The sequence below is a fragment of the Mytilus trossulus genome, chromosome 9 (genome assembly GCF_036588685.1).
Source record: "Mytilus trossulus isolate FHL-02 chromosome 9, PNRI_Mtr1.1.1.hap1, whole genome shotgun sequence".
In the NCBI taxonomy this organism is placed as follows: domain Eukaryota; kingdom Metazoa; phylum Mollusca; class Bivalvia; order Mytilida; family Mytilidae; genus Mytilus; species Mytilus trossulus.
This window is the reverse complement of record NC_086381.1, coordinates 19,172,982-19,241,491: the sequence shown is the minus strand read 5'-3', so window position 1 is coordinate 19,241,491 and position 68,510 is coordinate 19,172,982. Positions and strand designations below refer to the sequence as shown.

Here is a 68,510-nt window from a genome sequence, read left to right as displayed (position 1 = left end):
TTAAACAACAGATCAATCATTAATTGAGTCTTCATCGTGAATTTTTCTTGATAAAAAACACAAATTTTGCAAAACTTTGAAATATTTTCTTTTATCATACCTTTTTAAACAAATAATATTTACAGATAAGTTTCCAAAGCACCTTTTTGTTATCCAACCGCAGTCTAGTAAACAGTTTTAATACGGTCTTGTGCTATTGTTGGAGGTGATTTTAATACCACTTTAAGTAGTTTAGATAGAGGTGGTTTATCAAAACATGTCTGTGATGAAGCTTATAAAGAGTTATTTGAAATAATTCATTCATGTAATGTATATGATGTATGGAGAAGTAGAAATGAAAATAAAAAGATATTTTCTTGGAAAAGAATTACAAATGGTATGTTACAACAAAGTCGTATTGACTATTTTCTTATTAGTCGAATGTTGTCATCTAATGTACAAAATGTGTTTTATAACGAAACTAGTTTTAGTGACCATACTTATGTTATAATGAATTTCAATTTTTGTACTGTTGAAAAAGGACCTGGATTATGGGTTTTAAACAACACCTTATTAAATAATGATGAATATGTTCAAAAAGTAAGAAATATAATTAATGAAGCTGTTCAAAGTTCATTGTATACTGTTGAACCTCTTGTATGGTGGGATAATCTTAAGTTTAGAATCAAAAAGTTCTCACAAGTTTTTTCAGTTAATTTAGCAAAAGAAAAAAAGAAAGATTTTTTTAAATTGCAAAATAAAATCCAAAGAATATGTGCCATGCAAGCAGACGGTATTGCTATAGATGTAACGAAATTAGAAAACTTAAAGCTTGAGTTAAATAATTATGAGTTAGAAAAATGCAAAGGAGCAGTTCTACGAACAAAAGCAACATGGGCTTCTGAAAGTGATAAGAATACTAAATTTTTTTTAAATTTAGAAAAATACAAGCAAGAAAATAATGCTGTAAAAGAGCTTATAAATGACAAAGGTGATGTCATTGGTGATACTGATGGTATACTAGATATTGAATATTCTTTTTATAAAAATTTATATTCTTGTGTTAATGTAGATAATGTGAAAATGGAAGAATTCATTAGTTCTATTGATGTAAAAATAAATCAAAATGATAAAGATATGTGTGATGCAGAAATATTATATGATGAAATTACTGAAGCTTTGATGGCTATGTCAAAAAACAAAAGTCCTGGTACAGATGGGCTTACAACAGAGTTTTACTGTAAATTTTATGATTGTTTAAGAAATATATTATGTCATGTTTATAATAGTATTTATGATGAAAATATTATGTCAAGGTCTATGAGAGCAGGAGTTTTAAGCTTAATTTATAAGAAAAAAGGTGATAGAAGAATTTTGAAAAATTATAGACCAATATCTTTGTTACAAGTTGACTATAAAATATTGGCAAGAATAATGGCAAATAGATTTAAAAAGGTATTACCAACTATTATATCAGAAAACCAAACTTGCTGTATAATTGGTAGAGATATTAGTAATAATATTGCTAATGTAAGAGATATAATTACTTTAGTTGAAAATGATGAACTTGAAGGCTATATTGTTAAAATTGACCAAGAGAAAGCTTTTGACAGAGAAAGTCATGAGTTTATTTTTAAAACATTAAAGAAATTTGGGTTTGGTGATGTATTTATCAAGTGGATAGAGATTTTCTATACAAGAATTAATAGCTGTGTAAAATGCAATGGATTTTTGACACCCTATTTTTGTGTTGATAATGGGATAAGACAAGGGTGTCCAATAAGTGCTCTTCTCTATGTTTTAGCAGCTGAAACTTTACAATGTAATATAAGGAAAAATGTAAATATATCTGGTATTAAAATTCCAAATACCACTGATGAAGCTCTTATTTTTCAGCACGCAGATGACACTACTTTAACTGTGTCTGACAAAAGTTCTATTGATGAAATTTTTAAAGTTTTTAAAATGTATGAAGCCAGTTCAGGCGCCAAAATAAATAGACAAAAATCAGAAATATTGCCAATTGGCACAGGAAGAATAGCTGATAATGAAAAAAACAAATATAATTTACAAGTTTGTGAAAACTATATTTTATTGTTAGGAGTGTATGTTGGCAAAGACAAAACTGTTTGTGATCATTTAAATTGGAGTGGCAAAGTTAGTAAAATTAAGTCCTTATTGAATATGTGGATGCAGAGGCAATTGACAATACAGGGTAGAGTGAATGTTATTTCCTCATTATTTATGTCAAGATTATGGTATTCTTTGTTTGTAACATCGATGCCAGATCATGTTTTACGAGATATTAAAACTGCATGTGTTAGTTTTGTGTGGAATAATGGTGCACACTTAGTAAAATATAACACCATCATTGATCAAAAGTGTAATGGAGGTTTACAGTTACCTGATATTGAATCAAAGATGTATGCATTTAGATTAAAATTTTTAGCCAGGTTTTTAGACAAGAATTATAAAGTGCTATGGAAGTCTACATTTAAATATTTTATTTCAAAAATTTTAAATATGAACTTATCAGAAGAAATATTATTCATGTCTTTACCAGAAAACTTGAAGTGTATTCCTAATGTTTACAAAGAAATGTTTAAAGGTTTTGATCTCTTAAGAGATGATATTGAATTTGATCTGAGCACTGAAAATGTATATGATCAACCCTTATTTTGTAATCCAAATGTGTTGTTCGATGGAAAAACTGTTATATGGTATGATTTTATAAATGCTGGAATTGTTCAAGTAAAAGATATATGTTATGAAGTTATAGAGGGTTTTTTACCAGAAATGGCTATAGTTGAGATGATACAAAATGTAACTAATCATTGTGATATTAACAGTATTGTAAAAAGATATAATACTTTAAAAGTTGTATTGCCTAAAGAATGGACAGAAATTATTCATAAAAATATTCATAGGAGAAATGTTTCTCGCTCTATAAATATTAATGTCATTTTCAAAGATAAATTGTCAGAGTTTTCTATGTGTTCGACAAAAGAACTGTATTTGTTACTTACTAGTAAACTATGTCAGCATCCTATTTGCTATAAAAAGTGGACGGAAGTTTTTGAGATTGAAGAGAATGATCTTTGTAAAGTATGGAAAAACGTTAATTTCTATTGGAAACCATCTATATTAATGGATCTAGATTTCAAAATAGCTCATTATTGTATTTTCACAAATTCTAAACTTATGACTATGAAACTTATAAATTACAATGTATGTGATGTATGTGAAAAGGAAGTAGAAAATATCACTCATTTATTTCTATTATGTTCTGAATTAGTAGAATTTCATCTGTTTATGCAACAAAAGTTGTTAGTTTTATTTGATAATGTTGATTCTGACAAAATTGATAATTTAGTGTATGAAGAGGTATTTATGTTTGGTTTATTTGGACCTATCAAAGGCGTAAATGTAAGTTTTGTCAATTTCATGTTATCTGTAGCGAGATATTGTATCTTCAGAAGAAGGAATTTACTTAAAAATTTAAACAGTAATGTTGATCTTATTAGACTATTTAAATACACTGTAAAACATTATATAACTTACCTGTATGAATATTTGTGTGATGCAAGATGTATGAGAAATATTTTTGAGAAACACTTTTTAAAGAATAATATTCTGGTACAAGAAACCGAAGGTGTAATAACATTTAATTTCTAAATATTGTGCTGATTATATATGATTATACTTAAAAACATTGCCTTGTGATATTTTGTGTAATATGTAATATATCTGTTGTATATATATGTTGAAGAATTGAATAAAGATAAAAAAAATACGGTCTTGTGCTGTTGGTAAACCTCTACCCTCAACGGGTGAGAATATTACCCGTACGTTCATTGGGCGTACGGGATAAATCATAGACGGCTTTAGATTTAAATACATCTATAATCTATCTATAATACTAAAATTAGTCCAATTTGTCAGCCGTCATCGGGTAAAAACGACAAATCAAAGAATTCAACCTTATATATAACTAATATAGGGCAATGGTGTAGATCAAAAATTACACCACTCCAGACCCTTTTGTTTTCCACATAATTAATATTTCAATAATTTATTTAACAAGTTCCGGGTCGTGTCCGATACCGATACCAATAGTATATTCACCTGACTGTTTACCTATTACCTTATCTGTACGTTCCGCATTTGACAGGCGCACCGTCAAAAGATGTATTAGGCAAACGAGTCATAATCACAGGGTTGACACTCCTAAATTCAATCATTGTCAAATTGTTCCCTATTGTAGTATTTTAACCAGTAAGACTTTCTAAGATAACAATACGAATACTAAAAATCTGGACTTAAAATAAAGCGTATATACATAGGTACAGTTTTCATTTTCACTGAAGAATTCAACTTTATTTACAATGCTGTTGATTAAAAAATACTCCATTCCAGGACCTTTTGTTATCCAAATAATTAATAAATACCAATAATTCACAAGTTCCAGGTCGACGGGTTCAAACAGAAATATCTTGAAAGCAGAGAAAACTTTGTATCTTATAATCGTTATGACTTTATCAGATGATAATACCAATACTAAAATAAGGCTTACGCATTGTTATTTACTTTAATTCAGTCACGGACCCGCGATATCACGGGTGTGTTCTAGTTTAACTAAAGTTTAACCCTGAAACAATTAATTTTCCTAAACGTCATTTTGCAGCCCCCCCTAAAAAAAGAAATAAAAAGAAATCTCCCCCCTTATTAAGAAAGTGACGTGGTAATAGCAGATCGTTTGTTTCTGTTGACTTCATTTATATCTCATGAAATCGAGACAACTTAGAGCGAGCCATATTGTGTCTTCCGGTTAGTGTTTTGAAGTGGTTACACGTATTTTCTATGTAGCGAAAACAACTTCTGTTTTTAAGGTTTTGCTTGGATATCCCAGCAGGGAAAGTGGAATATATTTTCGAACTTTGTTGACAGTAAGTGATTTTGAACTATTTAGCAAAATAAGCATTTGTAAAGACGAGTTATAAATGAAAAGTATCGTGTACCTTTCAAGGCCGGAGGCGCCATAAGGTTATTTTATCATTAATAAAATTTGGACAATTAGTTTGAGATGAATATGGATAAGTTACCGAAATTTTTATTGAGTGCGATAAGAAGTGCGTGTGAAGAATTTGGTACAATTACATATAGTGTACATGGTGACAATGAAAAAGCCAGAATATCAATTATGTTTGCTAAATCTGACAATAAACAAGTGAAGCGTAAATCAGGGGCAGCACTAAGAAGAGACAATAAGCGTTTGCGGGAATATAATGAAAGCAACAATGAAATACAAGTTACGCGTTTAGATACATTAGACGATATAACAGTTGAAAACGAAAATGAAATTATTAGTATTAATAATGATGAACCAAGTATGGAATGTGAAAATGAACCCTTTTGTGCCTCTGAATACACATCAACACAGTGTGGTGACAATATAGAACGATCGTCTGTAAATATAGACAGTGACTTGCCTAACCGGTTTATCAACTTACCTATACACAATTTAGATCCAATAATAAACACACATGAAGAGAAGACAATAGTAACTAAATTAAAACCCGATCAAAAAGTCAAACCAAAGGATAACGGACCGAATATTGATACGGAAAAGTGCGATAAAGATACTGTTAGTCCGCCACAAATATTACATGAACGTTTTGGCAAAATAGTTTTTAAAAAAAGTCGAGCTGGCCGAGATTTATTGATTGGAAAGGTACAAAACAGGGAATTGTTGGTTGTATATGAAACAGATAGAATGCAGATTAGAACATTGAATGATGATGATTATAACTATGAACATTATGAACAGTTGGTTGTAAAAGAATTTGAGGATGTGACTGAAACAATTTTTTGGAACGATACGGCCAATTATGGAATTGAAAAAATGATAAACTATGTGAAAAAACATAATTTATAATGTAAATTTTATATGATATGATAAGTCTAGTGTGAGATAGGGATGACTGAACTTTGTATGATAGTGTTTTTTATTGTTATGTTCTAATTGATTTAATTGATTTTTTTTTAAAAGACAATACAATGTATTTCCACAGATCGTGTCATATTTACAAAATAACATCGAGTTCATTGTTTTGCGTTACTGGAATGGATTCAACCAGCCGTATATGCGTTATGTGAATCTTTGACTTTTGATAAAGACACTTTTACTATTATGGAAACTATTGACTTTAGATATTAGATTTAACATGTTTAATAACTATTTAATTGTCTGACAATACTTTGAGATAATATTTTAACCGTGTGTGAGATAATAAAAAAAAAAGTTAAAAAAAAAAAAGAATAAAAAAATGAATGATAGAGTAAGAATGAGGAAGCCAAAGAGTATAGGGACTTGATGTTTTCTATTATATATGTAAATATTGTAAAAATGAGATGATGAGATGAAGTTGAATAAATATACAAGATAAAAAATACGGTCTTGTGCTGTTGGTAAACCTCTACCCTCAACGGGTGAGAATATTACCCGTACGTTCATTGGGCGTACGGGATAAATCATAGACGGCTTTAGATTTAAATACATCTATAATCTATCTATAATACTAAAATTAGTCCAATTTGTCAGCCGTCATCGGGTAAAAACGACAAATCAAAGAATTCAACCTTATATATAACTAATATAGGGCAATGGTGTAGATCAAAAATTACACCACTCCAGACCCTTTTGTTTTCCACATAATTAATATTTCAATAATTTATTTAACAAGTTCCGGGTCGTGTCCGATACCGATACCAATAGTATATTCACCTGACTGTTTACCTATTACCTTATCTGTACGTTCCGCATTTGACAGGCGCACCGTCAAAAGATGTATTAGGCAAACGAGTCATAATCACAGGGTTGACACTCCTAAATTCAATCATTGTCAAATTGTTCCCTATTGTAGTATTTTAACCAGTAAGACTTTCTAAGATAACAATACGAATACTAAAAATCTGGACTTAAAATAAAGCGTATATACATAGGTACAGTTTTCATTTTCACTGAAGAATTCAACTTTATTTACAATGCTGTTGATTAAAAAATACTCCATTCCAGGACCTTTTGTTATCCAAATAATTAATAAATACCAATAATTCACAAGTTCCAGGTCGACGGGTTCAAACAGAAATATCTTGAAAGCAGAGAAAACTTTGTATCTTATAATCGTTATGACTTTATCAGATGATAATACCAATACTAAAATAAGGCTTACGCATTGTTATTTACTTTAATTCAGTCACGGACCCGCGATATCACGGGTGTGTTCTAGTTTAACTAAAGTTTAACCCTGAAACAATTAATTTTCCTAAACGTCATTTTGCAGCCCCCCCTAAAAAAAGAAATAAAAAGAAATCTCCCCCCTTATTAAGAAAGTGACGTGGTAATAGCAGATCGTTTGTTTCTGTTGACTTCATTTATATCTCATGAAATCGAGACAACTTAGAGCGAGCCATATTGTGTTTTTTTTTTATCCATTTTTTTTATCCAACCGCAGTCAAGTAAACAGTATTATTACGGTCTAGTGCTGTTGGTAAACCTCTACCCTCAACGGGTGTGAGTATCACCCGTACGTTCATTGGGCGTACGGGGTAAATCATAGACGACTCAGCCACCACTCTTCGCTACTCTTTACACATTGTATGATAATGGAAAGTGGGATGGTTTAGATTTGAATACATTTAACTGAAGTTTAACCCTGAAACATATCATTTTCCTAAACGTCAATCTGCAGCAGTGGGGAACGACATTCGTTAGTGCTCGCATGTCATATCGTAACCCCTCCCCCCCCCTAAAAAAAAGAAATAAAAAGAAATCTCCCCCCTTATTAAGAAAGTGACGTGGTAATAGCAGATCGTTGATTGTTTCTGTTGACTTCATTTATATCTCATGAAATCGAGACAATTAAGAGCGAGACATATTGTGTTCGTGTGGTGTTCTGTCTATGTGTCGTCGTTTTTATGAACACATCAACGAGTTAATTTACTTTTACTTCACAATTGATTTTCCGAGTACACTGTTGGCCATAAAAGGATATCAAATATGATAGCACTTATGAGACATAAGGTTATGACACCTGTCTTCTGTTGAAGATTTTACACATCTCCTTGAGATGGCTGCGATTATTTGTGTAGTTGGGTTGATGTCTCATTGACGTATACCTCATATTCTCTTTTTATTCATATACACTAGATTTTACGTGTACATTGCTGGATGAAAATATATGAATCTGATAGCACTCACAATACATATTAATGTTATAACACTTGTCTTTTGTTGAAGTCTACACGTCTCCCTCTAGATGTCTTTCGGTTACTACTGTAGTTCGGTTGCTGTTTCATTGACGTATACCAAACATCTCATTTTATTCGTGCATCACTTTTTTTCCATGTGGGCGGATAACTGAAATAATTTCGTAGCATATAAATCTGATAGCACTGCCAGTTTTGTTTTTGTAGCAAATATGGCGATGTATGACTTGTATTTGAGTGTTTTCAATTTAACTTCTAGCAGCACATATTTCACAAATATCAAAGCCATTGTGTCAGTTAATCCAATCGCATAGCTAAGGCACATGAAACGAAATACAAACCACAGATTACAAAGTCATGTTACACTAGTATATGTGTTCTTACTTACTTCAAGAAATTGTCTCGACAGTCTATAATTTGTTTTCCTTGGTTGTTTTTTTTTCTTTCTTTTTTTGGTTGTTGCTTTGATTATACCAATTGATAAAGGTAGCTTATCTTGTTGTTGTTTAGTTATTGCGGTTTCATTGTGTTTTGTTTACTTAAAAAAAAAAGAAGATGCTATGCATGATCGCTAATTATGAGAAAACTCTTCACAAGAGACCAAAATTAACAAATATAGGTCACCATACGGCCTTCAACATTGAGTACAGCCCATACGGTCTTCAACAATGAGTACAGCCCATACGGTTTATTATAGAATAATATGCTGTCGTGTATCTTACACTCTAATATCAGTCACTGTACTTCAGAGAAAATCCCACACCATAAAGGGTAGGGGAAGACATATCTGAGGGTCTTGATGAGGGTCTTTCTATTCTGTTTTCTTCTATATGTTTACGCATTTATTTTTATTCTATTCTTTTTAAATAAAGCCCATTATTCTCTATTCTTAATATTTCAACACCCTGTCATTCATTATTCTTAACTTGTTACAAGTTTTTACCTATTTTTCTCTATTCTTTATTTTGATAGCCATTTATTTTGCACGTTTCGCCTATTATTTTTTTTCCAGTTAATCCCATCCAGATCCTCACAAATCTATATATGTGTGTACATTTCAATGCAATAACTTAAATACTGGTAATAGTAATACATTACCATATATTTTTTATTATCAATATTCACGGCATCACATCATGTGGATCTTAATATGATTACATATAATTTTTTCAAGATGTGTTGATGTTTCGTTGGATATTACAATATAGGCTTTACTTAAAATTATAAGAACAATTTTGTAAAAAAAGAGGAATTGGAAGTTAAAAATAAATGACAAACTTTATGACAAAATGGGACGTTGTTGAAAATTTTTTCTATGGGTATTCAACCCCACCTCAAGTTTGTGTCATGTGACTGATAAAATGGCAGACGCTCAGCGATACAAAGATAAAGTTGCAGTAATAACAGGCGGTTCCAAGGGTATCGGGAAAGGTTGTGTAGAAACTTTTGGTAGGAAACTTTTATCTTTTGTCTTGACACGCAGTTGCAACAACTGTCATTGCTAAAATGATACATACAATGGGAATAGACAACATATATCTATCACCACCCTCCTTCTTTCCATATGTTTCCCGAAAACTTAACGTTCCGCTGTAGCGCTTGATCAGCAAAGTTGTACATTGTAGATGTCAGGTAAGGACGATCCGAATAAGATAATTATACCATCGAGCCTTTTGGTTCATCCAGAGAATGCCTATCATCAGTCACACCTAAAACATCATTGTGTTACATAACAGTGTCACATGTCTTATATAGATTAGACTTGGACAATGTTTAATGTATTTGGTATGACCCCTAAAAATTAAAGATCCAGATTTACTTTTTAAAAGGGAATAATATATGTTAGAAAGGGAAAATCTTTTATTTAACAAAAACGAGGAATAATATACATATAATATGAGGAAGGCGCTACCTTAAATGCCAGCTTTATAATGTCCTAGATATTGATTGGTTGTTGGTTGTTTAACGTTCAGTGGCAAATATTTCATGCATGTTCAGAACGAATGTCCAAGACACTTATAACAAATAACATTTTGTTTAATGTCTAAAATAAAATTATAAGTTCAGATGGAAAATGCTATTTTTCTTGAAAAAAATATTGATTCCCAAATTGATGAATAAAAAAGCATAGGACAAAAAAATATTTTGAATCCAGATCTTTGCCATATTATATATATGCTTCAATTATAATACTAGGTACTGTAACATTTTTATATGTTAGGTCAAGTGTGTTATATGTAGTTGAATCAGGTTTACATATTTTCACAAATAGTCATTTAATACAGTTAGAGTTCATCAGAGATATTAACTAAGTGTTGTATTTAGATTTCTTTGATTAACAAGTGAGCCCTCAAAAATGATATATGCATGGTGCCCTTAGGGTAAATTTATGGTGTCCTTAGGTAAATTTATGGTATCCTCAGGTAAATTAATGTAACTTAAGGTCAGCATGAGACACCAGCAGCTTGGATAACGGAAAAACCCAGATTACCAGGGCCCAGCAGGAGTCTTGAAGCACCCAGATAACCAGAGCCCGGAGTACTGAAGCACCTAGATTACCAGAGCCCAGCAGCACCCAGATTAGCAGAGCCCGGAGTACTGAAGAACCCAGATTACCAGAGCCCAGCATACTGAAGCACCCAGATTACCAGAGCCCAGAGTACTAAAGCACCCAGATTACCAGGGCCCAGCGTACTGAAGAACCCAGATTACCAGGGCCCAGCAGGAGTAATGAAGCACCCAGATTACCAGAGCCTTGAGTACATAGAACTAAGTTGCCCTAGTGCCCTGTTAACCTAGTATTTCATATTTGTATCTAGGCTTGTAGAAGTGATTTAAAAGAGAGAAAGAGCTTGAGATAAAGTGGAGAGAGCATTGACAATGAGAAGACTGAGTGAGCTAAGTTTATAGTATGAGAGGAGAACCATTTTGTTGAGTTTATTAATTGCAACTTTACAGTATTAAACTTTTCATTGACTTTGAGTATAATTTTACTGACAAGGATTTGTTAAAAGTACACCTGGATCCATTTTATCTATGTGACCAGGCTTCCCTATATCACGCTACCAGTTGATTTTATATAATCATGATAATAGAATACTGTAAACTCAGAATTATTGCGTTGTTTCCATTATTGCGAATAATGCGATAGGGTTAAAACACAATAATTTAAACTCGCATTTTGAAATTGTTTATACATATATGTTATAGATTAAATTAAATCAAATAATTTTATTTGTGTAAATTCCTGTACAGAAATGATACCACCTGACATTTACAAAATACAAATACAAAAAAAAAAAACCCCCCCAAAAACCCATATTTTCTCAATAATAAGAGATACATATTTTGTATCTACATTGCCTGGAGGTGCTATCCATACTATATTATTAATTCAAGCTATTACAATAAACTTAAATACTATAAAAGCTCTTAGCAACATTATGTTTGCTTTAAATGAATGTTTAGATCATACATATCGCTTATTCCAGCTACACATACAGTCATAATGTCCATATCATTACTTTTCAAATAATTTATATGAATAAACTTTTTTTTTTTTATCAAAATCACAAAATTTAAAATCGCATTTTAGTCTAAAATGACAAAATCGCAATAACAAATGCATGCAATAATTTCTGAATTTACAATATCCTGTAAAAAGGTATCATTGGCATCTATTGTCCATGCATGACCTGAAACTTATATACCCTACAACACAGCACACGGATACACACTTTAGTTTAGTTGTAAACCAACTTTTAATCACACTATAATTACTAGTCTGTGATTACTCTTACTTCCAATGGCCGTGTTGAAGTTATACTTCAAAAAATAAACACAAAAAGATGAAAATAGGTTATAAAAAAACACATTAGTGTGCAACACTAAACAATCAAATTCAACAAATATTAATAAATATAAAGAAAGCATCGATTAATGTTTTGTTATTTACAAACATTTTGACTGTTTCGAACACAAAATACCACAAAACAAAGGTATAATATTTTATTTCAGAATTAGACAATCTGAAATTTGATTACAAAATTTTAATGCAGCTATCAAAAGTTACTTTGGTCGAACTATCAGAAATAAGACCAGATAAGTCCCAGACATGTTGAAAATTCTTGATTACTAATCTATAAATTAATTTTAAGCAACACAATAGATGTCCTTTGGTAATTTGTGTCATTTTATGGATTTCCCCTTGAGAAGTATTCCCACCACGCCCACCCTCCCAGAAAAAAATAAGTCAGTCTGTAATTTAAGAGTTCTTAAAAAAAAAAACACACACAAAAAACCTAAATGAACCAACAAAAATTAAAAAACAAATTACAACAAAATTTCATTTTATTAACATTAATAACCAGAACTCATTTTTTTATGAATATTAAATGCATCTTTTTTTATATTTTAGTTAAAAATGGTGCCAAAGTTGTGTTCTGTTCCAGAGGAGGTATGTTCCTAGAATAAACATGTTATCTAAATATTTATGTCACTTAATGTGGTACATGTATTTCAAAATGAGTGTATTTTAAGTATCACAAAGAATTGCTTCTGTCTAATGGTCTCCCCAAAGGTAATTAAGAGCCTCATAGAGAGTTATTGTCCTTCAAAAGAACATTCTTCAAAGAAAATTCAAGTTCAGAATAAAGAACATGTTTATTATCAATGCTTGAAAGAGCTTATGACAGTAATGGTTTAGTAAAATTATAGTTGCATCCAATTTTTTTATTTTTTGTCATATTATTTAGACAGATGAAATTTAGGTCAAAACACTTATTTAAAAAAAAAATTATTTGATAAAATAACAATTATCATGATTATTTAGGAAAATCTTTATTTTTAAACTAGAGAAAGAAGGAAAGGAAGTGGAATCAGAGATGAATTCTTTAGGTCCTGGAGAAGCTTATTTTGTACAGTGTGATGTGACCAAAGAATCAGATATAAAGGTTAGTCCATCAAACATTGGGTTACATTGATATTTTTTTACCGAAAAATGAAAAGTATTATCTGTCGGTATAAAACTAATTTTCTGCCATGTTGAATTTACATAATATAAAGGTTAGTCCATGAAAAATTGGGTAACATTGAATTTTTTTTAATGAAAAATGAAAAGTATTATCTGTCGGTATAAAACTTATTTTCTACCATGTTGTATTTACATAATTTAAATTATACTGTTGATTTCATTTTATTAACCCAGTTTTTGTTCTTGTTTCTTATTCAACAAAAATGCAAAATAAAATAACAACTACCCTTAAAAAAGAGAGATTAAAAACAAAATAAAAATAAAAATAAAAGTAAGCATAATACTTAAAACGAAACACACCCACAATTTTGTTTAACTAAATCCCAACCACCCCAAAAACTATATTAGAAAAACAATTAAGAAATATATACAGAATAAAATGAGTCTTTTGATAAGCAATGCACTGTTTAGAACAAAAAAGCGTTAAACAATAAGAGCAAAGGTTTGAAGTATTCATTGTATATTTGCTTGGCAATTTATTTGTTTAAATGCTTTTCTTATAGAATGTGATAGACCAAACAGTAAACAGATACGGAAGAATTGACTGCCTCATTAACAATGCTGGACAGCGTAAGTAACCTTAAACAAAGATCATGAATAATTTATAGTTATCGCTATTTTACTAAATTTGTCTTTGATCTTACTGACTGATAATTAAACAGCACAGTAAAGTATAATGTAAATTATCGTTAGAAATTTTAAAAGGGTACACATGCTGTTACAACATCGGAATAGGTTAAAATAGAGATAAACAGATTATCATTTGTCATCTTAACTCTATTGCTTTTCTCACTTTTCCTGTACGGGCTCAAGCAGGGAAAATTAATCTAGTTGAGATAACCAACGATAATCTATAACTATTGGGACAAATTTACTTCTATAGAATTAAATTTAAAACCTTATCAATATTTGTAATAGAAAAGAAAGGATATAAGTTATCCAATCATGACACCAAATCAGTAAATGGTCAGCATAAAGCAGAAAAAGCAAATTAACACTGTTTTATTGCTGTTCTTCATCTCTATGTTTTAGGGATGCCTTCAACATGAAGCAAAAAAATTTCATTTCACTGCAAGTTTAAGATGATCTCTAGCAGCACAGTTTTGACCAGATTTCTTAGTAAACATACTATAGCTATTATACCATGACTGTTGACACACAAAGCCCTTGAGTAATTATATCAATAATAACACTGGCAAATAATTCAAACATAAACTTCCATAATTTAGGTCACCAATCACTTTGAAGGGTCCAAAAATAATCCAAAAAATTTAGACTATAATTGAGCATATGAAGATATATTATTTAAGATAACTATAAAATGTATGCGTAAAGGCGTATAAATAGGCATGAAATACAATTTTTTTTCAGATAGATACAGATATAATAATCCATCAAGCATATGGTTAATGCATACCTACAGAGAGTACAATGCAATACATTATTTAAAAGTAATCACCACAAATATATTTCAAATTGATAATAGAAATGTGGAATATGTCAAAGGGACAACAACCCAACCAAAGAGCAGACAACAGCAGAAGGCCAGCAATGGTTCTTCAATGCAGCTAGAAAATCCTGCACCCAGGGGTAGTCCCCAGCTGGCCCTTACATAAAATTGTGTACTTTTTCAGTAAAAATGGAATTTGAATACTTGATCAGTCAGCTTGATATTTTTCCATGTTTCAAATAAGATGTCAACTTTTATCTCCAGATCCAGCACACATGCCTATAGATGATTTTAGTGCAGATGATTTCAGGAAACTTCTAAATACAAATGTTGTTAACTATTTCCTATTTTCAAAGGTAATTATTTATGTTAAGTTGGAGATATGGTTTGCTATAATATTATTACAGCACACTGACAAGTAGGTGCCTCACTACACAAAAATTGCTTAGAAAGTGTGGAAACAGGTTTAATATATAATTTAAAAGTAAAAAAAAGAATTCACAGTGGAAAGCATGCAAATCTTGATGATTATGTTTCTTTATTTTTTTTTATTAAACCTCTATTAGTATCAAATCTATACATTGACTTCAGTAGAAACAGTACAGACCTTTGTAGTTTTATGTTTTATGAGGCAGCTAGGTCTTAATGTTTGTTTTTTTTTTCTTTTTTCAAGAGGGATTCTTAATATTATTATTGTAGTCCAGTCAATCTGCACCAAAAGTAGCCTGACCGACAACTAATTGCAACAGAAAGTTTTTAGTGTTTATTCAATAGTTAAAGGTGTCTTGGTTCACATATTAAAAATAGCCATAAATCCAGGCAGGGATTTAGTGATTTTTTTTGGGGTAAAGAATGTGGATTTTGAAGTCAAATGGTGAAAAACTGGAAAAACATCAAACTCAATCTTCTATCAAATACAAGCAGAATTTCTGATTTTTAATTATAGCAGGGAAATAAGGAAAATTCACTGAGATTATACCATGCATGACATATATGCAAAATAATGTTTGTAAAATGTTTTTATAATGCTTTTCAGTTTGCATTACCACACTTAAGAAAAACAGAAGGTAATATCATCAATGATTCTAGTTTGGTTGCACAGATAGGACAACAAGGCGCTGTAACTTATGTGGCTACAAAGGTGAGAAAAGATGATTTGATCAATTTTAGAAAAATAATTCAAGGTAATTTCAATTTTCTATATAATTGCTGTGTGTTCATGCTAAATTCAGAATTAAAAAACAAAAATCAGTTTTATTTGATAAAAAAAAATCTATCAACAAAATACTTGCTGTATATAGTTTTTCAGTTCAACTGGTCCAAAAGGCCAAGTGAGCTTTTCTCATCACTTGGAGTCTGTTGTCTGTAGTGCGTCATCCTTAGTTTTCCATTGTCTTTAAAAAAATCTATGAAACTACATGGGGGCCATGGCCTCCATGACTTACAATAGAATTTAGGGGTAAACTGTAGATTTTGGCTGATATCTCTGAAACCAAAGCATTTAGGGCAAATCTGACATGGGGTAAAATTGTTTATCAGGTCAAGATCTATCTGCCCTGAAATTTTCAGACCAATCAGGCAATCCGTTTTTTCGGTTGCTGCCCCTGAGTTGGTAATTTTAGGAAAATTTGCAGCTTTTGGTTATTATATTGAGTATTAATATAGTTGGAGATAAACTGTATCTTACAGAGTCGAGCAAAAAATATACTAAAGAGGATATCAAGGCCATGCTGGACTTTTTAATTGACAACATATTTGTTGAATTTGGAGGTTTGGTCTTCCAACAGACTATTGGAATCCAAATGGGTACTAATTGTGCTCCTCTATTTGCAGATTTGTTTTTGTATTCCTATGAAGTAGAATTTATCAAAGGGATTGTACAGAAAGGAGAAAAGAAATAAGCCCAGTCTTTTAATTTCACCTTTTGGTATATTGGCGATATACTGTCTCTTAATAATAATAGATTCAGTGATCACTTACATTTAATATATCCAAGTGAACTTGAAATTAAAGATACTACCAACACAGATAAATCTGCTTCATATTAAGACCTTTTCTTGAATTGACTACTGATGGTAGATTAAATACCAAATTTTATGACAAACCTGATGATTTTAATTTTCCTATACTCTAGTCAACTTTCCATTTCTGTGTAGCAACATCCTAGCGGCACCAGCATACAGAATATATGTGTTTCAATTGATAGTCGTTACTCTAGAGCTAGCTCAAAGTAGTTGATTTTGTTAACTGAGAAATACTGCTTTCTCAAAAGTTGCTAAGACAGGGCTATAAATCAATCAAATTAAGGTCATCACTCAAGCAATTTTACGGTCGGCATTATGACAAAAGTGTGTCAGAAATCATATATGATATTCTTCCTCAGTCATAATAACCTTCCATCATTAATGAACTATACAAAGAAATAACTAGGGGTGCAGAATAGGGTGCATGAAATACTTACCCTTCAGGAGTAACTGATTTCACGTCCGGTTCTTAGTGGAGTTCATAATGTTTTTATTTATTATTTATAACTGTTCATTCATTGACTGGTGTGGGGGGGGGGGGGGGGGGGGGGATTCTGGGGTTTGAAACCCCCCTTTTTGTTGGATGATCAATGTATTTGAAAAGGGAAAAATATTTGTTAGCCCCCTTTATAAAATGGCTGGATCCGCCCCTGCTGTTGATGTAAATGTATTTTGGTTATATGAGTCTTTGTTTACTCCTTGGTCTTGATTGTAATTGTCTGTAAACAGCAATAATGTACAGCAAAGAAAGACCTACATATAAGTCAACATGATCAAAATGGTCAATTAAACCCTTAAGGTGTTATTGCCCTATATAGTAAATTTTTAACAATTATAATAAATTTTGTAAATTTTTATTAATTTTTACAAAATATTTTCCACTGTACATAACTACTTTGCCAAGTTCATTACAGATAAAGTTAATTGTAAGCAGCAAGAATGTAAAGTTAAGTCAGTTCAACAAACACATCACCATCACCAAAGCACAATTTTGTCATGAATCCATCTGTGTCCTTTGATTAATATGCAAATACACCAAGGTCAGCAACATGGCTGTGATATCCTCTTTGGTGTAGTTTTGTATCAGTATTATAATTTCCAATATTCAATGTCAATTGACAGGTAATGGGAATTGAAAATTTATGATGTATGAAAAGTATCGGGATGATTTCAAAACTGATATGGAAAACTATAATCATGATATAATTCATTGATTGATTTTTTGTGTCAAATGCCACTTTAGGCAGCATTTGCCAGATTTTATTGAGACAAGAAGTAGGATTGTACCACGAGATAATTGACCTGCATATTAAAACATAGAAAATTCAAGTTAAGTATTAAAGGTTATAATTAAATGTACCTGAAATGTGCAGGGTTTCCAATTCACAACCACTATATTGACAGAATAGTGATACACTGAATGAACAAATAGGACCACTCGACCAACAAGACCATTAATCTTGGTATGAATGTTCATTCCTAGCTGTTATTTATTGTGTTTATAAATTGTAGGGCGCTATAACAGCAATGACCAAAGCTCTGGCAATTGATGAGGCAAAGTACAATGTCCGAGTAAACTCGTAAGTACATGATCATTAGTTTAATTGCAAGTTTCAAATTAAAGTTATTATTTACATGATCTACATTGGTAAATTACTTATGTCATTGCTCAGTTTATATTTGCCTATTTTATTTGAAAAAAATGAACAATAAAAACTTGTGTAAGGAAAGATTATAAAAATATCACTTTTAAATGGGAAAATAATAGTCTCTAGTTGGATTGCTATAGTCTCAATGGATTATGAGGTCCTGTTATGTGTTGTTAATATCAGTAATTATCATGATTTAAGGTGTTGTTACAAAAAATTGTAACATGGTAAAAATATAAAAATTTGTAAGAATAAGAGAGAACTATTTTGGCAAATATAAAACAACACAGAAAAACATGATACTATCACCTGTGGGATATGCTTACAGCTTCAAAACTGCTTCAAAATTATTTTTAAATTTTCAGTGTTTCTCCTGGAAATGTTTGGACACCTATGTGGGAGGCTGGAGCTAATTCATTTAGTGACCCGGAGGCAGCCAAAAAGGCAGGTGCAGATGCTCAGGTAAAGATAAATAGCTGACTTATAAATATATATATATATATGATAACATAAACTGTTACTAATTTTAATGCACAAGATGTATGTTTGATTATTAATATGTCTTCAGTGATGCAAAAGGCCAAAATATGTGAAATCTAAAATTCATTACAAATGTTGAAGGTCAATCAAACCATGATACATAAAGGAATGTAAAGCCAAGTCCATACAAGGAATCTGAATTTATATAAGGGAAGTTCATCTTACTGTAAGGACTTGAACTATATCTCAGTTACTGGTATAAAGAAGGAAAACTCACCATTAAAAAGAAAAATAATTAATTTTACCAAAAAAATCAAATGGGTTACACAATTATGAAAAGAAGTAGAGAATAAAAGACGATCACTTGGAAGGGAAAGAATAATTAACATAAATCACAGAAAATTGATGGTGATCTCAAGATTGTGTTTCAAATCGATAATTGTTTTTTTCAGTTGATTGGTCGATATGGTACATTAGAAGAAAGTGGTTTAGCTTTCCTATATCTGGCAGCTGATGCAACATTCTGTACAGGAATAGACCTCAACCTATCAGGAGGGGCGGAATTAAATTATGCAAATAAGAATCAAAAAGGGGAAAAGAAATCTACATATGACTAGAATGCAGATATATTTGATTTCATATTATATTTGCAAGGTGTGGGAGTTGGGAGTGATTTATACAAGGCAAAGAGGGGTGTTGGTATATAATAAATGAACTAGTACAGTGTATATATGTAATTGAAAGAATAATTGGAAAGAAGAATTGGGAATATCAATTGATGATTTTTGGCTAGAGTGAAAGTAATTTATGTATCCATAATTTAGAAAATGCACATAATGTGTCAAAGATAGGTATTGGAATATATATATATATATATCTGAATTGGTGTGTATTTTGGTGAAAGGGGTAGTTTTTATTGATGATTTATAAGAATAATTGAAAATAGGTATTTATAATTGATAATTTATAATGAGACTGGCCAGTATGTAGGATTTCCACATTAAACTGAACTTATAATTAGCATGGAGTGGGCATTGATAGTAATTGAAAATACGATTAACAAGATAATTGTTTAAAAAAAATGTATGAAGTTAAAGATTATATAGAAAGAGGTGGTTTAAGTTGATATTATTTGAGTCCAAAAGAATAATTTATCGTAAATTTGAAAGAAATTATTAACACCAAATGATTTATACTACAGCAGGTTACATGTAGTTATTAAATTCTTATGAAATTATACATATTATAGATATGCCATGTTTACAAATGAAATCCATATGTTGATTTTTTTTCATGCATTTTTTTGTGCATTTTGGTTGTTCCAATTTGGAAAAATAGTTTTAACAATTTAAAATTTATATGTATTATACAGATAGCATTTATTTACTTATATTTTTCCACGGGTTCTTTTAAATATTATATACTGTAACATATATGCGATATTCACAACCGTTCAAATAAGAGTACAACATGTTAAATGTATATAATGGGTGTGATATTTGCATCACAAAATCTTTTATATGAATATAGTAATTTCTTTTATATTCATTATTCATACTTGAAATCAGTTATTATTATTGACTTACTTCAACTCGAATAGTAAAATGAATGATACAATTGTGTATTTGGATGATAGCTTTATGAAATGATTTTTGAGTATGATGTACTTATGCTTTTTTTACATTTCAAACATTTAAAAAAAAAATTTAATATAAGCCTGTTAGTGTATGTATGGTAAGCCGCATGTAAATCTTGAGAATATGATAGTATTTTCACATTATTAAGATATACTTGATGTTCATATACCTAGTTTTGTTTTTAAAAATGAGGAATTATAATCAGCATAAATACACCAACCATATGTATTAGAAATTAAAACCGTGTTCATCCACATATTTTTTTTCTATGGTGGATAGTTGTCTCATTGGCAGTCATACACATGAGGGAATTTTTTTCTCTTTTATTTAATTGAGAAATTTGAGAAAATAGGGCCTTCTCAAAATTTCCTTACTTTATAATATTTGATTTGATAAAATTTCTGATAAAGCAATGAGTTAAAGTTTGTATTCCTTACACTCATATGTCTACTAAAGATGAACCCTATATTTTAGAAAATTACTATAATTTATTGAACCATTTTACACAAATATGATTTGTCTGCAGTGAATATAATATTCTACTGTAAGCAAATTTTAGATTTGAAATATCATTTATTTGAATTATTACTGGATATGTATCTACTCTATAAAGTATTATATTTGAATGGCCTCTGTGTGTTAATGATTACTGTTACTTAAGATGTGCAATAATATAAATTCAAATGTAAATTTATATAATTAATAAAAAAATGATAAATGATTGAAGTAGTTGATTTATTTTAAAACAATAAGTTGCTTTCTTATTCCAAAAAAAAAAAGAAACCAAGATTTACATTTTGTATGCCAGACACTCTCATCTTCAAAAAATCAGTTTTAAAGGGCAACACGTAAGTTGATGTATTGTTTGGAATACAAATAGTTTTACAACTAGTATTTAGCTATTGTCAGTGCCCATTAAGTCATTAGGTATTGATTATTGTAGAGTAGCTCATATTTCAATATCAATTACAGTTTTTAAGAAGAACCAGGGTGCATACAATAATCATAAGTACAAGGAAAGATAGCACTGTGCCAAAAATAATAATGCTGAAAAGACAGAAAAATGCACACACAATTTTGCAGAGATTTAAATGCTTAGAAGAATATGCTTGTATGAAAATTAAATTAAAAGAGCTGTTGTACCAATACCAGAAGAAAATTACGAAAGAAAAAAAAAACATAAAAACGTAATGACAGTATCTCAAATATCTTAAACCAGATTTTGCTATTTGTGATGCTGTCATTACATTTGGTGGTGTTCAGAAAGGGTACTCCACTAGGGGTACTAGTACTTGTATTCTGCTGGCATGAGCAAGAGTGTTTCCTTTTTCGACTCATTGTTGAAAGTGTCAATAATTTTGAGAAGAAGAACAGCAATTAAACTGCTGTTCCTTTCCTTTTTGTGATTTTTTTCTGCGAATGTCCTGATTTGGAAACCACATATCCTTTGTTTTCTTTTTTTTTTAAATACTACAAGAATAAATATTAATATTTTTTAATTTTTCTATGCTTGTGTTCATGTTGAACTCAAATCTAAATGCACTGTCTGAATTAATTATTTTATGTTCTGTTATGTCATGAGAACATTAAATAATTGCTGCCTTAGAATAAGTGTTTTGAAAGTAATATTGCACAATTGTTCATGGGGAATAATATTGTGAGTATTTGTAGTCCGGTGCTCGTCTCCAGAAGCCATATTCATGTGCACTGGCATCATGGTAATGAATGACGATTCTGAAAAAGAAACGAATTGCTTTGAAGATAACAAGTTTGTTAGAAAAAATTATATAGGCATATCAATACCTGCAGGTTTTACAAAAGTTATGGACTGGCAACAAAATTTAATGTTTATACGGTTCTTAAATACAAAAAAGAATATGTGACAAAATTATCAATGGGACAACTCTCCACATGAGACCAAATGACACAGAAATTAACAGCTATAGATTAACGTAAGGCCTTCAACAACGAGCGAAAATCTTACCACATAGTCAGCTATAAAAGGCACCGAAATGTAAAACAATTCAAATGAGAAAAACTAAAAGCACATTTATTGATACACATTGTGTGCATGAAAGACGAAACCAAATTGTAGAAAAGACTAGTAATATTTCTGACACTCCCGTCAGTTTAGGAAGAATATATTTAAACAGAGACATATAATACATATAATATTGTATTATATGTCTCTGATTTAAAGTATGAAGATTTAGTCAAATTTGTGTCAAAAGATCATTCCAGAGACACCCAACGGCATTTGATTGGTGCGAATGTTGCATCTGTCATGAACATTGCCAGACCTTGCCAGGTTGACTTGCATTCTTAATTTATCATTGAATGTAGAATTTAGCCAATTCAATGCATGTATTTTTTGCTTGAATTAATGACAGGAGTGAGCAGAATATAATATATTATCGATATTGAACATGTTGAAGGGACAAAAAAGTCATGCTTAGTGACAGTTATACGCCACATAGAAGGATGCATAAATATTTTCAACATTTTTTTATTTCATCTGCTACGCAAGTTTGTGTAATGCAATTGGAGAATAAGAGAAGTAAACAAAAACATGATGTGATTAAAACAACCGTTTTCCGTTGTTTAAATTATTAATCAATTGAGAAGACGAATCAAGGTCACAAACAAACATCACACCGAGGGAGTTGAATATCATAAATTTCCAAAAAAAAAATGAATAGAAAAACAGGCACAGACTAGTTTGAAATTGATAATTTATTTAATTTGTTGACAAAGACAAACATTTTACAAAATACTGAAAAAATCCTAAAGACTGAACTAAACAATCTTCACATATTGAACTTTTTTGATCTTTTGAAATTGCAGTTCCTGTTCAACAGTTTCCGCCCGTCTTGTTTGCTAATGGAAAAAAATCCATTTATATGTCGCATTTTTCAATTCAATCAGCAAGGTAACCAGGACAAAATTGCAACCCCGATAAGTGCAACATATTTGTGGTCAACTGCCTCCTATCTGATACGGTCCAAACCCGATTAGATTAACGTCCATACTTGACTTATTTCAAATAAATGACTTTAACCACGTAAACAGCAAACATCAATCTAGTCTTGTAACATCACATTTATATTTGAGTGTGCTACTGAAACGTTGCTACATAGATGGCAAGTTTACAATGAAGACAATTTAGATAATCGTCGTCTGATTTTAAATCTAATTATATGTTTAACTGACTCTCACTGTCATTGTCTAGGTGAAAAAAATAGATAGTAAGCAGTTCTAATGTGTCAGTGATAGCTCCATTTTTTCAAGATTAGATAGTTGTATTTATCTTACCTCCTATACATTTCTAGGAATATGATTGATTATTAGCGACCTCGTGGAGACCATGTATATTAAATATTAGGTCAGTAGGGAGGCGGGGCTTATTGCAATACACGGTTAGTTGTGTATTTACGACTTGGGCACTGTTCGATTATTTAAAACTATTAAAGTTCTGTTTAATATTGTTGACATCAAGGTTGTTGATAATAAATATTTATCGTTTAGGGGAGACCAGAGACATATGTATATATGTCTCTGGGGAGACCAATTAAGGAGGTTCTTAAAAAATTGAACACATGAACACTTTAAAACAGAAATAAGAAGATGTGTTATGGTAGCAAATACAATAACTTTAGTCTAAATTCAACAAATAAAGATAGTCGGTAAGATAAATTTGTTACATATTGTGCTAGTGACATTATATGATATATACCAGGTCGCTCTCACCCCATATGGGATTTACTGATCCTGTACATGTATATATCATATTAGGTCACCAACACACTATGTAACTAATAGTATTCAACGAATGACCAACTTTGATCAATACAAAGATGATATAAAGCAAAGGAAGAGATGATATTTGTTTCATACTGATATAGTTAAGATACAGAGAATTAAGGTGGTCCATTATTTCCTTATAGTAACATAAAGTTGGACTAACTGATCTAGTTTGTCTTATGATTAGTCCATTCATAAGTTTATACTAATTAATAATCCTCCAAAGGGAACTGCATTGCAAGTTAGATTGAGGAATACTCCAGCATAAGGAAAGAAAATTAAATGATAAAACAAAATTTGTGGATGATACAAGCATGTGTGGCACACTCTATTTAAAAGAAAACCGGATTGTCATATAAATTGCAGACGGCAAAACAGTAAACATTTATCTTTTTTCAAATACTACAATTACAGATATGGCATAACAGAGGGATAGAATATATCAGATGGACATCAAAACTCATATGTCTTAAATAAGCTGACAAAATCATGGCTAAAAATGAAAAAGACAAACAGACAAACAATAGTACACAAAACAAAACATAGAAAACTGAAGAATTAGCAACACGAACCCCACCAAAAAAATTTGGATATTTCCGGTGTTTTGAAAGGGTAAGTAGATCCACCTCCACATGTGGCACCCCTCGTGTTGCTCATGTTAATACACACCCGATAACAAGTTTATTTTGTTAGGTCACATTCGTGAAAACTACAAATAACCTCATATTCTTTTCACCTTATATTTTGGACGAATCAACCTATGAAGTCTTAATACAACTTTACCTATTCTTTGGAATATTTGTATTCTCTGTTAAAAATTCCATAAACTGTTTTGTGTATTCAGGATTATTGGTTTCGTTAAATTTACCAACTGTATTCATATCTAAAAACATCATAGGACCACGACTGCCATTATGGTACATCCTATCTCCACACGTCAATTTTATATAAACTACCTGAAATAACCCATTTCAAATACATCATTTATTTTGTTTCTAAGTCAATTAAATGAATTAGCAATGGTGTGACTGTCTTGAAAATCCTTATTCTGATAACTTTAAATTGCTGATTAAAAAATCATTGATATGTTGACTTTCTGTATATTTAACGGAGCTAAATTATTTGAAACAATAAGGTTTTTTTTTCTACAACCAGGAGTCGATTTCACAAAAAAAACTTGATCGTAAGTATACTGATTTGTATAGATTGTCAAAGCCGTAATTGTTAACATTTTCGGAACGTTTTATCTTAAATGCTATCAAGCTGTGTCTGATATTGGCTTCCTTTTGTAATGGCTCGAGCGCAACTGACTAGGTTGATGTACACGAAAGCGTCTAGATCACCAAAATATAAGCCTGGAATCATGATATTTACCAAGTTTCATTGACCTTTTTTATGGCATTGTCGATTTTTAATGATCTTCAACTTTAGATCTGATTTTGACTTCAATTTGTTTTGATTCGAGAGGTCAACGCAAATGGTATCATGTAAACAAAATGTGCGTCTTTCGTTATCGACTTTTCAAATTATGAGCTTTGTACAATTTATCTTTGATAGGTTTTTATCGAGTTCAAAGTGTAGATACAATTTCAGTAGCAACAACATATTTCCCTAAAAGAATTATCAAAATACTACTTTCATTTTCTCAAAACTATTTGGAAATATGATATTCCAACTTGTATTACATATCATGATTTCCTTGATAGAAGCTAATAGACTGAAAATTTCAAGTGGCTAATTTGACAAATGACGACATATGTTTTAATGATCGTAACTACAACCCGTCCTGCAACTGAATTTGACCTATAATAGGGATACACTCACCACAGAAACATGACGGGCGCCGCATGGAGCTGATTGTGGTTGTCCTTTTGGAGCACTTTACATGACCCCAAAGTCATAACGTGTTGGAATTATGAGTTTGAATATTACATTGGTATATTTCGCCTCTCTTTTACAAGATTTTGTTACAAATTGTGCAATCGTTATATTTATAAGAATTCAATTCATCTTTCTGAAGGAAAAAGAGATGACCGAAACCATAATCATGATGAAATAATGCTGTCGAAAGTCTGAACTAACAGCAAATTCAGAAACATTAATGTAATAAATATATATATATATATATAATCAAAAAAGGCAACAGTAGTAAGTGTTCAAAAGTTATAAATCGATTGAGAAACTGAGGGAAGCACATCAACTATATGAAAAAAAAGAATGGACAACAAGAACACCAAAGTGCAACACAAACATGCATAGAAACTAATTGATAACAACTGTCTTTTTCCTGTCTTGGTACAGGACATTTTAAGGAAAAAAAAAACTGGTTGGTTGAACTTGTTTTTATGATTTTAATTTTATAGTCGTAGATATATGAGGAATCATTTCCATAGTAATTAGTTTATTATTTCCAAAAAAAGTCCAGATTAAGAAATTAAACCAATATTTAAATAAAGGTTATGTACATTTGCTTCTGTAATTTTTAACACGAAAATATTAATATTTGAATTCATTATTGAGTATATTTTATCAATAAGGTTATGTTTAACGTAATGAATCAAATGTAAATAACCTTAAAGTTCGTTATGCAATTTTTGTTATATTATATTGATTACATACAATTTTTCAAATTTAAATTAATCCTTTCTAAAATTGTCCTTATTAAAATTTTGAAATTCAAGAAACTTTGGTGTAAACTCCATCGTGCAAAATTGGCCTCGATGGAATTGGTGATTTTTAAGTTCTTTTTGGTCAATATATAGCTCTTCAATTGTTTCGGTTCTTATAAATCCTTGGCTTTCAAACATTCGGCTTTGAGCGTTCCTGATAAATGTTAACCCAGAAACGCTTCGAATGCAAGAAATTGTATAACGTGGTGTTTTCGTCTTTTATTTTGATTATCAATATATTTAGAAAATGTTTACCATAAAATAAAGGTTGTTCATTTGGTTGGTTGACCGTTTTACAGATGATATCGGATATGTTCCTTATGTCGTAACTACAATACCCTTCCCTTTTCACGAATCTGACCTACCGAGTTAAACTATTTACCGGACATGTGCCACCTGTGGAGCAGGATCTGCTTACCCTTCCGGAACACCTGAGATCACACAAAGTTTTTGATGGGGTTCGTATTGCTTAGTCTTTAGTTTTCTATGTTGTGTCTTCTGTACTATTATTTGTCTGTGTGTATTTTTATTTTTAGCCATGGCGTTGTCAGTTTATTTTCTATCTATGAGTTTGACTCTCCCTCTGGTATCTTTCGTCCCTCTTTTGATTGATAATAATAAAAACAAAAGATCAAAATGAGGAAAATAATAAGGTATCAAATTACGAAACTTTATAGGAATAACCAATATTGCTGTTTTTTTTTTTTTTTTACAATTTACGTATATTGATAGCTATTGCTGACATTTTGATGTAAGACCATTCGACTTGACAGAAAAATCAATAAAGTACAAAATCCAATATATATTCAATAAGATGGGATTTATGGCCTATTTTTTTTTTTACCTATTATGTTTGTTTGCTTTATTCACACATCGTTGTCAAAAAAATGGAATTTTATGCGAATGACATATACAAGTGAGATGTTTGGCTAGCTATAAAACCAGTTTCACTCCATCATTTTCTACCTAAGAAAATGCCTGTACCTAGTTAGGAATATGATAGTTATTTTCCTTTCTTTTGATGTGTTTGAGCTTTTGATTTTGCCATTTGAATGCTAGATTTTCGTTTTGAATTTTCCTCGGATTTTTATTATTTCACCTTTTTGTGAGAATGAGACATTTGGTAGAACAATATCACCCAGAAACCAAAAAAATTTTTTTTAGTCTATTAACTGTTACTTCTACTTGGACTTTTATCTAGTGATAAGAAACCATTATGGATTTTCGAAACTTAAAGTTGTGTTTAATAAGTTAATACAACTTATTGTTTCTTATTAATTATTTATAACTGTTGATGTAAATGTCCTTTGGTTTTTTAGTCTTTGTTTACTCCTTAGTATTGATTGTTATTGTCTGATACCAATTTTTCTTTCTAAAAATATATTTGCAATTTGCAATGACTTGTAAAAAGTAAAATACCAAAATTAACAAGGATAATTCAAAACGAAAAATCCTGGCAAAATGAAAAGTTTAAACATCAAAGGTCTTGTTACTAGCATTTCCTCAAGTAGAAAATGGTTAATCCTGATTTTATAGCTAATCAAACCTCTCAATTGTATGATAGTCGCATAGGTAAAACTGTCTTCTTAGGTTTTTAATGAATAGCCTATATATATGTCCATTGTTGATAGATCATGATCTTGGGATTTGTTGGAAACAAATAGAAATGCTACAAAAAATAAAATGCTTCAAATCCTGTTGTAATCTGTTTCACTGTAAAGATTCATATGTTGCTAATATTTCATATCAAGTCTTGTAAAACTGCTGATGCGTTAACCTCAGATATGCACTATATTGAAATTTTGTCTATGAATTGGCGATCATCATGATCATTTTCTTTGATAAGCTTATTTCAAAGTTGAAATTTTAACATTAATAACGGTACCAATGGACTGAACCAGATCCACATTTCGACAATTAATATCCCTTCAGTACTAGTGATGCTCGAGGTTTAAATATAGGAAAATCAAAATTCTATTCAAAACACGAAGAGCTTATAAACTAATAAGAAAAAAAAAGTTGCGGCAAAGCCATGCGATGCACCAGAGTTTTGCATTAGGAACAGTTATTCCTTACCTTTTTTATATTTGTGACAACAAATATTGATAACACAATACCCCTATTTTCATGCTTATGCCAAATTACTGGTTAACAAACGGCTGTTACACGCGAGGACTAACATTTCCGCAGAATAGGTATCATTGGAGTGGTAGAAAATATATTAGTGGAACCAATTTTGCTACATCACATGCGCTTTTGACAATAAATGTCTCTCCAGTGATGTTCGATTTTCAAGGAACATTTTTTTGTGATGAGTTTATTTATGATCAAGGCACTTACCTCTGTAGGAACACCCATAACTGAAGCTACCTTCTTAATCAACTTTTCTTCAAAATCCAAAGGGATATCATCATTTTTCAGGTTTGTGTGAATGTATAAATTTGGCATGGTTATTTACAGGCACTAAAACAAAGAAAAACTGTTTGATTGATATAGAATATATATTATATTGACCACATTACTTTAACATCTTTAAAGAAATAGAATGATGTGTAGTATAGAATTATTATCTGAATGTAATTTCAACCATACTCATTATTAACATTAAAAAATAACATAGTTGAATACTTTAGTACACAGCCAATTTTGCATAGGTACTATGTCTGTATCAAAAATCTGTAGTACTGGAAATCTACTTTTCATATTCAGTACGTACTATTTTTTACTCTAAAATTATTGTAATATTTAGGTACCTGTATTTTACAGTACTTGATTTATACTTGAAAATTTAAGTACTACATATTTTTGGTTACAACATTACATTTTCAGCATTTTGATAGTATGTCTATTTCAAATCTCTTAAATTTATGATTTTCAAACATGGAATAGTATGATAGCTTTTGGTATTATATCTGTACCAGCATTTTAAGCACAAATCAAGTACTGTAAAATACAGGTATGTAAATAGTATATAATTTTAAAGTAAAGAAATAGTATTAAATATCAAAAGTAAATTTTCAGTACTACATATTTTAAGTACAAAAATAGTACTTTTGCAAAATTGGCTGTGTAACAGTATTTGTTTTCATGGCATGCATGGTTAATATCGACTTTGTTTTCAGATTATTATAGATGTACATATTTAAGCTTTATACCATGAACATTTGGTTCTTTTCTTTTATATAGAAATACAATTGGAGAATATATCGAAATTATCCTAGTTTAATTATATTAATGACAAGTTTTATGAGATGATGGCTACCTGTGTAAAATTATATGAAAGATGTATTTGTACATGTACGATAGTGACAAGTGTAGATTTCCGTAGAAATTTAAGTAAATATATACCGGTTAATTTCATATAATATACCGTGAAAACACCCCTAAATGGGTCAGTGCAGTCAAGTGTATTTGATATATGCACTATTATCACAATATTTAAATATTTTTATATTTTTATGTTATTATTTTATACAGCAATACTGTTTTTTTTATAACAACAGTGATATACATATTAAAAAACACAGTAACGCTTTACCTGTGGTCTTTCTTCAAGGTTGAGGTGATACTATGGTATGCAGTAGAGTCTACCAATAGGCAAATTTACAATGTTTACCCTCCATTAAATTTAGTACTTAAAACACTCGAATTTGTAATTTTGAACAAGATAGGTAACTTCTACATTTTCAATGTCCTTCAAAATTCGTTATTCATTATTAGTTACGTCAACATTGCTTCCAAAATCTATAAAAAAGAGACGATTTTAATTTTGAAATTATCATGGATGCCCTCCATCTTTAAAATATAGTACAGGGGTAGTCTCGATAACCCAGACGCATATTTAAATATAGCGTCTGGGGTGATTAACCGGACTGATCAGATATTTATAGGGGGCGTAACAAATAATTAAATATAGAACATATCTAATAAATAGCACTTCCGGTATCTCCATTCTATTTTAAAACAATTAATACAAACAGTAAACAGTGTAACGTTACATGTATAAAAATTATGTGATTATTAAAACTGACATTTTGTAGTTGACCCTATTTTGCCAAACTTGCAGATGGGCAAATTTAAAAGAAGGATCGAAAACTGTAATTTATAGTTGTGGTCTTTTTTCCTGAATTTTGTGACACATTTAAAAAAAAATATTTAAGAATTAAGACAGAATTTTTTTTCGTGGGAAAAAATTGGTTGATTATATAAAGAAACAATGTGTCATGACTGTAGAGTGCCCTCATTATAACAAGGTCTGGATCAGCCACTGTTTGTGTAAAGGGGGGTATCACGCTCCGCTATGCGCTAAGAGAGCAAAGGGATCCGTATAGGTGGACCGTTGTACATAAAGCCATACAATATACCCTAATTTTCTGTTGAGTTATAGTTTCTCCGACATGTATCCCGAACGGCCTATAATCTAGGACCTCATCTTCATATTTATTGTCATTTTTTCAGTCCTGAACATTTAATACCAATATTTACTAGACGATAACCAAGCAACCCAAAATCAATCTTTTTGTATATTATAACACACCACGTTTAATATTCTCTTATCTTCATACTATAAAATGTATTTTTTCTATATTTTTATATTAGAGCATACACTCTCTTTTCTATGAAATATTTGCCACTTGACGTTATAAGCAACCAACAGTCGGTATATTGATCTATATTGTGTCCACATTAGTCTGTATTCTTTATTTTCCCCTTTTTTTCTTAGTTTTGTCTCGTTATTCTTATTTCTGTAAATCTTTGTTATAATTTATGCTTTCCTTTTTATATAATCTTTCAGATATCTGACGCACTTACCTAACTCGAAAAGCACACATCAAGTTACGTTTATGGAAAGAAAGACAACCCATACAAATACTAAGATTTCAATGTAGAAAATCCTCCATAACAACTCATTACTGGCAGATCAGTGAGATCATACAATGAGCCAACTTTTTATTTACAAAATTAACTGATCTTTAAATTGCAAACGGCAGAATAGTCTGAATGTTTCACAATAATCTATATCGCCTAATCCTTTTGCGAAGAAAACATTTAGGGACCAATCTTCACACAATACCACTTTGTCAGTCTCCGTGTCCATGAAGAAATACACAAGTTAACCAGTCATTCATGAAACCCAATTCAAAACTCTTTGATACATGTTTGAATCAATCACATGGAAAAGATGGAATGGGATTTGTCCAATACTGCATGATAACTTTTAAAAAAAATAACTGAAAAGTGTATTCTCCTTCTACAAATTATGATGCTGAGTTCACACGTAATACGAATTTGATTCCAATATCCATCATGTATTAAAGGGCAGCTTCACAAAAATTCTCCTGTACATGTGAACCTTTATATATAAAATAAGGAGATTGGTATGATTGCTGATGAGGCAACAACCTAGCAAAGTTCAAATGACATGGATGTTCGCAAATATAATCACTGCTCGGCCTTCAATATTAAGAAAACTCCATACCATATAAATAACTGAGAAGGGCCATCATGTAAATGAGATACAATTCAAACGTGAAAACTGTTAAATTTCTTATATGATTTTTAATTTGTTTAATTTCTCTGACATATCTGACAACAATGTGATTCTTGATTTTTGTTTTATTTACTTAATGAATGTCTGTGTACCTTTTTTCGCTTTATGGTTGCTGTCAGAATAATGTTTATACTGTGATTATAATGATTGCTGGCATCTTCAGTAATTCAAAACAAATCTTTGAATATTTTTTTTCTTATAAAATTGGAGCTGTTTATGATACAATAAAAATTCAAGTATTATAGATTTTTTTTAATTCTTCACATTTTACACATAATATCTGTGTCCAGAAATCTTCATTGGTTTGTCTACAAAAGAAAGTAAATGTTAAAATCATATTAATTTTTGGTCACCAGCATAGCATATATGAAAAACCAAATGCTTGGAAAAAACATCATATATAAATATACATTCTAAATTGTCTTGGTGCAAGCTGAATCCCGGTACGACATGCAAGATTATCTCGCTGTGTTGATGACACAACCCATTGGTGGCATTTGGTTGTTTCCTGTTCTTTTGTCGGGTTGATGTCTCTTTGACACATTCCTTGTTTGTATTCTCTATCAAAATCATGCATGAACTTTTATCATTATTGAAGGCCATACAGTTGCCTATAAGTGCTCACATCCACCTTGTTTGAACTTGGGGTGGATAACTGTCTGATTGGTATTCATACCGCATCTTCTTATTTGCATAATGTTGACCTTTTGGTACTTTTATTCTCAATTTTTGTTTAAGTCAACAGTATGTCCTCTTAATTATGTTGATGTCTACTTTTGGTAGTGTATATCACTGGGATCAGTCACCGGTTGTTGCCTCATTGAGACCTCCTTCCATTGATGCTGGATCTATTGTTTTGCATAATATCGAATTTTCAGTGTTTTCCTCATGCCATTGTTTTATTTTAAGGCTTAGAAAGCCAATTTGTATATATTCACCGACAACATTGCATGTATTCTTTTATGATTTTTTTTTTAGTGTGGAAAAATTGCCTTTTACAAGTGCAAAAAAAGTATTGTCCAGTTGACCAGTCCAGACTTTGTTTTATACTAACAGTACAATGTATATTTAAATTACTTTTTATAACGTGTCCCACTTCTTCTATGTTTGTATAAGCTAAATACATTTGTTTTTAAAAAAAAATCTAGCACAAATCATTTTCACCGTTTGGTGTATGTTCAAATTGGCATCTTCTAGATATACTTTGTTTGGTTTTCTTCTGCTAATGGTTTTGGATTGCATTCCCTCTTTTAAATGTGTACAACATTGCGCATCATTCTTTCCCCCCTTTTTTTATTACACATATCAAAATGCGAACTCCATTATAAAATGCAGACAGATACAACAAACTTATCCTGGATGAAGTTCATATTTCATAGCACTTTTCAATAAAGTATTTATAAAGTTAAAGATACTACAAATCAACCACAAAATGTATTTATAGCGTACACACGACTGTTCGAGTGGTCCCAGTCAATACAAAAATTTCCATTTTTTATATATATTATTAACTTGCTTGCGTAGCACGGACATGCATGATAGAATATAACTACTCGGTGTTTCAGGTTGTATTAAAATTTATGTAACAGTTTGTGTTGTTATATCATGATTATATCTTACCAAAGTTTGTTATTTTCCTTTGCGGTGATGGAACTTGGAAGCCATGCTGTCTGGTGTTTTCCACGACTTGTATGTCGTCACAGAAATATATAAATAGCTTAAATAAACAACAATCGGTACACTCGGCCTTTTCAAAAGTGTTATCGTAATATAATTTCTTCCGAAGTCAATAACCAACTTCTTGGTTATTCGTCTTGGACATTATCTTTAAATACAAGCTAAAAAAATCCGATACTATTCCGAATGTCATAAATTACCATTTTTATATCACTTGTCATCCAGACGCTCTACTTTGAAAAATAAAGCGGCTGGATGATCGAGACTAGTACAGGGGCGGATTCAGCCATTTTAAAAAGGGGGTTCCTAACCAAGGACAAAGGGGGGGGGGGGGGGGGGGGGGGTTCCAACTACATGTCCCCATTCAAAAGCATTGATCGTCCCAAAAAAAAGAGGGGGTGTTGGGTTTCCAACCCGCCACTGTAGTGGCAATATTCCAACCTCACCTGCATAAGGTGATATAGATTCCACAACAGCAACAAGTCTGTTACGATATTTCTTCACTCCAGGCAGTTAAATTTTAATATCTAAAGCGCGAGACTTGCCAAGCTTTTAGAATTATTAAAATCTAACTGTTGAGAGTGGAGAAATATCGTAATACACGAGTTATAGTGGTGGAATCTTTTTTTCTTATGATTTTTATCATTCCTTTTCAAAGATTTAAGGAAAGTTGTGTACTTATGATGTGACGTCATCAGACATGGTCGCCTTTTTTCACAATAAAAAATAATCAGAAGAAAAAATAAAATTTGACGTCACAATCAAATTTCAGCCGATCATTTGCTGAGAAAGAATTATTCACTAGAGATTAGAAATGTTTTCTCCAACCGGTCAGGAAATGTGACAATAGCATGAAAATTAGAGAAATACATTTCTCAGCTTTTTCGGTATTCAAGAGCTTACGTCTCATACTCATACCCTGTAAAACGTCCCCAGCGGCTGAGCAGAAAATTGATGAATTAGGGGATATGTTTCGTCCTTTTTTTAAAACAAAAGTTATTTACCAATACTTTGATGATAAATATACCGTATCAACTTTACAAATAATACACGATGGTATTGAAGTATAGATTATGCGTACTGACGTTGTTTATCCTCTTAATAACGTATTATAGTATTCTTTTATTTGTCTTTATCACTATTACTTTTACGGTTACGTCTGTTTTGGTGATACCCATTTGACGTGACTCTACTTATGTATCCCCTCAAACTTTGAACGACAAAATTATTTTATATCTACCCGTGTGACGTCAAACACTTAATTCTACTTCAGAGTTAATGTTAATCTTACCGGGTGTCTGTCAGGGTAATGATTCGGTCGTACTACTTAAAATCTTAAATCCTTTAAACGTGGATCTACATAGATAAATAAAATCGTTGATAAAGTTGATGCATGCATTTTTGTGTTTCTTTGTTACATTAATTTTGTTTGTTTATATAGTGATTACGATGATAGAACATAATTGACCACTTAACCCCTTTTTTGACAATTTACCTATTGTGTCTGTTTATTTTGTTCACGCATCGTGGTCAATACAAGTCATACAAGTGAGAGTTTGAGGCCGCTATAAAACCAGGTTCAATCTACCATTTTCTACATAACAAAATCCCTGTACCAAGTCAGGAATATGACAGTTGTTTCGATTCGTTTGTTGTATTTTTGGCTTTTGATTTTGCCATTTGCGTAGGAACTTTCAATTTGAATTTTTAGTTATTTTTTTTTTTTGAAGTTTAGTATTTTTTGGATTATACTTTTTGCTATGTTATGAGTATTCTTGTGTGTGTTTGTACTGTATTTCTGTCATGTAGTGTTGTAATTTTAGCAATTTTTGTATCATTGTTATAAAGTTGGAGGTTTGGCGAGCCATTAAAACAGGTCCAGCTAACTATTATTTCTTAAAATAACTTGTACAAAGTTAGGAATATGGCAGATGTTATAACAAATAGCTCGTTTCAATGGACGTTGGGGTTGTTATATTTTGCACTTAAGTGTTTCTGTCGTTACTTTGTTTTCCTCTTGTAGTAATGTGTTTCCCTGGGTTTTAGTTTGTAAAAGAAGTAACCTGCTTATGTTTCTCTTAATCGATTGATGACTTTTAAACACCGGTATACTACTGTTACCTTTATTTATAGATAGCTATATAAGACATTTACATACGAAATATGAAACAATAAATGAACTACAGGCTACCGACTTGGTACTGGCGAATAGCACATGTGTCGGTGTGAAAAATTGTGTGCAAGCTTAATCCCCCTAAATCCAGAAAATGATGTTACAAGAAAAACTCATAAACATATTTGCGAAAAGATTTAATTCATAACATAAATAGTCTAACAAAAATACACAAAATTGTTAGTAAATATAATGTATAATTCCAAAAAAAATCGCAGTTAATGACAAAGAATTTAAACGCGACTTTAATATAATAAAAAAACCAATATATATACTTTAGCCATCAAATAAACCCTATGTAATAGATATAACTTATTTGCTATTTCAAAAGCATTTTAGTAAAAGATCTTTAAAATTAAAAACGGCTACAAACAACAAATAAATAACCACAAGAGCTGATTTAGATAACAAAGTTATTGTTGGGAAAGATAAAATCAACTAAACACATACATTGATGTGAGCTATTGTAAATTAATGAGAGAGGTCATATTTATAAAAAGTAAAAAAAAAATTAACCGAAACTTTATGTTTAATCTTTTTAAAGGAATTATAGATTGAGTTACAGTGAGAAACTATTAACGACACATTTAGGGAAAAAGGGAGTATTTGAAGTTCCCTTTTGATAGTAGGATATTTGGACGGTGGTATTCCTTTTACCCAATCTAAGGGTTTATATATCCCAACTCGATCGCAATGCCAGTGTCTATTCATCGATCGAAGTTTGTTCCCATTTTGGTACTGACCTAGATAAGAATATAGGTTAGCGCCCTGTACACATGTTGAACCAAACCACTTAATTCAATAAGTCAGGCGCCTGTATTTCAATGGTTGTCATTTGTTGCAGTATATTATATATGTTTCGACTGCTGTTTTGTACATAAAGCAAGATGTAGGTTTCCTTTGAATTGTTTTACATATTATCATGTTCACGCCTTTTATAAATTGATATACGGTATAGAGTTGCTCACGGTTGAAAGCCATATGGTGACAAATAATTGCTAATATAAACGTCATTTGGTTACAGTTGGTCCTATGTGTTGTTTCGAGTTTTTCAAATTTAACTTTAAGTTTAGTATTTTTTAGGCCAACATCTTGATAAAATGAGAACACTTTCGATTCCATAGCTATAGGCATTTCAATAAATAAAATTGAGAAACGTGTTCTTATTGATAAAACATGGGGTCATGAAGTATAGTCTTATATACAGACGTTATTTATTTTCAATATACTACTTACAGAAACAACCGTTTGTTTAGACTTTAGAAGAATAAAAGCATAATAATCGTCATTGCAAAAATACTTAAAAGTACGCCAATCATGTTTGAAGGTCTATTTCACAAATGAAAGATCTCTCGAATATATCTCTGATGTTTCTCCACTTGTATTCACTTCGGGATACAATATTAAGTATATAATAAGTGTCATTGGATACTGGTTTCCCAGGAAGCCAGTTGAAGTAAGTCATTTCTGTACCATCGTCATATAACCATTTACCATTAACAAGTTCACCTTGAATGAACTTTGCTGATACTGGGTTAGGTTCTTCTTGGTCTGAAACAATAAGATTGGAGCCATTACTGAAAAACATGGTAAAGTGCCATTTCCGTTTGAAATTGATTGACTGATTGGCGAGTAACTTAACTTCACCACGATTGTGCTATTTTGTTGTGGCAATTCTATTGGTGGAGGGAGACGTAGTTCCCAGTGAGAAGCACCGAACTTCGGTAGGAAAACGGTAGGCTTAGTCACTTGAGATTGAAGTCGAGTGCACCTACCTGGTGCGGTAATCGAACTATAAACTTCAGCATTGGCAGACTTGCGAAACAATAGTTCAACTTAAATACATTCAATCATTCTTGATTGTCCTAAATTGAATAAATTGTTCAAAAATCATTTTTAAAAGCATCAGAATGATAAACTTTAAATTTAGTGCATTTGTTTTTTACTAGTCTATATTACAGTACAGATTCGAATTCACTTGGATCCATAATCACCTTCGTACACATAAGAATTCAAATTCATATCTACCGGTAGAAATTAGGATATCCAGAATTGTACTAGGGACATCCTATTAGACGATGACCAAAAAAAAAATCAATAAAAGAAATATGTCTTTTTTTTCTTTATAATGATAGACTAATATAACAAAAAAGGAAAACAATAGAGTAAATTTCCATTTAATTTATTTCACAGCAAAGCCTTTTTACAAAACATTAATTAATTTCAACAGGTCATAAGTTCATCTGAGGTTCTTTAAGTTTTTGACAAAATCTGAGTGTACATGCATTTCAGAACATTTCAATTTGGCATACATTTTAATTGATTATACTTTATATTAATCTTTTTTACTGTATGTTTTGTTACTTCCTTATAATTTTTAATGATGCACTTGATAGTTTAAATAATAAATTCTATCGACATACATAGAAAAGGCATAGCGAGAATAACAGACTAGTTAGGATATTGTTGCCACTACGAACGAATTTGACAATAATTACTTAAAAATAATATATGTTTAGAGGGGCCTCGGTGGCCAAATGGTCGAAGTAGTTACTACTGTAATCACTAGCCAGTTAACACTGAGGTTGTGAGTTCGAACCCCGCTCGTGTGGGTGCACTTTACTCTAATTTTAATTGACTAGGATCTTCAGTTTTCCTATCGAAGGTCGGTGGTTTTAACCGGGTACTCCATCTTCCTCTACTAATAAAAAATGGCCGTCACGAAATAGCATAAATGCGGTGCTTAAAAGTGGCGATAAAACATAAAAAATCAAATCAAATATGTTTGGTCAAATTTCATAACGGGAAGAAGTGTCCTGAACGTTCAGTGCTTCCCTCTTCAGACACTTCAACTGAATAAAACAACACATCATGTAAAAAAAGATCAAGATAGGTTGCTTTTTAAAGATTACCCACTGTACATATGTCCAGAAATCAAACCGGGAACACTCAGATCGTTAAGTTATTGCTTATAACCTTCCTAAATATGGGATGCACATATAGATTTTTTTTTTAATTTCACACTTAGTCAAACTCCCTCCTTGCATTGGTGAATGGACGGGAATTTTAAATACAATATACATATTGTTGTGCCGTGCAAACAGGGAAGTTAAATCTATGATTTTACTGTAACTTTCTCGGGTTGTTTTGATCGCTATTTTTAACATGCAGATTACTTATTTCATGATGTGAATCGATAAATCAACTGTGGTGCTATTACCTGTAGTCTATTTAACTTGTGTATGTTTGTTTAACAGTTGTAATTCATTTCTAATAGGTGCATTTCCCCATATTATTCTCCTGACATCGTATTATTTCTTTACTTGCCGCCATATTCCTCGTGCTAAATATAGGGGGCGTTGTAGTCGTTGCTATATAAACAAAATCTGGTGCAGAATCCGGGCTTTTTACGCCATAACATTGTAGTGGAGCCTACGTCTCCTTAGATTGTTCAGAGCACCAAATGACACAGAGACAAGTGATGAACCAGACAGAGATGGTACGGAACTTGTAATTTAGTTAGGAATATATTTCACCCAAAATTCGGGGGTTATACATTTAATTTAAGATAATTCTCCGTTTGCAAGTGCAAGCGGTCTGTCACCAGATTTCTCCAAATCTCGGAAGTAGCACCAAAAATAGATGGTGCCATAATTTATCGGTAGTTGTAAGTTAAGTGGGGTCCTTTTTAAATCGTATTTTATGAAGTAATGGAATTTTAATATTGGAATTACATCTGCTTTGGAAGCTTTTAAAGGGACCAAATACTTGCATATTTGGGAGAATTCACCAAATTCTCCAAATCACCAAATCTCCAAATTACCAAATTAGGATATGCACCAAAATAATATTTATGTTTATTGTTATATTTATAATGTGATATTCATTTCATTGGAATAATTTATTCTATTGTTGATATTTATTGCCTGACTATATTTATTAAAGTTATCTATTTGAGAATCATCTCCATTGTGTTTTAGCCTTAACCCACATTCTAAATTGTATCGAGCGCCCTACCAGGTTCGTTACACTGGTGTCAGAAGTGGGATTTAAAATAATTTATTAAAAAAAAATAGATACTAAAAATGGATGATTCTCATGAAATAGAATTTAATCCAAAATCTAGATCCTCAATTGGAGAAAATGAAACTTTAAACAGAAATTCCAGTGAAATGATATCAATAAGTAGACAACAGTCAATTGAATCATTAAATACTGTTGATGAATATCAAAACAAAAATTCACGAAATGAAACAAATGAAATAATACATGTAGTAACTATGTTACGAGATGAAATTAAACAAAATATTTCAGAAAATACCAGAAACATGAATTCATGTGAAATCAAAATAGATGAAATACAACAAACTATGTCAAATATTAGTTCAGAAAATATAAGAAATACAAATTCAATTGATATGAAAATCCAAGATTTAAAAGGTTACTTTGACAGACAAATGTCTAATGTCAATGAAAGAGTGAGCCATTTGACTGAAGGTCAAGCATTTCCTGAAATACGACAAAATATAGTCAATAATAATTCACAACATCCAACTGGATGTGGTGATAACCAATATCATCACCAATCTGATAAAGTACATACAAATGGTGATAGTGAAAATATGTCAAGACAAAACCAACAAACTTACTCATATGAACAATCTACTAGTCATAGTCATAATTCAGTGAATAATTCACATTTTGACCCACAAATACAATACAGAAATAGACAACTTCATCCAAGTCACTCTGGTGTACCTTCTCATGCTTCCAAAATAAACATGAAACCACAATTCTATGATGGAACAGAAGATATTGATGAATATTTGAATCAATTTGAAATATTCACTGAAATAAATAATTGGGATTACCTGAGCAAATCTTTATATTTGGCTAGCAGTTTGAAAGGGGGTGCTCGAGTTATCTTAAGTGAACTTGATTCACACGAACGAAGAGATTTTCACTCCTTAGTCAGAGCTTTAAATAACCGTTATGGTTCAGTTAACAAAGCTGAAATCTATAGGGCAAAATTACTTACTCGTGTTAAAAGGGAAAAGGAGAGTCTCTCGGAATTGGCACAATCGATTAAAAAATTAACACGTCAAGCTTATCCTGGGGCTCCAACTTCAGTGACTGATACGCTAGCTCTTGATCATTTTATAGACTCATTAAATGATCCAGATTTGAGATTAAGAGTTAGGGAAGCTCGGCCAAGGGATGTAAATGAAGCTGAAGTTTTAGCTGTCAGACTCGAGACATATAAGCAAGCTGATAAGCATAGAAATCAGTTAATTAAAAACATTGACAATAATACCCCTGTATTACCTATAAAGACAGAACCAATTCACCAAGAGAAAAATATAGAAACAACTATGCAAGAAATAAGACAAGAAATGGGGGGCTTCAGAAGTGAGTTATCTACCCTGTTTCAAGAAATAAAAGTTTTGAGCAAAAATAATCAAAACAGTGGTCCACAAGGTGAAAACAAGTGGAGAAATGACCAAAATAACCAATCAAATAGTAGGAATGGGCAAAATAATAATAGACAGGGAAACTACAATAATAGACAGGGAAATTATAATAATAGACAGGGAAACTACAATAATAGACAGGGAAATTACAATAATAGACAAGATAATTTCCAGAACAATAGAAGTACTTTCAATGACAACAGGGGAAATAATTTTTCATCAGAAAATCAAAGAAATGAAAATAATCAGGGAAACTCCAGTCTGTCGAGCTCATGGGCCAGAGGTCGACAACAATAGATGGGTCCAAAGCAATTACGATTCAACCAGCAGGGGTGTTAGATGAGGGACTTTTTGTTTTAGCTGGAATATTTGATAAAACAATAAATATGATGCTTGACACTGGGGCAAGTGTAACAATTTTAAGCAAAAAGTTCTTTGAGACTTTAGATATTTCATTACGCAAAGGAATCATTCCTGTAAAACAAAAGTTAGTATCTGCAACAGGGGATACAGCAGATTTTCTTGGAAAAATAAAAATAAAAATTCATCTGGGGAAAAACATGTATGAACATGAGGTTTTAATAGCTGATATTCCATCTGAAGGAATTCTGGGTATTGATTTTCTGGAGCAGAAAATGTGTGATATAATATTAAAAGAGAAATGTTTGAGAATAGATGGGGAAAACGTTCCTTGTTTTAAAAATAGGGAACCTGTTTCTTGGGTTGGTAGAATTACATTGTTTGAAGATTTAGTTTTACCTCCATCAAGTGAGACTATAGTATCTGGTAATGTACTTGATCCTGTAATTAAAGGCAAAACTGCTATTGTCGAACCTTCTGAACATTTTACAAACACAAATGGTCTTTTGTTAGCCAAATTAGTTGTCAATACCTCAAATAGCAAAATTCCTTTAAAAATTTTAAACATGAATGACCATGAATGTGTCATATACAAAGATACTGTGGCTGCTTTTATAGAGCCTATTGCTGAGATAATTGTACCTGAAATGTGCAATGTAAACAAAATTGTGACAGATGATGAAACTGGTACCAGATCCAAAAACTGTGACTTACCTGAACATATTAGACCAGTTTTTGAATCAAGCATAAATGAATTAAATGAACAACAACAAATTGAATTCAAAAATTTATTAATCAAACATAAAGATTCATTTTCAAAATCATCTGCTGACATAGGTAGAACAGATCTGGTAGATCACACAATTAATACTGGGGATGCCCTACCAATTCGGCAACGTCCTAGACGTATTCCCCTTGCTAAAATGGAAGCAGCTGAAGCTGAAATAGAAAGAATGGCTAAAGATGGTCTCATTGAGCCTTCTAATAGTCCATGGAATTCTCCAGTCGTCATGATACGTAAATCTGATCTATCTTGGAGATTTTGTTTAGATTACAGAATCTTAAATAATATAACTGTAAAACAAAGTCAATTTTTACCTCGTATTGACGATACTTTAGATGCGTTATCGCAAAACAAATGGTTCTCAACTCTAGATTTAAAGAGTGGTTACCATCAGTTAAATCTAGCCAATGAAGATCGTCCAAAAACAGCTTTCTCTTTACCGGGGGGAGGACTCTGGCAGTTTACTGTCTTACCATTTGGGTTATGTAATGCCCCAGCAGTTTTTGAAAAACTGATGTTAAAATTGTTATCAGGGTTACCCTGGAAAACATGCCTTGTATATCTTGATGATATAATGATTATGGGCAAGACGTTTGAAGAACACATTAAGAATTTGGAAGAAGTAATGCAAAGATTAAGGGATGCAAACTTGAAATTAAATCCTAAAAAGTGTGAACTTTTTCGGAAAGAGGTTACCTTCTTAGGTCATGTAGTTAGTGAAGCAGGTGTAGCTACAAATCCAGAAAAGATAAAAACGGTCCAAACTTGGCCAGTTCCAAAAACAATTAAACAAGTTAGATCATTTCTAGGATTATGTTCTTATTATAGGCGTTTTATATATAAATTTGCTGAGATTGCAAGACCTTTGCACCAATTAACTGAAGCCAATCAAAATTTCAATTGGTCAGATGACTGTCAGTCAGCTTTTGAAGAACTTAAAAAAAAATTAATTTCAACTCCAATTTTGAGTTATCCAAGAGATCAAGGATTATTTATCATTGATGCTGATGCTAGCAATGATAGTATGGGTGCAGTTTTGTCCCAAGTTCAGGACGGTTATGAGAAAGTCATATGTTACTATAGTAAAGCTTTTCATAAAGCTGAAAGGAAATATTGCGTCACTAGACGAGAGCTTTTAGCTGTAGTCTCATCCGTAAAACAATTTCACCATTATTTATATGGTCACCATTTTCTTGTCCGTAGTGATCATGGCGCCTTAAGGTGGCTTTTAAATTTCAAAAATCCTGAGGGCCAAGTGGCTCGATGGATTGAAATTTTATCTGAGTATGATTTTGAAATTCAACATAGAGCGGGAAAATCACATGGAAATGCTGATGCGTTGTCAAGGCGACCATGTGAAGAAATAGGTTGTAATAAATGCTGTAAATCAGAAGAGAAATATGGGAATGAGAATTTGTCATTAGACAATGGAAGTAAAATTACATCTGAAAATTTAAAAAATAATGTTAATGATCATGATGATAAAGTTGTTAACATTGTTACTAGATCTGGAAAAACAACTGACAACCTTCTACCCAAATTAAGTAGCCAAACTCAGGGAAATTGCTCCAAAGATAGTGACTTTCAAATTGGGAGTTTAAGGGAAAAACAATTGTCAGATATAAATTTAAAAGTCTTAATAGATTGGAAAGAGAAGGGAGATAAACCAGTATGGGAACAAGTTTCACCTCACAGTGAATCAGTCAAGTTTTTCATGACCCACTGGGACTCATTGTTTATTAGAAATGGGATTTTATACAGAAAATGGGAGTCAAATAAAACTCCAGGATTTAAATGGTTGATTGTTTTGTCTAAAGAACTCACATATTTTGTAATGGAACAATTACATAATAGTGTAACAGGGGGACATCTTGGGTTCAAGAAAACTTTATCAAAGGTTAGGGAGAGATATACTTGGTATAATCAGAGAAAGGATGTAGAGCAATGGTGTAAATGTTGCACTATATGTGCATCAAGAAAGCCACCAAGTAAGAAACCAAAAGCTCCTCTCCAGCAGTATAATGTTGGAGCACCTTTTGAAAGAATTGGAATTGATATATTGGGACCCTTACCAAAGTCAACAAGAGGAAATAAATTTTTGTTAGTGATAGGGGATTATTTTACAAAGTGGATGGAAGCAATACCCATCCAAGATATGGAAGCTACTACGGTAGCAAATAAATTAATAGAAAGAATTGTTACTATTTTCGGAGTACCAATGGAAATACACTCTGATAGAGGTTCAAATTTTGAATCTAATGTGTTCGCGGAAATGTGTAAGATTCTTGGTATAAATAAAACAAGATCTACACCACTGCGACCACCAAGTAATGGGATGGTTGAAAGAGGGAACAGAACTATTGAAAACATGCTTTCTGCTTTTGTGTCTAAAAATCAAAAAGATTGGGATGACTATATATCATTATTAATGATGGCTTATAGGTCGTCTGAACATCAGACAACTGAAGTATCACCATATGAAATGGTGTTTGGTAGACAAATAACCCTACCTGTTGATATGGCAATGGGGATTCCAAGTTCAAATTATGAACTCCCCACGTATAAAACAGATTATGCTTATAAACTGTCTGGTAGAATAAATAAAATACATGAATTTGCTCGAGATCGGATAAAAATGTCCAGTGACAATATGAAAAGAACCTATGATAGAAGTTCTCAATTAAAAACTTATAAAGAGAATGAGCTGGTTTGGTTGTACAATCCAGTAAGAAAAAAGGGTATCAGCCCTAAATTACAATGTGCTTGGACTGGCCCTTTTAACGTCATAAAGAAAATAAATGATGTAATTTACAAAATCCAAAAAAACAAAAAGGTCAAACCAAAAGTTGTACATTATGACAGACTCAAGCCATATATATCCAGTAGGATACTATAAGGCCTCATATATAAAAAAAAAATGGAGGAAGTTGTCAATTATCTGTATTATATATAAAAAAAAATAAGAATGCTTATATATTAATTGACTATTAAAAAAAAAACCAAAAAAAAAAAAAACAGAAGAGTTGATACTTGTACTAATAATTAAATTTTAAATTACAGATGAGTTTATACAAGTGTGGGTTCTGTCATAACTTCAAATACAACACAGTCTTTATGTTGGAAAGGCACATGCTAGACCAGCATAGTGGATTTGGATTCCAGTGCCAGGAATGCCACAAAGTTTTTATGAGAAGAGATTATCAACACCGGGGGTGTAAGAATGGTGAAGCAGGGGGTAAAAAGTTAAAGCTAGTTGACAGACAAAGTCATTCATTTGGAGAGAAAGAAGAAAATAAATACAAACAATTCAAAAGAGACATGAGACAAATGATTGTGGAAGTTAAGGAGAGGAAAGCAACCCCTAATGGTAATCATGATCTAAATAAAATTAACAAATCAAAACCTGAATACAAAAGAAGAAATGAATTTGGAAATTATACAATTCCAAAGAAAACCAGACAGGAGGAGACAAACAAAGAGAACATTTCTTTGCCTAGTACTAAAAAGATTATTTCACCTATAAGTAGTATTAAATCAAATGAAAATCAAGTGAGGAGATTAATCTTAGCACCCAAACAATTAATTGTGCAACCAGATCCTACATCTTATCCACCTGTTTTAATTCCACCTCCACCACCACCACCAAAGTCAGTCTCCACATCAATTTTTAATGAAACTACCATCACCAATGAAAATGTTATTATAAATGATAACTTCAGTGAGGAAACTGCTGAAAACCACCTTAATAGCTGTGTTATCAGCATTTGCCCCAGGCAAGATGAATACAATTTGCATTTTACTGAGACAGAAGAGTATATTATACCAGACGTTCCAAATGAAATACAACCTAGTTATAACCCAACCCCAACCCATATATTACTCTTAAGAGGACTCAATGAAGCCCAGCAGAGAAGAATAACTCTAAATATTGGTGGAACCAAATTTGAATCTTGTGCCCAAACCTTACAGAATGACCCGTCATCGTTATTATCCAGAATGTTAGCACCAGATTCACCTTTTCAACCTTATATTCAGGAACCACTTCCCTCATATTTTTTGGATAGAGATCCACGACATTTTGTCCACATTTTAAATTATTTGAGGTCAAACTGCTCCTCTGAGCTTTCAACTTTCCCCAGGAACATTATCCATTTGAGAGAACTGCAGAAAGAATCTTCTTTTTACAAATTAGAACATTTAGGTACGTTACTGGAAAACAGATGTTTGGAAATTCTTCAGGGAACACTGGATAGAGATATTTTATAGTTGTATTATACTTGTATTTAAACTGAATACAAATGATTGAATATTGGATGAAGGATGAACTTTACTTATTTGACTGTATATGGATGTGATATGAACATTTTCAATGAATACTATTGGATGAAGGATGAACTTTACTTATTTGACTGTATATGGATGTGATATGAACATTTTCAATGAATACTATTGGATGAAGGATGAACTTTACTTATTTGACTGTATATGGATGTGATATGAACATTTTCAATGAATACTATTGGATGAAGGATGAACTTTACTTATTTGACTGTATATGGATGTGATATGAACATTTTCAATGAATACTATTGGATGGTGGATGAACTTTACTTATTTGACCGTATATAGACGTGAGATGAACATTTTCAATGAACTATATTGGATGGATGATGAACTTTTCTTACATGTATTTAACCGCGTTGAATTGGATGGGAGTCAAGCATTGTGGATTGGGACATTCAACATATGTGTTATGAACACTTTTATTTTTGTGAATGAACATTGTTATTTATTAATGTTAATGACTAATTGTGATAATTTATATTGTTATTAATGTTTAAAATTGATAATTTATTTTTAGGATAACAATACAGGTATATATGTATCTCCATGCCAAATGAAACATTGTATTTGAGGACAAATATTTTTTTAGTGGGGAGGGTGCAGTGTTGTGCCGTGCAAACAGGGAAGTTAAATCTATGATTTTACTGTAACTTTCTCGGGTTGTTTTGATCGCTATTTTTAACATGCAGATTACTTATTTCATGATGTGAATCGATAAATCAACTGTGGTGCTATTACCTGTAGTCTATTTAACTTGTGTATGTTTGTTTAACAGTTGTAATTCATTTCTAATAGGTGCATTTCCCCATATTATTCTCCTGACATCGTATTATTTCTTTACTTGCCGCCATATTCCTCGTGCTAAATATAGGGGGCGTTGTAGTCGTTGCTATATAAACAAAATCTGGTACAGAATCCGGGCTTTTTACGCCATAACATTGTAGTGGAGCCTACGTCTCCTAAGATTGTTCAGAGCACCAAATGACACAGAGACAAGTGATGAACCAGACAGAGATGGTACGGAACTTGTAATTTAGTTAGGAATATATTTCACCCAAAATTCGGGGGTTATACATTTAATTTAAGATAATTCTCCGTTTGCAAGTGCAAGCGGTCTGTCACCAGATTTCTCCAAATCTCGGAAGTAGCACCAAAAATAGATGGTGCCATAATTTATCGGTAGTTGTAAGTTAAGTGGGGTCCTTTTTAAATCGTATTTTATGAAGTAATGGAATTTTAATATTGGAATTACATCTGCTTTGGAAGCTTTTAAAGGGACCAAATACTTGCATATTTGGGAGAATTCACCAAATTCTCCAAATCACCAAATCTCCAAATTACCAAATTAGGATATGCACCAAAATAATATTTATGTTTATTGTTATATTTATAATGTGATATTCATTTCATTGGAATAATTTATTCTATTGTTGATATTTATTGCCTGACTATATTTATTAAAGTTATCTATTTGAGAATCATCTCCATTGTGTTTTAGCCTTAACCCACATTCTAAATTGTATCGAGCGCCCTACCAGGTTCGTTACAATATATAAAGATATTTACAGATAATAAAGTATCAATTTGTCGTAAATAGTATTTCAGTTTAAACCAAGTGAAAAAAGTATATATACTCACTAAGATAGTAATTGACATAAAGTTGTTTGATAAAACTGTTAATTCTGACTAATTGAGCACCATCATTTCGACAGAATTCCTTTGACAGTGAATAATATACAATGTTGTCATACCACTTAATGCAAAAGCATATTTCCGGTATTAAAATATACCCTAATTCACTAGGACATTTGGAATCCATGCAGTCTAGAATAAAGAAAAATTAAAAGAATTTGATCATAGATATCAATTTAAATTTCAAATGGTTTCGAATGACGAAAAACATGATTCAAATATAACCTGAAGTATAAACAAGAAAATTGAAGCGAGGTCATACTGAACGACTTTCTTATTTGTAACCAATGTATGCTATATTTATTTTACCTTTAAACATTGAACTGAAAAAAAACCCTAAACACAAAAGTTACTGTTATTTGGCTGTTTTTAATAATGAACGCATAAGAGGCAATTCAATTGAGAATGGAAATGGTGAATGTCTCAAAGAGACAACAACGCGATTACAGACAACAGCCGAAGTCCACCAACGGATCTTCAATGCAGCGAGAAACTCCCGCACCAGGAGGCGTCATTCAGCTGACCCCTAAACAAATATTTATACTAGTTCAGTGATAATAAACTCCGAATTATACACAAGAAACTGAAATTGAAAGTTATACAATACTAACTAAGGACAGAGGCTCCTATACATACCTTTGACAACGTGATAATAAATCCAATGTGTAGAAGATAGAACTGTGGATGGTTGTGAATACATTACAGTGGCTGTTGAAATGTAATCAAATGATGACAGATGACACATTTTACTTTCTTCATGCAAGAAAAAACCAAGGCATTCGCCAACTTGTAGGCACAACAACAAACATTTTAACCTACGAACATCTGAAATTTCTGAAAGTTTCCATGCTTGGAGAGAGTTGTAGTCATAGTTACTATCTGCATATCCTATTATTTGACCTCCACTTTCTGTCATGCTAATTATAAAATGAATTGTTAAAAGTAACTTTGTAAATGATGTCATATTGCAAGCTTGAAAAAGGTTGACTTTGTCAAAAAATTATTCCTAAATATGATTTATTTATATGTTTGAGTTGTAGGATGTTATCGAGAGTAAAATTACTATTGCGTTGAGGAACACGATCTATAATTTGATCTCCACAATCATGCAATATAATTATTGCAGAAAAATATGTAATTAATTTGTGTAAACATGCTCCAATCGTTAAAACTTCTTTATCATTAGCAGAAAACTTCCATTTCATTATGATATTTGATATTGATAAAATATAAAAAAAAAAAAAAAAAAAAAAGAAGTACGTATCTGTATTGTTTGATATAAATAATCTATTATTTCCAACATTACAGTGTAAAGGTGATTTTCCATTTTGTAAATAAGTTGTTATCGGTAATTATAAAATTTAAAGTTAAAGTGAAGAATATTATTTATTGCTGACTGTTATTCAAATAATTCTTGTAATTTTATTCTAAGATTTCAGTTTCTCAATATTGGTTATAAGATTAATTGATCAATATTATGACAATAAGCAAACCATTGAAGAGGCCACAACTGCATCACTTATGGCCCTCGGAAATTATTCAAATTAGTAGTCGTATGAATCTTTGTTTTAAATTGAAAATGTTCAATATAGAAAGTGTTACTTTCCCGGTTGGTAAATACTTTTTATAGACTAAGGTTGTTACTCCTTCGGACGAATTCAGCAATACATAAATGCCGCTGTTCTATTTGGTTTTGATGAAGTGGAAGGTCAATCAACTTGAAACTTACTAAACATGTTCCCTTTGATGTAATCTTTCTAATTTAAATGTCAACATAGAGATTTTCACATGCTTGAATTGTAATACTCATTCTTTAGAGTCACATGTTCGTTGTTCTTTTCTCATGGAATTGTTATGTTGCTTAGTAAGGAGAACATGGTTATTTTAGACAACTGAAACCAATCTTATTAGTTTTTCTTATGTTAAAGGTTTGTTCGACCGTTTGACGATCTTGGAAAAAAGTAAATTTCTTCTTTTGTCTGCTTTCAGTTTAGGTGTTCTGTCAGGGAAAGTTAAACGCAAATGAAACTTTCTTTTGTGTACTTCTTGATCATATATGTCCTCACAACAAATCAGTACTAATGCATGCTTGGCTTTGTTCATCTCTGTTTTAACATATGTAAGACAGGGAAATATGCCTTTATGTAAATTATTAGTTAGTGTTCTTGATCATATATGTCCTCACAACAAATCAGTACTAATGCATGCTTGGCTTTGTTCATCTCTGTTTTAACATATGTAAGACAGGGAAATATGCCTTTATGTAAATTATTAGTTAGTGTTCTGTATCATTGTACACTTTGGATTTAACAATGTTTTTCTATATCTGTTTTGGAGATTTCTACCAACTAGAGAATAACATTACATATTGTAGCGTGTATAATAAACATCGGTATCTAGTCAAATCAGGAAGTTGTGCTTATATTAAAAAACCGACATGGATACAAAACGTTACAATGCAAAGGCTTTTATCAAATCCTTTTTGGGAAAGTTGATGCATGCATACTATATTGTGATTTGTACTGTTGGAGGCAAATAATTTTAACAACTATACTAATAAAACTTAAACATGCAAAACATTAACTATGAGCTATGAAAGTCAGGAACTTTTCGGAGTTAGTTTAAACAAAATTTAAATCAATATACTTTACTATGGGTTAGCACTCGTCAGCAATCATTATCATACATATTCACCTTTTGTTCAGTTGCTTGTTGATGTTGTTAATATCAGGTTTCAGACATCCTGCCAAATGGGAACTTTCATTTGAGTATTCTCTTAATAGTCCTAAAGGCGATTATTGTTTGGTTGTCCTAATGCCCAGTTGAAGTATTCCATTGTGGTTCCGTCAGTAAATGTCCATATATTCACGATCTTTTCTCCTTGAATGTATAGTCTCGAAACATCAGACCCTATAGTATTGCCTGAAACAAAATGTCATGACAATAAATGGACATAAAAAAAAGGAACGAAAGATACCAGAGCGTCAGTAAAACTCATAAATCGAAAATAAGCTGACAACGCCATAGCTGAAAATGAAATAGAAAAACAGACAAACAGTAGTACACATAACACAACATAGAAAACTAAAGAATAAACAACACCCATCAAGAAACTAAGGGTAATCTAAGGTGCTGCTGGAGGGTAAAAAGATCCTGCTCCACATGTGGAACCCGTCGTGTTGCTCATGTTATAACAGATCCGGTAAATAGTACAATTTGGAAGGTCACATACATGAAAGGGAAAATGATTGAAGTTACGACGTAAGGTACATATCCGATACATCTGTGAAACGTTTTTTCCATTACGGTCAACAAGCTCGTGATGGCGTCCGTAAAATTTACGGAGGGATAATTTCAACCTTACAATTTGGAACTCTTGATTTAACAGCTTACTTGTGAGCAGCAACCTCCTATCAAGAAAATCACGATAGGAAAAACAAGTACGGAAATATCGTAGTAGATATATATCCCGTATGCAGGTGCTGCTGGAATGCGGCTACTTAGAAATGGAAAGTTCACAATTTTAAAGCTAAAATAATCTCTTTTGTCGTAAAGTGTTGTTGTCAACTGACCCTCATTGTCAATTTCTAGGTGTAAGTAAAGGTATGAGGCCAACTTAAATGCACTGTTGTTTCCTTTATTTCTAGTTCGATGGGATAGATGCGTTCAACATAGTCACCATAATTATTTAGTGAGAGAACATCATCTATATAGGGTGAAGTATAGTTAAAGAATATTGCTAACTTCTTCTCTTTCTTCCTTATATGCAGGTAGTCTCAGGTGGCGATCATGTGTCTCCATTTAGTTAAGTCCGATTGTTTTAAAGAACATAAAGAAGGCGTTTAACGATAAACAGTGACATTTTCAAAAAATAGCCTGTAAATATCAGTTGGTTGTTCCGATTTCATTTGGATACAAATCTGTCTTTTGATTGTATACTAGATTGAACATACCGGTAGAACATAACATTTTTTATTTAGCAATTGATTATGAATGAAACTGAATCATTTAAACAAAAATCAACTCTCCACAAGAGACCAAACGACACAGAAATCAACACTTATAAGACACTGTGCGGCATTTAAGAATGAGAAAAGACCGTGTCGCATAGTAAGTTATAAAAGACCTTAAAATGAAAAATGTTAGGCAATAAAATTGAGAAAACATCCGTCATAGTCAATGTACAAAACAAAATAGCAAACACCAAATGTGTAACACAGCAACAATCGACAACCACTGAATAATAGGCTCTAGACTTGGAACATACACTGTAGTTTATAGTAAGATTATTTAAAATGAAGTACAAAATCACACATGTATACTCATGCATTGCATTCAAATTTCCAATTTTTTTCTCATTGCAAACGTAAATTGATATAAATTAACAAATAAAATGTGCATGGAACTTGTCTAGATCTACTGGAGAAGAGATAGTTGGATTCAATATTTCGCCGTAAAAACCGTGAAGCGTCTTTGTTCATAAAAAAAAAATGGATTTTGTTAGAAATATTGCAATAGTTATCAAAGGTACCTGGTTTATAATTTAATACGCCAGACGCGTGTTTCGTCTACATATGACTCATAAGTGACACTCAGATCAAATCAGTTAAAAAACCAAACAAATACAAAGATGAAGAGCATTGATGACCGAAAATTCCAAAACGTTGTGACAAATACGTCTAAGGTAATCTATTCCTGGGGGTAAGAAAATCCTTAGTTTTTCGAAAAATTCTAAGTTTTGCAAACAGAAAATTAGTAAAATGATCATATAATTCATATTCATGTCAATACCGAAGTGCCGACTACTGGGCTGGTGATACCCTCTATTATGTTATTTAAACACTGACAATTTAATTTTACACTCACATTTTATAAGAAATCCCGTACAAGACTATTTATCTTTCGATCGTCGATAATACGCGGGTGTGCTTGGGTGGGTCCTCAACGTTAATTTGAGGTCGAAAGTTGAAATAGACAATATCAATAATCGTTTCTTAACGAGTTGATCTAACAAAAGGTTTGTCGGACTGGTAATGTCGCGCGGCCTTCGCTAAACTTGGCTCCATTTAAGTGTATAATGTAAATCATTCACAGACGTGAGCAAACTAACCAACAAGATCAAAAAGAACAAACAAAACAGATTCATATGAAAGATTAGAATGTACGTTCACTCGGATATAACTTTCTATGATTTGATATCCTTACAGTTGTATACACTCACTTGATCATGTGGAACTGTTTATGATATTTATAAGGACATAGGTGTTTATTGCGTGGGTTCGAAAAATGGATCTTGTACAATCATCCGGGACGAAAGGAAATGCTTTACAAAATTGGAAATTAGTTTCCATTCATTAAATTAATTGTTGACACAAATAAATGTCTCGCCTGTGTATTATCTATGCTACAAAATGATTTTACCAATCAAAAACTTTTAAAGTCGATCTACCATTTCTGAGGGGTGAACAAAATAATCTCTTTTGAGAGGAAACTGCTTACCAGATATCTTTTACCAGATATATATTATTTTCTTTCCGTAAACATGACCAAATCAAAAACTATAACAATTCTTGATGAAATAAATCGGAGAAGAAGGTGTGGTGATACAAAAAGACGTAACGAGCATGCCTTTTTTTCAAATTTGGTGTGAATGTCAACCACATTTACTAAGTTACCGGTTTGGAGTGGATATGTCCCCTTAAAAGGCCACCTTTTCTCTATCCTTTCGGGGCAGATACCAAATGAGCAGTTGCTACAGGGGCTTTCATTAAGGATAGTTGTCTCGCTGGCTTAATTGTATGAATAAGAATTCTGTCTTAAAGATTTTTTTATGAAATTTGCTTGTTATATTTGAATCACGTCTGACTGTTTCTATTGCTACTTACTTATATACTGTTGTATATACGTTTGCTTTAACGGCGAATCAATTCTGAGCAACTGTGCTCCGTCATTAATACAGCTTTGTTTTGCAATGTCGTAGTGTAGTGCACTTTTAACTCTAAGACACACACATGCTTCTGCTATTAAATCATAATCTGGACGACAGTTTGATGAATGGCAACCTTTATTAAAAAATAAAATGTTCTTATCCACTTGTGTTAAATATCACAAAATGTGTTAATGTTGATTTTGTGTGTAAAGCCCTCGTCTCAAATTTAAATGTACTGATTTTGAATAGGCTAGTATCTCAAGGTGAGTAAAAAACGTTTTGCTATCCACTATTCATCAATGCTTTACAAAAGAAAGCAACGGGTGTTTCTAAAGACGCAGACACTATGAGACTGTTCTGTCACTTCCGGTTTATTGAGAGGTTCTTGTTGCTCAATCTTAATTTTCTTTTTGTTTTTTTACGGTGTTTTTAATTTCTTCTTGTTTTAACATTGAAAAATATTTTATTAGACTAAAGCTGTTACAAGTAACCTAACGTTGTAGCTTCAGAAAAAATGTACCCTGCTATATCCATACGGAGGATCTTTAAATGGCCCTCACTTGTTATCTGCTCTTTGGTCGGGTTGTTGTCTCTTTGACACATACCCCAGTTCCATTGTCAATTTTATTTTATATAGTAAATAAATGGTACACAAAACTCATCATTAACCCTAGTAAGTTTGTTATATAAATCAATCTGAACATACATATCTGTAATCAAATAACCGTAAACTGACATCATTAGTGGATTTATTATTTATGTTTATCTGTCTGATCAAATTGTTCTTTTTTTCCTTAAAATAAAAAAAAGTGGTATATGCACATTATATGAGATATTCTATTGAAAAGAATTTCATTTATTTCGTCATGTTTGCAATAAAGACAACATCAGTATACCGCTGTCCGCAATTCATAAATCAATTGAGAAAAAAAACAAACAAATCCGGGTTACAAACTAAAACTGTGGGAAACACATCAAATATTTTATATATATATATATATATAGAGAGAGAGGAGAACTTTGACACACCAAACACACAACAGTCAATGTAATACACACAGGATCGATTTATAATTTTATAATGGCCCCTTTCCTGACTTGGTACAGGACATTTTTTTTTTATAAAAATAAGGATGGTGGGCTGAACCTTGTTTTTTTGACGAAAAGCCCCTTATCAAATGACAAAACCAAAAGACAAAACACATCAAACGAACAGACATCAATTTTCATATTCCTGACTTGGTACAGGCATGACTAAATAACTAAGAATGGACTTCTTATAATTTACAGAAACTTTTGAATGCGGCTGTCAGTTTTTATTTGACTTTCTATTTGCTATTTTTCCAATTTGATCTGCTCCTTTGTTTTATAACTGTGTTTTATAATTATACTTACAGAATTATACATGTTATAGTAATTAGTGTTTTGTGTTGATGTAATTTAGGAAGCTGTGTTGTTTGTTTATATATCATAGTAAGCACTATTTTATGTCTTCAGTGATCTTGTACTTCTATCTTTATTTGGTCCTTTAACATTTTTTTATTCGAAAGTCATTTATGAGTCTGTTGTAGACGAAATGTGAGTCTGGCGCAAATATAAACTTTCATTATTGGTATTTATGATGAGTTTTATTCCCCGAGGGTAACATCAGATCAGTAGTCAGCACTTCTGTGTTGACATGAAATATCACTGATTTAATTATAAATTAACTGCTTACAAAACTTTGAATCTTTGAAATACCAATGCTTTTCTACTTCAGGAAAAGATTACCATATCCATTTTTGGCAAAACTTTTAGGAAATTTTGGTCCTCAATGCTCTGCAACTCCGTACCTTATTTGGTCCTTTAACATGTTTTTATCAGAGCGACACGCATGAGTCTTTTGTATAAGAAAAAAGTAAAATCACATATGCAATACTGAACTTAGAGGAAAATAAATTCGAAAAGTCCATAATCACATGGCAAAATCAAATAACAAAACGCATAAAAAACGAATGGACAATAACTGTCATATTCCTGACTTGGTATAGGCATTTTCAAATGTAGAAAATGGTGGATTTAACCTGGTTCTATAGCGCTAACCCTCTCACTTTAATGACAAACGCGTGTCTGACGCAAATATGAAAAGTCAATTTTGGTTTCTATGATTAGTTGATCAATTTGTTAGTGTTGAAGTAAGTAGTGTTTTGTGTTTATATATATTAGTAATAAGTGCTTGGTTTAACGCAAGTAAAAGAAGGCAAACCTTCATAACGGTATCAAATGCTGAAACTGCATCTATTCCAAGTGTTTCAATGTATTGGCGCATGCGTATCTTATTTTTTTCATTTTTGTATTGGTAACTATGCCTGTTTAGAAGTCACAATAAAAAGAATACAATAGAAAACTAAAATGATATGATAATTATTGATTGTGTTTAAGTCAGTTTAGGGAAGATAGTAAAATGAATAATTTTAGGACTAAATATACAATATAGCAATATTTCAGAACTAACACTTAAATGTTGGAATAGTTTGTTTTATTTCCCCTTCACTTGTTTTATTTTGAAAAGTAATTACAAACAAATTAAGTGTTAAATATCAGTCTACGGAAGGTGCGATACGATAAAAACTTTTCTTATATCAATGAGCGATATTGTCTTATATCAACGAGTTGCATTGTGGGAAATATCAGACGAATGTTTACATTTTTATGAAGGAACGAAGATTTTTCGGTATAAAGTAATGAGTCTTTTCTTAAAACAGGCTGACATTTAACAAGACATACGTCTGCTGCATAATTTCCATGATTTTAAGTTATACCATGGAAGTATTATATTAATATGGCAAAGCGTGGCTGAGAGTTCTACAAATAAAGCATCGAATTGACATAACAAGAGTACACTTAGAGCATAGTATTAAGCAAGGACGTATAACTAACATACGTCCTTGGTATTAAGCAAATATATTCTTCGTATTTAAAAACAACAAAAAAAGAAGCTCTATCTCTTTCTTCTTCACAAATGTTTAATTTCTTCATCTACCAATATACTAATATAAACTTCACAATCTCTTTCTTCCTCACAAATGTTTCATTTCTTCGTCTATCTATATAAAAAAAACATTTTAATTAGATATATCTGCTCGTAAATTTAAAAAAAAACCATTACACACAAATTTCTTTATATCTAATATCTAATATTTAATAAAAAGAAAAAAATGTTTTCTTGTCGCTAAATAGTCTTCTTGTCGCTTGTTGTCGCTAAAATAATTCTTGTTGTCGCTTGTTGACGCTTGTTGTCGCTTCTTGACGCTTGTTGTCGTCTTCCATGGTTATACCAAGCAAGGTGTATTTAAACGATAAATTGAATTGTTGAATAAATGAGACATAAATGCACGATTATTCATTTGTAGATGTACAAATTCAATAAATGTCATGTAGCAAATTATGTGGAATGCAATTGAGATGAATCCAATTGTTGGATAAGCCAAAATCGCCTATAAGTCAAAGATACTGCTATATTTTAAAATATCAATGCGATGTTTGTCTTATATCATAGCGATATTTTTTTAATATATAAAAATTTATGAATGCAATACTTTTCATATATAACTTCTATAGTTTTCTAATATAAAATTAATACGATGCCACGTCACAATGCATGTCAAAAGAACCGCAAACATAATTCACAAACTTAGTTCATGACCAGCTTAATGTTTGAGGATCAATATCACTAAAATTTCGTATCTGTAACAAAATTAACGCTTACACGATCTTATCATTTCAAAAATGTTGCTTGACCCTATTGATATTTGAAAGTGTTTATAACCTGTTCAGTCTATTCTTTTCAATCACATGGTTTAACCGACTAATTCTGTTTGAAGTGATGAAGCAATGGTTGAATTTAAATGCGGCTGTAAATAGACTACCAGTTTATTAGATTCTAATATAGGTCCAGTGGCCGATCAATGCATTTGAATTGGGACATATGGTTGACCCCACCCCCTTATCCTAGGTTTGGAACCCACTTTTGAAAACGGCTGGATCTGCCCTTCAGGTCACACTGCAATAGCCTATCCACATGGATAATATCGAAACAGACAAAAACTAGATGTGTCAAAGCAACACGAATTGTCCCGTCTTAAAATGTTGAAAAATCTGCAATTTCAATAACAAATGTGGACACAAACATGATGGTAGTCTCACATGTCAAAAATCAGCTCAAAATCTAGAGGCGTATAGAAAAAACTGTGATTTTCATCAATTTTCGAAGTTGTTAACCCTTAATTTTGGCCAAAATTAGCGGAGCAAAACAATTTTAAATTTCATCTGCAAATCATCATAGTTAGCTCACATACAAAAAATAATCAGTCCAATATCTGAAAGCATTTAGAAAAAAAGTCTGTATAACTGAGATTTTAAACAATTTATCAGAGTCCAAAGCCCGTTATTTCGGCCAAAATTAGCCAAGCAGAACAAAACTTAATCTTGATCTGTAACTCACCATGGTTAACTCACATAACAAAAATTAGCCCAATATATGAAGGCGTTTAAAAAAAACCCACCGTTTAATGGTTTGTTACGGAATGACGGAATTTCAAAATTACGGATTTTCGGATTTTCGGAAATTACGGAATTTCGAACAAGGGTAAAGCTATATGGCTCCGACAACTTCGTTGCGGACCATACATATCATTACTTAAAAAAAAAACATTCCTTTGAACAGTCCAATCCAATACAGCTCCAAATAACAATAAATATTCAAATGATAAAATAAATATTCCAAACAAATTAAAATGTACAAATGCTGATGTCCCGAACTTTGAAGATACCAACTGAGTAGCCTCAGACTATAAATTGAACAACTTCAGATACAACGAAAATCAAAAATCTTGTCAAACAGAAAATTTATTTATTATTAACATAGAAAAAATATTGAGAAGGAAAACAGTTCTTTTTTTATATCAAAGACTTTTCCCGTTGGTAAATCGATATCACTATGAACATAATCAGCTCGCCGCCTGGACGCTCTTTTACATCGCGATGACCGTGAGGGCATTCCGTTGCTTTGTTACCACAGAGATTTGACTTGCGTTTTTGACTAGTAATCGATCGTATAAATAACATTGATCACATACATCTTCGTCGTAATTTTAAGAAACACAAAAAAAAAAAAGAAAAGCGGATAACTGCAAATCAGCGACATCATCATACAGGAGAAACTATGACAGTCATGTTTTGGTCATTTGAATTCAGCATTAAAAACAATTCTTAAATCTATTTTAACACGCCCTTCAGATGTTCATAAGACTTAACTTTGACAGTAATCAGTATTGATAGTTTTGAAATGTAATTTTTTCATTAAGCTTTGAATGATATGATGGATGTTAAAAATCGAATTCTAGAATTGATATTTCAACACTGAAAATTAAAAAGTCTTATTTTTTCTTAAATATAACATTAATTATTACTTTTTAAATTAGTGATGAATGTTGAGATTGAAAGCTTAATGTTTAGTTTAAATGCTGAATAATAAAAAGCGATTGTTTTACACTGACATATGACAGTCGATAATCTATTATTAAATATATGAACGTCTCACTTCTTTCAAAGGTTTCTTACATAAAGGCAGTTTATCGCTGTTCGAAGTCATAAATCGATTGATAGAAAAGAAATACGGGTTACAAACTAAAACCGAGGGAAACACGCCATCTATATAGAAATCAACGAAACACCGAAACAACAGAAAGACAGAAGTGCAACAAAAACAAATGACAATGCAGCATACACACAGAAACGAATTATAAGATAGCATTTTCCTAACTCAGTACAGGACATTTAAAGAAAAATGGTGGATTAATAGTTATCAAAGGTTCCAGGATTATTAGTCAGTACGCCAGACGCGCGTTTCGTCTACATAAAAGAGGGACGAAAGATAAAAAAAATCTAAAACAAACTGACAACGCCATGGCTAAAAATGAAAAAGAAACAGAAAAACAATAGTACACATGACAAAACATAGAAAACTAAAGAATAAACAACACGAACCCCACCAAAAACTAGGGGTGATCTCAGGTGCTCCGGAAGGGTAAGCAGATCCTGCTCCACATATGGCACCCGTCGTGTTGCTTATGTGATTACAAATCCGGAAAATAGTCTTATTCGGTAGGTCAAATTCATGAAAGGGAAGGGGATTGTAGTTACGACGTAAGGAACATATCCGATGTCATTTGTGAAACGGTTATTTCATAACGGTCAACCAACTCGTGATGACGTCCGTAAAATTTACGGAGGGATGATTTCAACTTCACCATTTGGAACTCTTGGTTTAATAGCTTCCTTTTAAGCAGTAACCCTCTATCAAGAAAATCATGATAGGAAATGCAAGCACGGGAATATCGTATCAATTGGGAGATATATACCCCGTATGCAGGTGCTGTTGGAATGTTGCTACTTAGAAATGGAAAGTTCACAATTGGAAAGCTGAAATCATCCCTTCTGTCGTAAAGTTTTGTCTTCAACCGACCCTCATTGTCAATTTCTAGATGTAAGTCAAGATATGAAGCCGACTTAACTGTATCTGTGGTATCCTTTATCTCCAATTCGAAGGGATAGAGGCGATCCACATAGTCACCAAATTTTGAATTGTTTAGTGACAGAACGTCATCTATATAGCGGACAGTAGAGTTAAAGGATATTGCTAACTTCTTATCTTTCTTCCGAAGAAGTTCCTACATGAAGTCAGCCTCATAATAATAAAGAAACAAGTCAGCAAGTAAAGGGGCACGGTTTGTTCCCCTTGGGATGCCGACAGTCTGTTGAAAAACACGTCCTCAGAACGTAACAAATATGTTGTCAATCAAGAAATCAAGCATCTTGATAATATCGGTTTCAGAGAATTTTTTATTTGAATCAGAATGATTCTTTACAAAGTAGGATTTATCCCTCCCTAAGACAAGATACTTGTATCTACGTTGGCCATTCTTTTTTATGAAGCAAAGTAATACCAACTCTTTTAATTTGTCATTTAGTTTGGAATGTGGAATACTTGTGTAAAGAGTAGAAAAGTCAAATGTTTTAATACTGTTACAAGATGAAAGAGAGTTAGATTGTATGTACTCTAAAAGATCTTTGGAATTTTTATGTATCCACATCTGATTCACGCCACCTCTAGAATAGGCAGTTTCACAATAACTTTGAAGCCCGTCTTTGATTGCTGATAAAATGGATGTTAATAATTTAGAAAGGGGTTTCGTGGAGCACTTGGAAGACCCAGCAATATACCGTTGTTTGTAAGGACACTTATGTAGTTTAGGTATCCAATACAGTGATGGAAGATCCAGTTCTTCATCTTTGGTTGAAATACCAAAGGAACAAAGAACAGACCTATGATTATCCAGGATTTCCTTTTTGGTATGTGTCGTTAGGGTATATGTTGGGTTTCCAAGTGAATTTTCTATAACTAATTCGTTTATCAAGCAATTAATGTAATGACTTTTACAGACAAAAACGATGTTATTTGAGGCTTTGTCTGCGGGGACAACAACATATTTATCATGGAGGTCAGATAGGTGTTTAGCAACATTTGGATCTTTGAAGATTGACGTAGCATGGGCATTGATGGACCCATTCAGTTTCTTAATTCTGATTTGTACTAACGACCTCACTGCCTTAATCCATACGGATAGAGTGTCTACGTCTTCCTTCTCGCGCTTAGCCCATTGCCTGGCATAATCCTCGACTGAATCCATCAAAATTTTAAAGTTGTATTTCCAATTGATGGATTTAGGCTCACGATATTTCGGACCTTTCGATAACACGTTTCGTAGAGAAGTGTTATAAACAATGTTAAGGTCACCGGTAATAACGTGGCCAGCAGGATTATATGTGAATTGGGAACTAGCACAAGTGCAATCAGGAGGTTTAGACTTGAAGTCGTCAATATCGAGATCCTGCAAAACGCGTTTGTAATTGAAAATTTTAGTTGCAATAGGTTTGGTATAGGTATAAGAAATTTATGGTACAGACTGGTCTTTGAAATAAGGAGGTATTTTCGATTGAACTAATTTATGATGAAGGATATTTCCTAGGTTGACGCCATCGAGACCTTTATTGGCAAAGGAAAGATTTAGAAAAGATCTTTTCTCTTTTTCATCTTTTCCAATGCGAACTGGCTTGAAAAGTCTGTGACTAGCAATATCCGAAATTATAGCTTGTAGTTTGTATTGGTTTGAATGAGGGTTTGTAACAGTGGATTCCAAACATAAATTGAACAGAGAATGAAGTTTTGAAAGGGGTAATGAATAAAGTTTCGTGCGAATGTGATGATTACCTAACGGTTTTTGTATGCATGGCAGTAAGTCATTAATAGACACATAAGAATCATTGACGCTCATATCAAATTATTTATAAAACCAAACAAGTACAAAGTTGAAGAGTATTGAAGATCCAAAATTTCAAAAAGTTGTGCCAAATACGACTAATGTCATCTTTACCTGGGATAAAAAAAAAACTTTTTCGGAAAATTCAGTTTTGAAAACAGGAAATTTATAAAAATGACCACATTATCGATATTCATGTCAACACCGAAGTGTTGACTACTGGGCTGGTGATACCCTCGGGGACGAAACGTCCACCAGAAGTGGCATCGACCTCGTGGTGTTAATAGTAATCAAAGGTACCAGAATTATAATTTTAGTACGCCAGACGCCCGTTTCGTCTACATAAGACTCATTAGTGACGCTCATATCAAATTATCTATTAAATCAAACAAATACAAAGTTGAAGCGCATTAAGATCCGAAATTTCAAAAAGTGTTGCCAAATACGGATAAGGTTATCTATGCCTAGGATAAGAAAATCCTTAGTTTTTCGAAAAATTCAAAGTTTTGTAAACAGGAAATTTATAAAAATGACCATACTATTGCTATTCATGTCAAAACTAAAGTGTTGACTACTGGGCTGGTAATACGCTCGAGAACGAAACTTCCACGAGCAGTGGCATCGATCCAGAGTTGTAAATAGTTATCAAAGGTACCAGGATTATAATTTTGTAATCCAGACGCGCGTTTCGTCTATATAAGACTCATCAATGACGCTCATATCAAAATATTTATAAAACCAAACAAGTACAAAGTTGAAGATCATTGAGGATCCGAAATTCCCAAAAGTGTTGCCAAATACGGATAAGGTTATCTATGCCTAGGATAAGAAATTCCTTAGTTTTTCGAAAATTTTTTTTTATCAGAGTATAATTTTTGCAAATAGTGTTTTTTCTTTTGCAAAATCTACACTTTGGAAAACAAGTTCATTACCATAGATATAAGAAGATGTGGTGTGAGTGCCAATGAGAAAACTCTCCATCCAAGTAACAATTTAAAAAGTAAACCATTATAGGTTAAAGTACGGCCTTCAACACGGAGCCTTGGCTCACACCGAACAACAAGCTATAAAGGGCCCTACAATTACTAGTGTAAAACCATTCAAACGGGAAAACCAACGGTCTAATCTATATATGTAACAATAGAATAACATCACAACATAGAAAAACACACGATAAAATATCAATTGGCAGACTTAACTCAATAAAAAAACGTATGATTACACAATGAACGAATAAATTTGATCTGCGATATATGAATACAAATGCAGTCATCTAAACCACAGAAGTTATTCAAAATTGTTTATTGAATTTTTGCCATTTAGAAATCTCACAGCAAAATTTCACAAATGAATGAATACGCCCCTTTACCACCATCCTCCCACTTGTACTGAATTGTTGGTGAAAGAAACAAATAGTTTTCTCCTTCTTTATTGTTCGGTTGTCCTAATGCCCAGCTGAAGTATTCCATTGGGGTTCCGTCAGTAAATTGCCATATATTTCCGATCTTTTCCCCTTGAATATACAGTCTCGTAACTGCAGACCCTATGGTATTACCTGAAAAAAAAATATTATGACAATCAATGAATATATAATCTGAAGGCAGTTCCAAAGCCCTACATTTCGTTTATTCAGTTTGTTAAAAAGATGGATAATGATGGACTGTTAACTTTTGAATGAATGCATGTAAATATAACTGCACAGTTTTGATTTTTTTTAATTGGATGCAAATTTGCTTTTTGATTCAATAATAAGTGGAACATACCAGACAAATAGAGCTTTGCATATTAATCTTTTTCAACCTGTGTTTTTTTTTGCAAACTCTTTCACAATTGATTATAAATGAAAATGAATTATTAAAACAAAAATCCAAATCTTCTTTCAATGTCTCTGAGTAGTTATTACCTAGTAATCTTTTTTTACAAGGGTCTTTGTTATAAAATTTATCAATCGTCTTCTTTTTTCCAAATTGTGCTTGGGCGGGGCATTAAAGTTTATGTGAGGTCAAAGTTCGAAATTGACAAAAGTCAAGGATTGTTCCTTAAATAGTTGATCGAAAAAAATGTTTTGTACTGATTATGTCGCACAGCCTCCCGTTAAGCTCGGCAACAGTTAAGTGTTTAAAGGAAAGCATTCACAGACATTAGAAAGCAATCAACCAGGTGACCAAGAATATCGAAACAGATTTACGTGAAAGATTAGCATGCAACTTTACCCAAATATAACTTTCTATGATTTGACATCCTTACAGATGTATGTACCTATTTAATAAAGTGGACTTATCTATGATATCAATCAAAATTCTGTTTTTAAAAAAATGGATGTTGTTATACAATCAATTATTCGTGTGTGTTCAAAATATGGTTCTTGAATAATAATCCGATACGATGGGCAGTGCATTACAAAATTCGAAGTTAGTTCTCATAAGTTAAATTACCTGTTGATACAAAGAAAGGTGTCACCTGTGTGTTATTTTGATGGAATAATGAAATATTAAACAATAAAATGTAAAACCATGTAAAGTTTTAAAGTCCATGTATCATTACTGAGGTCGAACAAAATAATCACATAAGAAAGGAAATAGGCCATTGATAGTACAATTACAATATATGATTCCTTTTCAGAAACTGACCGAATCACAATCTAAAGTAAGTCATAATGTTCTCGCAAATGTCAAAATCGAAAACAACACACCTGAGTAGCCCCAATTGCAATATTTCATAACAATTAAAATAAAAAGTTCAGAAAACAAAATGTATTAACGTCTTCAGACAAGTATAATTTGAAGCATTACACAACTGTGCAGCATTCACACTTTTTCTATGTCAGTAACCATGTCCATCGTCTATAAGCCCAAACAAATTCCATTTTTAGACTTTGAAAATAACAAGTTTCTTGCAAAAAGTAAAATCTCAAAAATACTTAACTCCAAGAAAAATTCAAAACGTTAAGTCAAATGGCAGAATCAAAAGCAACACATCAAACGAAAGGATAACAACTGTCATATTCCTGACTTGTTACAAGCGTTTTTGCAAGTTTTTTTTATTTTACAGAAAACATGTTTTTAATAAGACAAAACATAAACCAATAAGGAAAGAAAATGGGAGAATATACAAAACCAAAGTCATATACAACTAGTACACAGAACAGGAAACTGGTTAAGTAAAAATAATCATTTATTAAACAGTTTATTTACAACAACAAATACATTTAAAACAATAGATATGTTCAATTAGTTTAAGCTTTTAATATCAAATACGCTATAATTTATTTCTTTATGTTATTTTGAAAAACCAACTTTGTTCAATTATCATTTTGTATATTTGCGTTTCATGTATATTCGTATGAACTATATAGGACCAAGTGTAAGTATCCACCAGTATTTGAACTTGAATGATTGTTTGTATACTATACTATTAATAAACACGAACTGATATAAGTGCGATGCACAAAGAAAGGTTTTAAGTTGAACGTTTTGAAAAAAAACATTATTGTTGCTTAAATTCTTATAAGTCTGACTATATTGTTTATTGTGACTTACTTAGATACTGTTGTAGGTAAGTTTGCTTTAACGCTGAATCAATTTTAATTAACTCTGCCCCGTCATCAATACATCTTTGTGTTGCCATGTCATAGAGCGTTGCATCGTTAACTCTAAGACACAAACATGCCTCGGCTATTAAAGTATAATCATGAGGACAGTTTGAGGATTGGCAACCTAAATTAAAAAGTAATGTTATGATTGTCAATTTTTCTTCACTTCCATGCTCATATTGCTTTACACTATTTTTAACATAATGTTCTTGTGTGATAATCATGCGACTCAAAGGAGTAGGTCCGGTAATGACCGATTTTGGCCTCAAATTTCATGTTCATCTGACGAAATATTTGTACCACTTTTTAAACACTTAAGTCTTTTTTATTTGAATCAATTAGTTTATGTGAAAGATTTTAACTGATTCAGTCATAAAAAACACACCGATTCAAGCTGAAATATGAAAAATGTACCAAATATGCCGAAAAAAGGTCATTTTTAGATGGTTTATGTCAAAAATGAAAGTGGCCGTATCTGTGTTCATCTTCAACCTTTATACATGTTATGTATTATCATAAAAATACAACTAACATTTCAATATTAAGGATGAACACGAATGCGGCCACCTACGATTTACACGAAAACCGTCTAAAATTTAACTAAAATGCTAGAATTGTGAAGATTTCAGTAATTTAGCATGACTTGATGATGCTAGTACCCAATATGTGTGAATTGTATTTTAAAATTCACCCCAAATTTATGTAGCAGAAGAATTTACTGTCCAATGTATAACTAAAAATTTACATTAACAATTTTGTAAAACTGCTATATTCAAGGACCAAAAAGGGGTCTTACTGGACCTACTCCTTTAAATGTACTGATTGAATTTGAATTGGTAAGTATCTTAAGGTTAGTAAAAAGACATTTTACTTTCCACTATTCATCAATACTTTAGAAAACAATGGGTGTTACTAAAGATGCAGAAACTGTTAGTATGTTCGCTCTCTCCCGGTTTTTGTAGAGGTGTTTGAACTTTCTTCTTCGTTTTACGTCGTTTTAATTTCTTCCTTTTCTTAAAATTGATACATAGTTTATTAGACTAAAGCTATTACAATTGACTTAGTGGTGAAGCTTCAGAAAAAAGGTACTCTGATGCATTAATATAGAAAATCCATTGGTGATCTTCTGTTGTTATCTGCTCTATGGTCGGGTTGTTGTCCTTGTGATACATTCCCCATTTCCATTCTCAATTTTATTTTACATAGTTAATAAATAGTACACAAAAACACACGAAAGACTGAGAATCATGAACCCTAGTTATAGTTATATAATTCAATCCAAACCTACACATCTGAACCATTCTAGTTCATAGTTTGCATATTTAGTCATCAAATAATCGCAAACTAACATTATTGGTGGATATATTATTAATGTTCATCATATTAATTTTTTTCTTCTTCTTAAAATAAACAAAAGTGGTATATGCATTTTTTTTTTTTTATTGAAAAGCATTTTACTTTTTTCGTCATGTTTCAAAAGTTTTATGTTATATTTTGAATTTGGAAAAAACTTCATACTTTAAGGGCTTTATCATCTGATGGTGAGAAGTCAATTCTAATTTTCGTGTTGTTTCAACAACGGTGTAAA

The 68,510-nt window shown here is 31.7% G+C and overlaps 3 protein-coding genes across 3 annotated transcripts; 2 read left to right on the top strand and 1 right to left on the bottom strand.

Moving 5' to 3' along the window:
* Positions 1 to 9,588: 9,588 nt before the first annotated feature.
* On the top strand, positions 9,589 to 19,620 carry LOC134685258 (17-beta-hydroxysteroid dehydrogenase 14-like). Its single transcript, XM_063544839.1, has 9 exons — positions 9,589 to 9,696; positions 12,665 to 12,703; positions 13,102 to 13,199; positions 13,783 to 13,849; positions 14,994 to 15,085; positions 15,766 to 15,870; positions 18,266 to 18,333; positions 18,768 to 18,864; positions 19,335 to 19,620. The coding sequence occupies exons 1-9, from the start codon at positions 9,609 to 9,611 to the stop codon at positions 19,497 to 19,499; spliced, it is 819 nt and encodes a 272-aa protein (XP_063400909.1). The 5' UTR covers positions 9,589 to 9,608; the 3' UTR covers positions 19,500 to 19,620.
* Positions 19,621 to 22,018: 2,398 nt separating this feature from the next.
* On the bottom strand, positions 22,019 to 30,554 carry LOC134683665 (MIF-like protein mif-2). Its single transcript, XM_063542976.1, has 4 exons — positions 30,521 to 30,554; positions 29,330 to 29,452; positions 25,104 to 25,276; positions 22,019 to 22,253 (listed from the first exon to the last, which is right to left on the bottom strand). Exons 2-4 carry the CDS (start codon positions 29,435 to 29,437, stop codon positions 22,160 to 22,162), a joined length of 375 nt encoding a protein of 124 aa, XP_063399046.1. The 5' UTR covers positions 29,438 to 29,452; positions 30,521 to 30,554; the 3' UTR covers positions 22,019 to 22,159.
* Positions 30,555 to 39,485: 8,931 nt separating this feature from the next.
* On the top strand, positions 39,486 to 48,541 carry LOC134685257 (uncharacterized). The gene is made up of 2 exons (XM_063544838.1): positions 39,486 to 39,889; positions 46,066 to 48,541. Exons 1-2 carry the CDS (start codon positions 39,854 to 39,856, stop codon positions 47,269 to 47,271), a joined length of 1,242 nt encoding a protein of 413 aa, XP_063400908.1. The 5' UTR covers positions 39,486 to 39,853; the 3' UTR covers positions 47,272 to 48,541.
* The last annotated feature ends 19,969 nt before the right edge of the window (positions 48,542 to 68,510 follow it).

What these genes read in the sequence shown, in the direction of transcription:
- LOC134685258 (XM_063544839.1), top strand. Translation starts at nt 9,609, where the DNA reads ATGGCAGACGCTCAGCGATACAAAGATAAAGTTGCAGTAATAACAGGC. An exon ending in AGGTTGTGTAGAAACTTTTG is followed by an intron (nt 9,697 to 12,664) that starts GTAGGAAACTTT and finishes TTTATATTTTAG; the next exon opens with TTAAAAATGGTGCCAAAGTT. An exon ending in CCAAAGAATCAGATATAAAG is followed by an intron (nt 13,200 to 13,782) that starts GTTAGTCCATCA and finishes CTTTTCTTATAG; the next exon opens with AATGTGATAGACCAAACAGT.
- LOC134683665 (XM_063542976.1), bottom strand. Translation starts at nt 29,437, where the DNA reads ATGCCAAATTTATACATTCACACAAACCTGAAAAATGATGATATCCCT. An exon ending in TTATGGGTGTTCCTACAGAG is followed by an intron (nt 25,277 to 29,329) that starts GTAAGTGCCTTG and finishes GGGTTATTTCAG; the next exon opens with GTAGTTTATATAAAATTGAC. An exon ending in ACAAATATTCCAAAGAATAG is followed by an intron (nt 22,254 to 25,103) that starts GTAAAGTTGTAT and finishes TTTCTTTTTCAG; the next exon opens with AATCGTCATTCATTACCATG.
- LOC134685257 (XM_063544838.1), top strand. Translation starts at nt 39,854, where the DNA reads ATGACACAGAGACAAGTGATGAACCAGACAGAGATG. An exon ending in TGATGAACCAGACAGAGATG is followed by an intron (nt 39,890 to 46,065) that starts GTACGGAACTTG and finishes TTTAAATTACAG; the next exon opens with ATGAGTTTATACAAGTGTGG.